At 42.3% G+C, this 72,089-nt stretch overlaps 4 long non-coding RNA genes across 4 annotated transcripts; 2 read left to right on the forward strand and 2 right to left on the reverse strand.

Annotated features, from left to right (window-relative positions):
• Positions 1-10,001: 10,001 nt before the first annotated feature.
• On the reverse strand, positions 10,002-10,820 carry LOC146069642 (uncharacterized). Its single transcript, XR_014472973.1, has 3 exons — positions 10,763-10,820; positions 10,588-10,657; positions 10,002-10,313 (listed from the first exon to the last, which is right to left on the reverse strand). It is a non-coding gene; the product is annotated as an uncharacterized LOC146069642 (long non-coding RNA).
• Positions 10,821-15,868: 5,048 nt separating this feature from the next.
• LOC146069746 (uncharacterized) lies at positions 15,869-17,329 on the reverse strand. Its single transcript, XR_014472975.1, has 5 exons — positions 17,097-17,329; positions 16,840-16,960; positions 16,666-16,735; positions 16,491-16,560; positions 15,869-16,180 (listed from the first exon to the last, which is right to left on the reverse strand). It is a non-coding gene; the product is annotated as an uncharacterized LOC146069746 (long non-coding RNA).
• Positions 17,330-18,878: 1,549 nt separating this feature from the next.
• LOC146069539 (uncharacterized) lies at positions 18,879-20,275 on the forward strand. Its single transcript, XR_014472971.1, has 5 exons — positions 18,879-19,042; positions 19,179-19,299; positions 19,404-19,473; positions 19,579-19,648; positions 19,964-20,275. It is a non-coding gene; the product is annotated as an uncharacterized LOC146069539 (long non-coding RNA).
• Positions 20,276-24,690: 4,415 nt separating this feature from the next.
• LOC146069850 (uncharacterized) lies at positions 24,691-25,444 on the forward strand. The gene is made up of 3 exons (XR_014472977.1): positions 24,691-24,923; positions 25,060-25,180; positions 25,285-25,444. It is a non-coding gene; the product is annotated as an uncharacterized LOC146069850 (long non-coding RNA).
• The last annotated feature ends 46,645 nt before the right edge of the window (positions 25,445-72,089 follow it).

The raw sequence follows: 72,089 nt of genomic DNA on the forward strand, positions 1-72,089 counted from the left end.
AGGAAACCAAAGTACCCAGAGGAAACCCACGCAAGCATGGGGAGAATATACAAACTCCACACAGATAGCCATGGTGGGAATATAACCCATGACCTCAGTGCTGTGAGGCAGTAATGCTAATCATTACACCGTCCGCACTGCCCAAATCTAAAATCAATTGCAGGTAACAATAACCAAATAACACAATCTGATTTGGGCACAAACACAATGGCACAAGATTTGCCGAAGGCACTCGCTGTCGGGGCTTTTGTATGTGCATTATCGAGCATGTGCAGACCCCCACCATCAGGGATGGGGCTCAATTCGGACCTGTGAGAACAGGTCTGAATGAGGCCATTAGTCAGAGTGTCCACCCCTTTGGATATAGCTGAGCTCTATCCTCTATATCAGTTACTTTAGATTCTAGAGTTGAAAAGCGGGCAACATGACAGTCTATTTGAGCAAAACCTACCTCCAAAATAATCTGTAGATCATTAAACCTCTTATTCATTAGAGACATTTATTAGAGGCATAATGAAATCAGAACTCTCATTTGCAGTTTAAGAGGATGGTTTTAGAAGTCCCTGGATCCAAATTTACTGGAGAGGGAGGCGTTGACTTCCTGTTTGCCTGATTTAATATAAGCGGTTGTTTATTCTGAAGGCATAATTTTGTCAATAAAAGTATCCATGTACTGAACCCATGCCCTTTAGGCCACAAATATTAACTTAAATACTAAAGATGAGTTCCCCTATGGCCTCATAGATACCCTTATTTACTGAGTGATGACTATGTGATATGACATAGAAGTAACACATAATACAATTGTAAACAGAAAGTTTAAGAAATTAATGCATTTTAGGAAGTGTTTTAGTAAAAAATCTTATTGATACAACAGTGCTTTCCTCATATAATATGTAGGGGGTGGGGGTGGGGGGCTAGATGGTATCCAGACCGATGATAGATTGACTGTAGGTCGACAGTGAAAAGGTCAATAGGGTCCAAAGGTCAACAGTCAAAAGGTCAATAGTCAAAAGGTCGACAGGTTCCAAAGGTTGACAGCCAAAAGGTTGGCAGGGTCCAAAGGTCAACAGTGAAATGGTCCACATGGTCTAAAGGTCGACATGGAAAATGTCAACATGCATTTTTAACAAAATGTTGAGCCTACATGTGCTGCCAGTCTGTTTATAACATAGTAAGGTACTTATGTAGTATCTGGGCTGCCGATTTTTTGATTGTATGCCTTAAGTTAAGGCATACAATCAGATGCGATGCGATGCGATATCGCATCGCATCGCATCGCATCGCATCCGATATCGGATGCGATGACCCGATTTTTCCATAGGAATCAATGTTAAAATGATTCCTATGGAAAAATGGGTCCTTTTCATACCCCTACTATCCAAGTGGGCATGGAGTTGGATATAAACCTGTGGCGAGCGTAGCGAGCCACCGAGCCCGAAGCGTGGCGAGCGAAGCGAGCCCCGCGAGGGGACGGTATTCGTCCCCTCGCGGGGCTCGCTTCGCTCGCCACGCTTCGGGCTCGGTGGCTCGCTACGCTCGCCACAGGTTTATATCCAACTCCATGCCCACTTGGATAGTAGGGGTATGAAAAGGACCCATTTTTCCCATTGAATTCCATGTTAAAATGGACTCAGTCCATTTTAACATTGATTCCTATGGAAAAATCGGGTCATCGCATCGCATCGCATCGCATCGAATCGCATGGTCGCATGCGATGCGATGCGATCTCCCGATCTGACCCGATTTAGAAATCGGCAGCCCAGATACTACATAAGTACCCATAGTAATATAGTAAACGTTAGTCCATCAAGTTCAACCTATCTGACTTGTAACTACTGATTTGAGTAAGTCATATCTATAGGATTCCCTTAGTGGCCAATAATTCATCCAGTTTTGATGTAAATTTGATGTTGCTGTAACCACCCCACCGGCAATGAGTTCCAGAATGTTACTGCTCTAATGGTGAAGAATCCTCTTTTTTTTTTTTACTTATTAAAAAGGACTTTATTTTTTGTAAATGTAACATTTCTTTTTTTATTTTTATTTTTTTTGCACATATATGATATTATATTAACAAGTCTGTTGTTGTTTTTTTTAGCACAGTGCGCTGCTAGGTGAATAATAAGCTCTGAGTAATAATAGAGTAACCAGAATAACACTGGACACGCTTGGTATGAGAAATATTTTATATAATAAAAAGAAACATACAATTTTGTAAAAGACAAAATAATAAGACCAAAAGCACCTTTTTGTCGCAATGCTATCTCCTAATCGGAGCTAGTAGTGATAATTTATTAAACATATGAATACTTAATTCTACCATATAATCTTAAATCATCAATTGCTAATATAATAAGCAGCTGAATATAGAAAAGCATTACGTGGTTGATGGCCTATATAGATGTTTACTTTATTTCATTTTATTTTAAAGTGTGTCTCCTCAAAATAATAAATTAATAATACGATATTATATATTGGGAAAAATATATAAATAAATAGATAAATGCAACGTAAAAATTATTATTATTATTTTTTTATGTTGCATTTATCTATTTATTTATATATTTGGTACTTATGTACTAACTGGGCTGCCGATTTTGAAATCGGGTCCATCGCATCGCATCCGACCATATCGCATGCGATGCGATGCGATGGACCCGATTTTTCCATAGGATTCAATGTTAAAATGTCCATTTTATCATGGAATTCAATGGGAAAAGGGGTCCTTTTCATATCCCTACTATCCAAGTGGGAATGGAGTTGGATATAAACCTGTGGCGAGCGTAGCGAGCCACCGAGCCCGAAGCGTGGCGAGCGGACACAGAATACCCTGTTCCCTGAGAACGGGCAATAGCCCGAAACATGTTGGAAGAATAAAACCACATTTGTTTTCACCAAATTCCGGGAGTGCCGCCTGATCGATATCCTATGCATAGAGGGACCTGCGGGTCCAGAAAGGAAGGCACCGGGTAATTATTGTAAGCTTTTTACTGTGGAGTGCCGGGCGATACTGGAAATATATATATATACAGGTTGAGTATCCCGTATCCAAAATGCTCGGGACCAGGAGAATTTTGGATAACGGATTATTCCGTATTTTGGAATATTTTACTATTTCAATGATGTATTTTGAAGTATCTTGCATTTATGCTGTATAAACACATAAAATAAACACAAATATTTTTTATTACCACATACAATACACACAAATATATTTTATTTGTTCAAAAAACAAGGTTTCAAAACATGAAACAAAATGTGTGTACTATCTCAGATATTGAATTTGAATGCCAAGTAATAATTTTCTTGTACATATATAGTGCCAGTTACATATCATGTCCTCAGTGGTGCTGCTACAAATGTCCCCAGTGAGTTTTTAGCTAAACAATTTTTTTTTCCACTTTCTGGAAAGTATGGTTTTCGGAATAATTCGGAAAGCGGATATTCGGATACGGGATACTCGACCTGTGTATATATATATATATATATATATATATATATATATATATATATATATATATATATATATATATATATATACATATATATATATATACATATATATATATATATATATATATATATATATATATATATATATATACAAACGAAGGTGCGGCACTCACGATCAGTCAAACAATAAACGATATGCTGCCATGGCAGCATATCGTTTATTGTTTGACTGATCGTGAGTGCCGCACCTTCGTTTGTATATCACAGCAAGTCCCTGCAGTGAAGGCACCGATCGCTGAGAGGTACTGTTACTGGGAGTGCCGGACCGTCTTCCCTATATATATATATATATATATATATATATATATATATATATATATATATATATATATAGTATATATATACTTTTATATATTTTTATATAATCATGGCATTTGTTTGATTTTTTTAAATTTATAGTAAACCCTGATGCCATACCGAATTCCTCAAGTGTTTTAATAGATCTTTAAACCGAGGCCGCAGGGTCTGCTATATATAATATTAAATCATCCATGAAAGCACAGATTCTAATTTCGTGATTCCGAGTCATAACCCCTTTCAGAATCTCCCAATTTTGTAAGAAGCGGAGCATTGGATCTAACACAATATTGAAAAGGAGTGGAGAGAGGGGGCACCCCTGCCTGGTGCCTCTCCTCACAACAATTTCCGTACTGTTGTCTCCATTAATTAGGAGTGCTGTGTGGGGATCTTGATAAAAAAAGTGGATGAAATGTATAAATTTTGTCCCAAACTGTCTTAACTTTAAGACCTTATACATATATCCCCATGATAATGAATCAAATGCCTTATTGGCATCCAGGCTTAGCAGAATAAAAGGATTATACTTATATCTCTGGAGTATATTGAGTGCGGCCACCGCCATCCTCACCCCTTTTACTGAATGACGCCCTGACACAAAGCCAAGCTGGTGCTCTGTAAGGATGTCTCCTGCTATTCTCTGAATCCTATTTGCAATAATTTTTGCCATAATTTTGCAATCAGTATTTGAGAGTGTAATGGGGCGATAGGAAGACTCCTTCTGTGGGTCTTTATTGGCTTTTAGGATCAGGGTGGTGAGAGCCGCATTAATTTGGGGATATCTAGGAGTATTATTTTGCAGATGTAGGAATAGACTAGTTATAGGGACGATTATTTCATTCTGCAGGATTTTATCCAGGCCATCCGGGCCAGAAGCTTTTCTGGCTTTTAAAGAGCAAAATACCCCCTCTATTTCCTCTTTTGTAATATCTGAATTTAACTGTTCTACGTAGGCTGCCTTAATTTTTGGAAGATTTATTTGTTTAAAGAGAGCCTCAACCTGATCCAGCTCCCATGTCTCTTCTGTATATATTTTGGAATAATACACCTGCATTATATTAATAATTTCTTCTTGTGTTGTTACTACCTGACTACCGGGCTGGGGTTTTAGCGCTGTGCTATTATTTCAGCCTTTTTTTGCCTCTGTTAGTGAGGCAAGTAGCGTACCCGGGCGGTTACCCCATCTATAGAATTTGTTTCTGGAATGATCCAGAGAATGCTTGGCCTGACTTAAAAGATGTGATTCCAGTATATGTCTATTTATTTTATAATTATCAAAGGTATCTGGCTTTCTATATATTCTCTGAGTCTTTCTTCAACATTTTTATGTAGTGTGTCGTACTTCTGTCTATTCTGTACGGAATTTCTTTTCCTCGAGCCTCAGTACATGTCTGAGTGTCCTAAGTATAGGCCTGTTAGTGACCAATCATCTCCCAGTTCCATATGATTCCCAGTCCTGTATTTGTGCATACTAATCATATCACCTCTCAACCTCTGTTTCTCCAGTGAAAACATATTCAGCCTGGTTAACCTATCTTTGTATTCTAGTGATTCCAGACCTATTACTAGCTTAGTCGCCCTTCTCTGTACCTGTTCCAATTCATTTATGTCCTTTTTAAGGTGTGGTGCCCAGAACTGAACACAGTATTCCAAGTGTGGTCTCACCAATGCCTTGTAAAGAGGCACTATCACATTGGCATCCCTTGAATCCATACCCCTTTTAATGCATGCCAGTGTCTGGTTTGCCTTTGCTGCTGCACTTGAGCACTGTGCACTATTACCCAATTTTTAATCTATGATGACCCCCAAGTCCTTCTCTACATCAGAATTTCATGCCTTACCATCCACTATGACAAGGAGGAAGAATATAATAGTGTGCCGAGTGCAGAGAGGCACCAAGCCCGAACGCATGGTGAGCGTAGCAAGCCATGCGACAGTGACCATGTTGACCTATGTCAACATAGACACCAAAAAAACATGAAAAACTCATGTTCACCTTTACAATGTCGACCTTTTGACCCTGTTGACCTTTTCACTGTCAACCATTGGACCCTGTTGATTTTTTCACTGTCGACCAATAGTGGTTGACCATATGACTGTAGACCCCACACCGGATTTTTTTTTTTTTTTTTTTTGGGGGGGGGTGTCAGGGTGGGGTTGCGGGTGGGGGAGGGGTGCCCACAATTTTTTTTTTTTGGGGGGGGGGTTCCCACAAATTGCTTCTCTCTGTAATAGAGAAAAGGCATGTGGAGAGTATGAATATCAGGGATTCTCTCTCCCTGCGATCCATCTCTCATCTCTCTCTCTATGATCCCTCTGCAACCCCCCTCTCTCTCTATCTCTCTCTCTGTGATCCCTCTCTATCTATCTCTGTGATCCCTCCCTATTTCTCTCTGCAACCCCCCTCTCTATTCTCTCTGTGATCCCTCTCTCTCTCTCTGCAATCCCTCCCTCTCTCTCTCAATCTCTCTCACTCTCTACGATCTCTCTCTCTATCTGCGATCCCTCTCTCTCTCTCTGCGATCTCTCTCTGTGATCCCTCTCTCTCTCTGCGATACCTCTCTCTGCGATCCCTCTCTCTATCTCTGCGATCCCTCTTTCTCTATCTCTCTCTGCGATCCCTCTCTCTCTATCTCTCTGCGATCCCTCCCTCTCTATCTCTCTGTGATCCCTCCCTCTCTATCTCTCTCTGTTATACCTCTCTATCTCTCTATGCGATCCCTCTCTATCTCTCTCTGCAATCCCTCTCTATCTCTCTCTGCAATCCCTCTCTATCTCTCTCTGCAATCCCTCTCTATCTCTCTCTGCAATCCCTCTCTATCTTTCTCTGCGATCCATCGCTCTCTCTCTCTCTCTGCGATCCCTCTCTCTATCTCTCTGCGCATAATCATGCATGTGCTGACCGGGTTAGTGCTTCACAGGGACGGGCTCCTTTTGGAGCCCTGTCTCTGTGCACTCAAATTTCATACATTCCGCCGGTATGATCACACTTTACAATGTGATCCTGGGCGGTATATTCCACCCAGATCGCATTGTAAATTAATGCAATAAATGATAAATGTGCCCCTATCTCTCTCTGCGATCTCTCTTTCTCTCTCTCTGCGATCTCTCTCTCTCTTTAAAGGCAAAAGGGGGTTATTGCTTTTGGGCTCCCCTACCTTTCTTCCCCCCTACACGGCCCTCAAAAGACTCCACACCTTTATTGATTCCACTCCTTTTTTAGGGCTGCTTTCACAGATTTCCCGGGCTGCTTTTCCATCCAAATCCGCCCCTGGCTGGGCAATTATGACAGGGAACCGGACTACACATGATTGGCAGCAGAACATCTCACACAGAGCTAGGACTACCACAGGCTCTAATTACTAGCAAGCATAGTCTCTCTGTTAAGCATGATTGCAGTCTAATAACAGTTGGCTGGAACACACAGAAGTGATTAGCAGAATGACTGGTCAGAGGCACGGGATTAAGGCAGGATTGTGACAATATGTATGGGGCAGCACGAACAGTGTAATGGTTACTATCTCACAGCGCTAAGGTCATGGGTTTGATTACCACCATGGACCTACCTGTGTGGAGTTTGTATATCCTCCCTGTACTTGCGTGGCATTCCTCCCACAATCCAAAAATATACTGGTAGGTTAATTGCCCCCCCCCCCCATAAAATAAAAAATACCCTAGAATGTGTGTGTACATGTGGTAGAGAATATAGATTGTAAGCTCCACTGGGGCAGGGACAGATGTGAATGGTCAAATATTCTCTGTAAAGCGCTGCGGTATATGTATGCGCTATAAACTGGTAATAAATAATTAAATATATTACATCTATTTAGAAAATGAATTAAAAACCTTGCATGTGAAGTGTAATTCACAATAAGCAGCCCCCAAACCACAGTAAAGGTGCATTCACACTGTACAATTTTTTTGACCAATTTGATTGAAAACATTTCCATTGAACCCAGTGTCCTGGACGAAAGATATTGACGACAGACGAATGACAAATGATGATGCACATACCCGCCAGTTGTTCTTCATGATTGTTCGTCAACTGTTCATGCAGCTCAATTTGGATAGCTTTCAAAAAGAGCCTATAAACTGTAGCTAGATCTTTCGTCTTTCGTCTGTCGTCAACATCTTTCGTCCAGGACACTGAGTTCAATGGAAATGTCTTTAAACCAAATTGATAAAAAATTTGTACAGTGTGTATGCACCTTAACACATGAGATCTGGATGTTTATCCCTGGTCGCATGCCATTAATTCTGAGAAATTCTTATACACTAAAGACATTTTTAACTCTTTCTTTTGGAAGTTTACACTAGTATCTTTTCTAGATCAGCTATGGGGCGAGGGACCCGCTGCTGAGTGACCGGATTCTGTATCCAAACTTCTTTCGCACAGTACAAAACTACCAGATTCAGCATGTGGCCATCGCAAAGTTGCTAAGAAGCTTCGGGTGGAACTGGGTCGGAATCATCACAACAGGTGATAATACTGCAGAACAGGAGCTAGAACATCTCAGCCAGCAATTGTATAACTATGGAATTTGTATTGAATTCAAAATTAAAGTTTCTCAAACTGATTATTTTTCTAACAATCTTATTGTGTTAAAAGCATCCTCCACTGAGATTATTGTTATGTGTGGAACAAGTAATGCAATTTCTGTGGCATTTTTGAAAAGTGTAACAGATAATCTCGCTAACAAGACAATTATCCTCCCAGCGTCATGGTCAATTGCTATAGAACTTTTGTTTATTGATACACATAAAGCAGTTGAGAACAGTTTGGTGTTTTCCCAACCACCACGTCATATCCCGGCATTACAGGATCGTATGTCCACTTCTCACCCATCCCGGGATCCGAGTGATCCATTACTGGAAGATATTTGGCTTCAGTACTTTATGTGCTTGTCAGCAAATTCTTATAAGAACAGGGTCTTTTCCGAGGTTTTCCACATCAATTTTAATAACTGCACTGGTGAGGAGAGTTTTATGGAATTATATAATTATTATGGAGATCCAGCCACCTATCATGTGTATATCGCAGTCCTCACCATGGCACAAGCAGTACATGATGTGAATATTGCCTTGAATATGTACAGAGAAAAGCATGGTTTAAAAACATTTGTATTTGAACACAAGGTGAGTGAATGTTATGTGGACTAATCAGTGTATTACTGTGTGGACTAATCAGTGTATTACTGCAGATCTCATGAAACTCACTTAACTAATGGTCCAAATTAGTGTTAACAAATTCACTGAGTTGTGCACTCTCCACCGGCACTCAGGAAAAGGAAACACTGCACATCCCTTGAATGGGAAGGACGCCTCTTCTTCTCCGCCTGTCTAATTTCAAAGAAAGTTAGGACAAATGGGAGGAAGGGCTTAAATGGAATCCATTGTTTTCAGAGAGGGGGAAGAAATACCGCACATCCCTAGGCGGGGATCGGTATCTCCTCTTCTCCACCTCTCTGGTTATGAACAAGTGGATAAAGCCATAGGTAGATATCCACTCTAAGTCATACAAATTTAGTTTAGTTAGGAAAGTGGACCAAATATAGCATAATGTAAAACATGTACACCAGTAAAGGAAATAAATACTGGATAGGGTGGAGACCTAGTTGGTAAAACAGTTCTCTAAAAGCACTTTACACAGGATGAGAGTCCTGGTTACTGGCATTGTGAATAGGCTGGATTGTCTCAATATTGATCTCCTCAGATTTGGTCTGGTCTGTAGGCTCCGATGCATTTTTCAAGGATATTTTTTGTGTGTTAGTTGGAAAAAGCAAGTGCTCCTTATTTATGAGACTGATAGCCAATAGAAACATTTTATTTGGGCACCAAACCGAAGGGGTTACAGTTAAAGTTGTTGGCCACTGCCCCACTTCTGATATCTGCACTCCATATTTCCAGTCAGCTGGGTGGTGGGTAAACAGTGTTATCCATGTGTTCATTGCCGCTGCCCCACTTCCTTAAGCTCTATGTCTAACTTCCGGTCAGGTGGATAGGAGTGCTCCGATACTAGAAACCAAAGGCACCAGAGCCAGTATTAAAGCCCTGAAAAGGATGGGTGAGTGCTGAGACTCTGGAATATATATATATATATATATATATATATATACAGTATCTATATATATATATATATATATATATATATATATATATATATATATATATAAGAAAGGCAAGGGGTACCCAACACCGCGCCCTATTAGCCCAAAGCTGCACCTCTGAAGGATCCCTGTTAGCTGAGACCCGGGACGGACAGAAATACAAAGAAGATCAGGGTGCGCTAAGGTAAATTACACAACTTTCTCATTAAAACATAAATATTTAATAAAAAGCCTCTGATAAGGCTTAGAATAAATCAAATCAAAAAGAGTTACACAGCCATTTCATAGAATAATTTAACAATCCACAGTATGGAACAGGCCCAACGCGTTTCGTCACCCACGTGACTTCATCAGGGGCGCTTTGGATGTTGATTGAAATAAGGTGCGATAGCACTGCAAATGATAAACATAAATTCAACATAATGCATAAAACAGCAGAATGCATATAAAAAATACGTATTTCTACACAAAGATGAGGTAATCGAAAAAAGATGAAGAGGACAAAGGAGAGGCAGAACAATTGATAGTTCAAAATTATCTTGATACAAATATATATATATATATATATTTTTTTTTTTTTTAAACAGTATACAAATATAAGGATTCCATGTGTGCATTTAACATCCACCGAAAAGATCCTTATATAGACATTGAAGAAAAAGAGTACCTTCTAGGGGTGTATCCAATTGGTCAAACCATAGATATTGTATTCAAGCAAGACCCATACAGATATATATCTGAATAAAGGGACATACATGATAGTAAGGTACTTATTCATCATCTGTTACTGCATCAGAAAAATGCACATCACATATAATAAAATTGGGGTATAAAAATTGTACCTTCTTGGAGCGTCTCTAAATGACCAAATAAATAGCTGTGTACTTCAGCTAAAGTTGCTAAAGTTGCACAGATGTAAATCTAAATGGAGAGACATATATGGTGGCCGAGTCAGACAATATCAACTTATATTTAACCACCACCAACACCTAATGATAGTTAGGGGTATTTTTCATAGGACTTACATATCGCCAAATATCGGAACAAAAAATGCAATAGTCCAGGCGTATGTCACCAAGTATCACGTTTCTCACACCTTTTATATCGGTGTTAACATCAAGGACCAATGAGCAGCTTCAAAAAAATCTAGTAATATAAAAAGTTTTTTTTTTCCCCCATTAGGAATACATACAATGAGGCATAAATGCCCAATATGAGACCATAATAAAAAACAGGAGTTCAAACTTCCCAAAAAAGGGAGGGCATAAGGTTAAGTACTTACATAAGGCTGGGAGGCCAGAAGTTCACTCTAGTGGATCCAAATGCAGAATGACTGCTGGTGTGGAAAAAGGGCTATATAAGGACCCAGGGAGAAAACATCACTTCCTGTATAAATTAATCCCAGGTGTCCCCAATGAAAGTAAGCCTGTGTGTTAAAACACAATTGCCAAGACCTTTAATGAGACCCTAAGGCTCAGATAACAGGACAAGAGAATCCAATATTAGAATAGCATTGTGTGCTGATAAAAAAAATAAAAAAAATTAAAAAATAAAATAATTAAAAAAAAAAAAAAAAACGAAACGTCAGGCAGCTCCGCTATGCGTTCCAAATCGGCGCCATTTTGCCTGACATGGAACGCACACGCTGCGCCGGATATGACTGGCCGCTAAGCTCCTGTATTGAATATAAACTGGTGAGCGTGAATGTGCTGTGATAGGTCGCTGGTCCGCCAATGACTTAGTAATGAAAACTGTGATCTAATAAATCCGGAAGTAGCATGCGTTTCAAAGCAGCGCCATTTTCCTAAGTTGACACGCAATAGCGCTGTGTTAAAGAAGCTCCGCTTCTCATACCTGAAAAACTAGAAATGTATATGGTGGTCCTTATATACGCTAATGCTAAGACCCTCATAGCTAGTGAAACCCTATTAAGGGAAAAATATATCTATAAACTAATATATCTAAATGCGTTCCAAATGGCTGCCATTTTTAATGTCATTGGAACGCAAAACACCCTAAGATTGCCAATGTGCTGAATCCCCAATAAAACGGACTGGATCCATAATACCAATAAAGTTGTTTCATATTACTTTAATTAAACTAACCTTACGTTTAGTGCTTTTATGTGATAAATATAGTGTACTGATAGGGGTTTCAGTTATACTTAATATGGTGTCTCTATGTGCTCCGAAAGTGCACAGTAGGAATGTAACTGCAATGCTTAGTTATAAAGCGTGATGTACATTCAGTCATAGTGAATCTATATTATAGAGATTATATTTAATTTAGTGTATCTAGTTTATTTATAAATGTACCTAGTGATACAGTGAAGGACTATTAGACTATTCTTTATAGGGATCCAGTCCCTAGAGTCTCAAAAAAACCCCCACACCTTGGGGGGGGGGGGGGGGAGGGATCGAAAAAATACTATTATTACAACTCCCGTTAGTTCATTACCGTCTCATTTACATCTAGATGATTTTACCATAGATAGCGATTATAATACAACATTAATATGTACACTTGGTGTGAATTATATGAAACAAGAAAAGAAAAAGAGTAAAAAAACATTGAAGGTGGGATCAGAGGAAAGCCACTATATCAACGCCTTCATTGAGACCCTTTGGCGTAAGAGAATTAAGGGAATAAATCCAAAAGCTTTCCTTTTTAATCAGCTCTTGGCCCCTATTTCCTCCTCTAGGATTGATCGGGACACGTTCCAAAATGGTGAATTTGAAATTGTCCTTGGTTACCAAAGAGTTATGTTTCTCGAGGAAGTGTCTGGGCAGGCTGTGCACTTTCACTTTATTTTTAATATTGCGCATATGCTCCTGTATCCTCAACTTCGTCTGTCTGATGGTTTTCCCAACGTAGACTAGGTTGCAGCTGCAGGTGATTTTATAAACCACGTGATCCGAATTGCAAGTCACTGCTTCCCTAATTCTATACTCTTTGCCATTATCCAAAGTGTGATGGAAGGGTGTCTTGTCTAGAAACGGGCAGCAAATGCACTTGTTACAGGGCAGGACCCCCGGTTTTTTGTTTAGGAAATGTGGCGTTTTGGAAGTGGAAGGAATGGTTGGTTTCATTCTGCTAGGTGCTAGCATGGATTTTAAATTTTTTGCTCGGCGGTATACTAAGTTCGGCCTCGGAGGTAGATGTTGACCTAGGACCGGATCTCTTAAGAGGATGGACCAATGCTTTTCAAGCACTTTTTTAATTTGATGATTCTCACAGTTGTACTGTGTTACAAAAGGCCTGCTCTTAAATTCTTTCTGCGGTCTGATTGTTTTCACTAGTAGCTCCTCTCTTCCACGTGAGAATGCTTTAGATCTAGCTTCTTCTACCAAATCGACTTTGTAGCCCCTTTCGATGAACCGGTCGAATAACAGCTGTGACTGAGACATAAATTCACTCCCGTCGCTACAATTACGTCTTATTCTTAAGAACTGCGCATATGGAACGTTGTTCTTCCATGCTGGGAAGTGGCAACTCGTTGCCGGAATGAAACTATTAGCATCTACTGATTTAAAGTGTGTACGGGTGATGACTTCCTCATCAGGTCTTCCTTCGAGTTCTAGATCCAAGTAATCAATCTTTGTAGGGTTGGATTTAAACGTAAACTTCAAATTGAAGTCGTTACAATGGATATAAGTCATGAAGTCAGAAATACTTGTCTCATCTCCGCGCCAGATGAGCAAAAGATCATCTATGTATCTCTTATACACTATTATATTATCTTTAAACCGAGAATCATAGACAAATTGATCTTCCCAGGCTCGCATATGGAGGTTCGCATATGCTGGGGCAAACTTTGTCCCCATAGCAGTGCCCTGCTGTTGGATGTAAAATTCTCCATTAAATTCAAAGAAATTATGGTTTAAGATGAAGTTAATGCCATTAATGAGGAAGGTCACTTCTGCATCAGATTTCTCTGGATCACTCCGTAGGATTTTTTCTACCGACTGAAGACCCTTGATGTGAGGAATTGAAGAATATAACCCCTGCACATCAATTGTCAGCCAGCAGAAGTCGGCAGACCAAATTTTTCCTTTAAGTAATTGCAAAACTGAGGCACTGTCCCTTAAATGAGAGGTGTTCTGTAAGACGTAAGGTTGCAATTTTAAGTCTAGATAATGAGAAAGATTGGACGTAAGAGAATTCACCCCTGCTATTATGGGGCGTCCCGGTGGCTGGTTTTTGTCCTTGTGAACCTTCGGGATATGGTAGAATACAGGAAGGACAGGGTGTTTTACATTAATATAATCAAATTCTTCCTTGCACAGGACACCTTTCTGTAGACCCGAGGTTAGGAGGATTTCCAGTTCGTCCTGGAAAGCTTTAGTGGGGTTATCCGGTATTTTCTTATAGGTGGATTCATCCTCTAAAATTCTATTCGCTTCAATTAGATAGTTGGATTTGTCTTGAAGAACGACGGCTCCACCTTTGTCCGCGCATTTTATGATGGTGTTGTCATCTTTTATTAGACTTTTTAGGGCCTTGTTCTCTAGATGATTCAAATTTTTGACCTGATGTTTTTTAGGTTTGATGTCCCTGAAATCCTCACGGACTGCTTCATAAAAAATGTTCAGATGGCTACCCCTTGATTCCACAGGGTAAAAGTGGGAAACTGGGGCTACCAAGGGTTTAACCTCTGTGTTTTTAATTTCATTTGATTGATTCTTTAAGAAGTGCCGTTGAACCGTGAGATTTCTAATGTATCTGTTGAGATCAATAAACAAGTTAAAATGATTAATATGGCCATCTGGCGCGAACTTGAGGCCTCTATCTAATAGCGTGCTCTCTTCTGTAGATAGCTCTTTCGCTGAGTTATTGATGATTCCTGTCCTAGAGATGGTGGTATCGGTGGTCCTTTTTTCTTCTTTGGAGAGCCGTTTGCCCCCTCTGCATCCTCTATGTCCCCGTTTAGTCTGCGTTTTAACCCGTGTGGTGAATCTAGGCGTGGGTACAGTTCTTCTCTTACGGTACGATGGGGGGGACCGGAGTCTCGTTCCACCTCTAAAAAATGATGTTGATTCCTATATGGAGAAGGGGATTTGTATCTATCGTTTCGATTATAATGTTGGTAGTCCTGATAAGACGGTAATCGATTTCTAAATGTCCTTCTTGGATGGTAATTATCCCTTTGATCTCTTGGGTCTTGCCTCCTAGGCCTCTCATTATACCTCTCGGTATGTTTATAACTGTGGTAGGCGTTATGATATTGATTTGGAGGTCGATATTGGGTTTCATCTCTATCACGGAAGGAACCCCTTCTGGGTTTATCCCACACCGGGTTGTTATTCAAGGGGCGGAATCTTCTGGAGGATGGGTCAGCATTCCTATTTTCGTTTGGCCAGATGTGTATATGGCCATTGATATAATCCCTTTTATCTCGCATGAACTTTTTTTGTTTCCGCTGGATGATCTCCTTCTCCAGGTTGTCCAATTTTTGCTGTAGGTCTGCTATATCTCTTTTGAATTCTTCGCTTGAATCAAATTTGGCTAACAAACCTTCAATTCGACCCATTTCACTTTCCAACGTGATTAACTCCTTTTTCCTTTCATTGACTAATGCTGTAATTAATTTGATAGAACAGTCATCCAGAATTGAGTTCCACGTTTTCAGAAAGGTTGGGTTATCGATACCATATGTTGGAGTTTTTTGTAGGCGAAGACCTCTGGGAATTCTGTTGACCTCCAGATATTTCTCCAAAGTTACGATGTCATACCACCCTTTAAGCTCTTTTACAGCTAACTTTTCCAATGTATTCAGATGTCCAAAATAATCCTCTCCTTCGTCCTCCATATCCAGATCGAATTCCTCATCTTCAAAGATGTTCTTTACATTAAATTTTTTTTTGGTTCTGTCTTTAAACAGTGGCATGTTGCTAAGGCAGCAGTGATAGGTGGCTAACAAAGAATAGACACAAGAAAGGCAAGGGGTACCCAACACCGCGCCCTATTAGCCCAAAGCTGCACCTCTGAAGGATCCCTGTTAGCTGAGACCCGGGACGGACAGAAATACAAAGAAGATCAGGGTGCGCTAAGGTAAATTACACAACTTTCTCATTAAAACATAAATATTTAATAAAAAGCCTCTGATAAGGCTTAGAATAAATCAAATCAAAAAGAGTTACACAGCCATTTCATAGAATAATTTAACAATCCACAGTATGGAACAGGCCCAACGTGTTTCGTCACCCACGTGACTTCATCAGGGGCGCTTTGGATGTTGATTGAAATAAGGTGCGATAGCACTGCAAATGATAAACATAAATTCAACATAATGCATAAAACAGCAGAATGCATATAAAAAATACGTATTTCTACACAAAGATGAGGTAATCGAAAAAAGATGAAGAGGACAAAGGAGAGGCAGAACAATTGATAGTTCAAAATTATCTTGATACAAATATATATATATATATTTTTTTTTTTTTTAAAACAGTATACAGATATTTTCCACCGTGTCTAAAAAAACACATTTTTAACAAATATAAGGATTCCATGTGTGCATTTAACATCCACCGAAAAGATCCTTATATAGACATTGAAGAAAAAGAGTACCTTCTAGGGGTGTATCCAATTGGTCAAACCATAGATATTGTATTCAAGCAAGACCCATACAGATATATATCTGAATAAAGGGACATACATGATAGTAAGGTACTTATTCATCATCTGTTACTGCATCAGAAAAATGCACATCACATATAATAAAATTGGGGTATAAAAATTGTACCTTCTTGGAGCGTCTCTAAATGACCAAATAAATAGCTGTGTACTTCAGCTAAAGTTGCACAGATGTAAATCTAAATGGAGAGACATATATGGTGGCCGAGTCAGACAATATCAACTTATATTTAACCACCACCAACACCTAATGATAGTTAGGGGTATTTTTCATAGGACTTACATATCGCCAAATATCGGAACAAAAAATGCAATAGTCCAGGCGTATGTCACCAAGTATCACGTTTCTCACACCTTTTATATCGGTGTTAACATCAAGGACCAATGAGCAGCTTCAAAAAAATCTAGTAATATAAAAAGTTTTTTTTTCCCCCCATTAGGAATACATACAATGAGGCATAAATGCCCAATATGAGACCATAATAAAAAACAGGAGTTCAAACTTCCCAAAAAAGGGAGGGCATAAGGTTAAGTACTTACATAAGGCTGGGAGGCCAGAAGTTCACTCTAGTGGATCCAAATGCAGAATGACTGCTGGTGTGGAAAAAGGGCTATATAAGGACCCAGGGAGAAAACATCACTTCCTGTATAAATTAATCCCAGGTGTCCCCAATGAAAGTAAGCCTGTGTGTTAAAACACAATTGCCAAGACCTTTAATGAGACCCTAAGGCTCAGATAACAGGACAAGAGAATCCAATATTAGAATAGCATTGTGTGCTGATAAAAAAAAATAAAATAAAAAAATAAAAAAAAAAATAATTAAAAAAAAAAAAAAAACGAAACGTCAGGCAGTTCCGCTATGCGTTCCAAATCGGCGCCATTTTGCCTGACATGGAACGCACACGCTGTGTCGGATATGACTGGCCGCTAAGCTCCTGTATTGAATATAAACTGGTGAGCGTGAATGTGCTGTGATAGGTCGCTGGTCCGCCAATGACTTAGTAATGAAAACTGTGATCTAATAAATCCGGAAGTATTTTGGAACGTGTCCCGATCAATCCTAGAGGAGGAAATAGGGGCCAAGAGCTGATTAAAAAGGAAAGCTTTTGGATTTATTCCCTTAATTCTCTTACGCCAAAGGGTCTCAATGAAGGCGTTGATATAGTGGCTTTCCTCTGATCCCACCTTCAATGTTTTTTTCCTCTTTTTCTTTTCTTGTTTCATATAATTCACACCAAGTGTACATATTAATGTTGTATTATAATCGCTATCTATGGTAAAATCATCTAGATGTAAATGAGACGGTAATGAACTAACGGGAGTTGTAATAATAGTATTTTTTCGATCCCTTCCCCCCCCCCCCCCCCCCCCCAAGGTGTGGGTTTTTTTTTTTTTGAGACTCTAGGGACTGGATCCCTATAAAGAATAGTCTAATAGTCCTTCACTGTATCACTAGGTACATTTATAAATAAACTAGATACACTAAATTAAATATAATCTCTATAATATAGATTCACTATGACTGAATGTACATCACGCTTTATAACTAAGCATTGCAGTTACATTCCTACTGTGCACTTTCGGAGCACATAGAGACACCATATTAAGTATAACTGAAACCCCTATCAGTACACTATATTTATCACATAAAAGCACTAAACGTAAGGTTAGTTTAATTAAAGTAATATGAAACAACTTTATTGGTATTATGGATCCAGTCCGTTTTATTGGTGATTCAGCACATTGGCAATCTTAGGGTGTTTTGCGTTCCAATGACATTAAAAATGGCAGCCATTTGGAACGCATTTAGATATATTAGTTTATAGATATATTTTTCCCTTAATAGGGTTTCACTAGCTATGAGGGTCTTAGCATTAGCGTATATAAGGACCACCATATACATTTCTAGTTTTTCAGGTATGAGAAGCGGAGCTTCTTAAACACAGCGCTATTGCGTGTCAACTTAGGAAAATGGCGCTGCTTTGAAACGCATGCTACTTCCGGATTTATTAGATCACAGTTTTCATTACTAAGTCATTGGCGGACCAGCGACCTATCACAGCACATTCACGCTCACCAGTTTATATTCAATACAGAAGCTTAGCGGCCAGTCATATCCGGCGCAGCGTGTGCGTTCCATGTCAGGCAAAATGGCGCCGATTTGGAACGCATAGCGGAGCTGCCTGACGTTTCGTTTTTTTTTAATTATTTATTTTTTTTATTTTTTTATTTTATTTTTTTTATCAGCACACAATGCTATTCTAATATTGGATTCTCTTGTCCTGTTATCTGAGCCTTAGGGTCTCATAAAAGGTCTTGGCAATTGTGTTTTAACACACAGGCTTACTTTCATTGGGGACACCTGGGATTAATTTATACAGGAAGTGATGTTTTCTCCCTGGGTCCTTATATAGCCCTTTTTCCACACCAGCAGTCATTCTGCATTTGGATCCACTAGAGTGAACTTCTGGCCTCCCAGCCTTATGTAAGTACTTAACCTTATGCCCTCCCTTTTTTGGGAAGTTTGAACTCCTGTTTTTTATTATGGTCTCATATTGGGCATTTATGCCTCATTATATGTATTCCTAATGGGGGAAAAAAAAAACTTTTTATATTACTAGATTTTTTTGAAGCTGCTCATTGGTCCTTGATGTTAACACCGATATAAAAGGTGTGAGAAACGTGATACTTGGTGACATACGCCTGGACTATTGCATTTTTTGTTCCGATATTTGGCGATATGTAAGTCCTATGAAAAATACCCCTAACTATCATTAGGTGTTGGTGGTGGTTAAATATAAGTTGATATTGTCTGACTCGGCCACCATATATGTCTCTCCATTTAGATTTACATCTGTGCAACTTTAGCTGAAGTACACAGCTATTTATTTGGTCATTTAGAGACGCTCCAAGAAGGTACAATTTTTATACCCCAATTTTATTATATGTGATGTGCATTTTTCTGATGCAGTAACAGATGATGAATAAGTACCTTACTATCATGTATGTCCCTTTATTCAGATATATATCTGTATGGGTCTTGCTTGAATACAATATCTATGGTTTGACCAATTGGATACACCCCTAGAAGGTACTCTTTTTCTTCAATGTCTATATAAGGATCTTTTCGGTGGATGTTAAATGCACACATGGAATCCTTATATTTGTTAAAAATGTGTTTTTTTAGACACGGTGGAAAATATCTGTATACTGTTTTAAAAAAAAAAATATATATATATATATATATATATTTGTATCAAGATAATTTTGAACTATCAATTGTTCTGCCTCTCCTTTGTCCTCTTCATCTTTTTTCGATTACCTCATCTTTGTGTAGAAATACGTATTTTTTATATGCATTCTGCTGTTTTATGCATTATGTTGAATTTATGTTTATCATTTGCAGTGCTATCGCACCTTATTTCAATCAACATCCAAAGCGCCCCTGATGAAGTCACGTGGGTGACGAAACGCGTTGGGCCTGTTCCATACTGTGGATTGTTAAATTATTCTATGAAATGGCTGTGTAACTCTTTTTGATTTGATTTATTCTAAGCCTTATCAGAGGCTTTTTATTAAATATTTATGTTTTAATGAGAAAGTTGTGTAATTTACCTTAGCGCACCCTGATCTTCTTTGTATTTCTGTCCGTCCCGGGTCTCAGCTAACAGGGATCCTTCAGAGGTGCAGCTTTGGGCTAATAGGGCGCGGTGTTGGGTACCCCTTGCCTTTCTTGTGTCTATTCTTTGTTAGCCACCTATCACTGCTGCCTTAGCAACATGCCACTGTTTAAAGACAGAACCAAAAGAAATTTTAATGTAAAGAACATCTTTGAAGATGAGGAATTCGATCTGGATATGGAGGACGAAGGAGAGGATTATTTTGGACATCTGAATACATTGGAAAAGTTAGCTGTAAAAGAGCTTAAAGGGTGGTATGACATCGTAACTTTGGAGAAATATCTGGAGGTCAACAGAATTCCCAGAGGTCTTCGCCTACAAAAAACTCCAGCATATGGTATCGATAACCCAACCTTTCTGAAAACGTGGAACTCAATTCTGGATGACTGTTCTATCAAATTAATTACAGCATTAGTCAATGAAAGGAAAAAGGAGTTAATCACGTTGGAAAGTGAAATGGGTCGAATTGAAGGTTTGTTAGCCAAATTTGATTCAAGCGAAGAATTCAAAAGAGATATAGCAGACCTACAGCAAAAATTGGACAACCTGGAGAAGGAGATCATCCAGCGGAAACAAAAAAAGTTCATGCGAGATAAAAGGGATTGAATCAATGGCCATATACACATCTGGCCAAACGAAAATAGGAATGCTGACCCATCCTCCAGAAGATTCCGCCCCGTGAATAACAACCCGGTGTGGGATAAACCCAGAAGGGGTTCCTTCCGTGATAGAGATGAAACCCAATATCGACCTCCAAATCAATATCATAACGCCTACCACAGTTATAAACATACCGAGAGGTATAATGAGAGGCCTAGGAGGCAAGACCCAAGAGATCAAAGGGATAATTACCATCCAAGAAGGACATTTAGAAATCGATTACCGTCTTATCAGGACTACCAACATTATAATCGAAACGATAGATACAAATCCCCTTCTCCATATAGGAATCAACATCATTTTTTAGAGGTGGAACGAGACTCCGGTCCCCCCCATCGTACCGTAAGAGAAGAACTGTACCCACGCCTAGATTCACCACACGGGTTAAAACGCAGACTAAACGGGGACATAGAGGATGCAGAGGGGGCAAACGGCTCTCCAAAGAAGAAAAAAGGACCACCGATACCACCATCTCTAGGACAGGAATCATCAATAACTCAGCGAAAGAGCTATCTACAGAAGAGAGCACGCTATTAGATAGAGGCCTCAAGTTCGCGCCAGATGGCCATATTAATCATTTTAACTTGTTTATTGATCTCAACAGATACATTAGAAATCTCACGGTTCAACGGCACTTCTTAAAGAATCAATCAAATGAAATTAAAAACACAGAGGTTAAACCCTTGGTAGCCCCAGTTTCCCACTTTTACCCTGTGGAATCAAGGGGTAGCCATCTGAACATTTTTTATGAAGCAGTCCGTGAGGATTTCAGGGACATCAAACCTAAAAAACATCAGGTCAAAAATTTGAATCATCTAGAGAACAAGGCCCTAAAAAGTCTAATAAAAGATGACAACACCATCATAAAATGCGCGGACAAAGGTGGAGCCGTCGTTCTTCAAGACAAATCCAACTATCTAATTGAAGCGAATAGAATTTTAGAGGATGAATCCACCTATAAGAAAATACCGGATAACCCCACTAAAGCTTTCCAGGACGAACTGGAAATCCTCCTAACCTCGGTTCTACAGAAAGGTGTCCTGTGCAAGGAAGAATTTGATTATATTAATGTAAAACACCCTGTCCTTCCTATATTCTACCATATCCCGAAGGTTCACAAGGACAAAAACCAGCCACCGGGACGCCCCATAATAGCAGGGGTGAATTCTCTTACGTCCAATCTTTCTCATTATCTAGACTTAAAATTGCAACCTTACGTCTTACAGAACACCTCTCATTTAAGGGACAGTGCCTCAGTTTTGCAATTACTTAAAGGAAAAATTTGGTCTGCCGACTTCTGCTGGCTGACAATTGATGTGCAGGGGTTATATTCTTCAATTCCTCACATCAAGGGTCTTCAGTCGGTAGAAAAAATCCTACGGAGTGATCCAGAGAAATCTGATGCAGAAGTGACCTTCCTCATTAATGGCATTAACTTCATCTTAAACCATAATTTCTTTGAATTTAATGGAGAATTTTACATCCAACAGCAGGGCACTGCTATGGGGACAAAGTTTGCCCCAGCATATGCGAACCTCCATATGCGAGCCTGGGAAGATCAATTTGTCTATGATTCTCGGTTTAAAGATAATATAATAGTGTATAAGAGATACATAGATGATCTTTTGCTCATCTGGCGCGGAGATGAGACAAGTATTTCTGACTTCATGACTTATATCCATTGTAACGACTTCAATTTGAAGTTTACGTTTAAATCCAACCCTACAAAGATTGATTACTTGGATCTAGAACTCGAAGGAAGACCTGATGAGGAAGTCATCACCCGTACACACTTTAAATCAGTAGATGCTAATAGTTTCATTCCGGCAACGAGTTGCCACTTCCCAGCATGGAAGAACAACGTTCCATATGCGCAGTTCTTAAGAATAAGACGTAATTGTAGCGACGGGAGTGAATTTATGTCTCAGTCACAGCTGTTATTCGACCGGTTCATCGAAAGGGGCTACAAAGTCGATTTGGTAGAAGAAGCTAGATCTAAAGCATTCTCACGTGGAAGAGAGGAGCTACTAGTGAAAACAATCAGACCGCAGAAAGAATTTAAGAGCAGGCCTTTTGTAACACAGTACAACTGTGAGAATCATCAAATTAAAAAAGTGCTTGAAAAGCATTGGTCCATCCTCTTAAGAGATCCGGTCCTAGGTCAACATCTACCTCCGAGGCCGAACTTAGTATACCGCCGAGCAAAAAATTTAAAATCCATGCTAGCACCTAGCAGAATGAAACCAACCATTCCTTCCACTTCCAAAACACCACATTTCCTAAACAAAAAACCGGGGGGTCCTGCCCTGTAACAAGTGCATTTTCTGCCCGTTTCTTCCATCACACTTTGGATAATGGCAAAGAGTATAGAATTAGGGAAGCAGTGACTTGCAATTCGGATCACGTGGTTTATAAAATCACCTGCAGCTGCAACCTAGTCTACGTTGGGAAAACCATCAGACAGACGAAGTTGAGGATACAGGAGCATATGCGCAATATTAAAAATAAATTGAAAGTGCACAGCCTGCCCAGACACTTCCTCGAGAAACATAACTCTTTGGTAACCAAGGACAATTTCAAATTCACCATTTTGGAACGTGTCCCGATCAATCCTAGAGGAGGAAATAGGGGCCAAGAGCTGATTAAAAAGGAAAGCTTTTGGATTTATTCCCTTAATTCTCTTACGCCAAAGGGTCTCAATGAAGGCGTTGATATAGTGGCTTTCCTCTGATCCCACCTTCAATGTTTTTTTCCTCTTTTTCTTTTCTTGTTTCATATAATTCACACCAAGTGTACATATTAATGTTGTATTATAATCGCTATCTATGGTAAAATCATCTAGATGTAAATGAGACGGTAATGAACTAACGGGAGTTGTAATAATAGTATTTTTTCGATCCCTTCCCCCCCCCCCCAAGGTGTGGTTTTTTTTTTTTGAGACTCTAGGGACTGGATCCCTATAAAGAATAGTCTAATAGTCCTTCACTGTATCACTAGGTACATTTATAAATAAACTAGATACACTAAATTAAATATAATCTCTATAATATAGATTCACTATGACTGAATGTACATCACGCTTTATAACTAAGCATTGCAGTTACATTCCTACTGTGCACTTTCGGAGCACATAGAGACACCATATTAAGTATAACTGAAACCCCTATCAGTACACTATATTTATCACATAAAAGCACTAAACGTAAGGTTAGTTTAATTAAAGTAATATGAAACAACTTTATTGGTATTATGGATCCAGTCCGTTTTATTGGTGATTCAGCACATTGGCAATCTTAGGGTGTTTTGCGTTCCAATGACATTAAAAATGGCAGCCATTTGGAACGCATTTAGATATATTAGTTTATAGATATATTTTTCCCTTAATAGGGTTTCACTAGCTATGAGGGTCTTAGCATTAGCGTATATAAGGACCACCATATACATTTCTAGTTTTTCAGGTATGAGAAGCGGAGCTTCTTAAACACAGCGCTATTGCGTGTCAACTTAGGAAAATGGCGCTGCTTTGAAACGCATGCTACTTCCGGATTTATTAGATCACAGTTTTCATTACTAAGTCATTGGCGGACCAGCGACCTATCACAGCACATTCACGCTCACCAGTTTATATTCAATACAGAAGCTTAGCGGCCAGTCATATCCGGCGCAGCGTGTGCGTTCCATGTCAGGCAAAATGGCGCCGATTTGGAACGCATAGCGGAGCTGCCTGACGTTTCGTTTTTTTTTTATTATTTATTTTTTTTATTTTTTTATTTTATTTTTTTTATCAGCACACAATGCTATTCTAATATTGGATTCTCTTGTCCTGTTATCTGAGCCTTAGGGTCTCATTAAAGGTCTTGGCAATTGTGTTTTAACACACAGGCTTACTTTCATTGGGGACACCTGGGATTAATTTATACAGGAAGTGATGTTTTCTCCCTGGGTCCTTATATAGCCCTTTTTCCACACCAGCAGTCATTCTGCATTTGGATCCACTAGAGTGAACTTCTGGCCTCCCAGCCTTATGTAAGTACTTAACCTTATGCCCTCCCTTTTTTGGGAAGTTTGAACTCCTGTTTTTTATTATGATCTCATATTGGGCATTTATGCCTCATTGTATGTATTCCTAATGGGGGAAAAAAAAAACTTTTTATATTACTAGATTTTTTTGAAGCTGCTCATTGGTCCTTGATGTTAACACCGATATAAAAGGTGTGAGAAACGTGATACTTGGTGACATACGCCTGGACTATTGCATTTTTTGTTCCGATATTTGGCGATATGTAAGTCCTATGAAAAATACCCCTAACTATCATTAGGTGTTGGTGGTGGTTAAATATAAGTTGATATTGTCTGACTCGGCCACCATATATGTCTCTCCATTTAGATTTACATCTGTGCAACTTTAGCTGAAGTACACAGCTATTTATTTGGTCATTTAGAGACGCTCCAAGAAGGTACAATTTTTATACCCCAATTTTATTATATGTGATGTGCATTTTTCTGATGCAGTAACAGATGATGAATAAGTACCTTACTATCATGTATGTCCCTTTATTCAGATAAATATCTGTATGGGTCTTGCTTGAATACAATATCTATGGTTTGACCAATTGGATACACCCCTAGAAGGTACTCTTTTTCTTCAATGTCTATATAAGGATCTTTTCGGTGGATGTTAAATGCACACATGGAATCCTTATATTTGTTAAAAATGTGTTTTTTTAGACACGGTGGAAAATATCTGTATACTGTTTAAAAAAAAATATATATATATATATATATATATATATTTGTATCAAGATAATTTTGAACTATCAATTGTTCTGCCTCTCCTTTGTCCTCTTCATCTTTTTTCGATTACCTCATCTTTGTGTAGAAATACGTATTTTTTATATGCATTCTGCTGTTTTATGCATTATGTTGAATTTATGTTTATCATTTGCAGTGCTATCGCACCTTATTTCAATCAACATCCAAAGCGCCCCTGATGAAGTCACGTGGGTGACGAAACGCGTTGGGCCTGTTCCATACTGTGGATTGTTAAATTATTCTATGAAATGGCTGTGTAACTCTTTTTGATTTGATTTATTCTAAGCCTTATCAGAGGCTTTTTATTAAATATTTATGTTTTAATGAGAAAGTTGTGTAATTTACCTTAGCGCACCCTGATCTTCTTTGTATATATATATATATATATATATAGATCCGTGTGTGGACCGCACTCACACTCAATTTTTGTATATATACTGCGGGGTGCCAGACAAAGGATACACGTGGTGTGCGTGTGTCCAGATAATAGTCCGGGGTGTATCCACACCTGTTCTGGTGTGGAATGTCAGGCACTCGCCTAATAATAGTAAGTCCAGATGGTTTAATAAAATCCAAGGTTTGTGAAGTTTTATTCAACTATCCAGTTAGTCATATGAGCAATAAATCTTGTCACAGGTAGTCATAGAATATGCCCCGACGTTTCGGCCCTAAGTAGACGGACCTTTTTCAAGGAGCCTATAACATACATTATAACATTGCCTTTTAGTGAATAATTAAAACAACACAAATAAACAGAAATACAAAAAGTCAAAAATGGGGTCTTACTTTTTTAGCAAAAGAGACTGTCAATCATCGGAGATGGGGATGGAAAACCCTGTAGTGCCTGGAGCTGCTGCTAAATTGCACTGCCCGGGCCCGGCTATACATCCCCTCTATCAGCTAATTGCTAGCTCGTGGATGCCGAGTCCACACTCTGACAGCGCTACTTCCGGCGTCACCGGAAGTTCGGGACCGGAAGTAGCGGCTAATGACCCGCACCAGTGGAACGCACGGCTTACTAGTGATTTACTAAAGCGATGCGTGTGTTCTACTTCTGAAACAAAGCCCCCGTTGAAATAGTTCTGGGTGGTTTTAAGTTTTAAGTGCAAGTGTACTGGTGATCGTTAGCTTAATGAAGGAAAAGGGAGATTATATAATAGGGGAAACCCGGGGCCACTTTCAATAGCCAGTACTGAAGTGAACATGTTACTTATCGTTATGTTCACATAATAACTTTTATTTATTGATGGCACTATATTAATTTTTAGTATTAGATCACTAAGATGCTGGTAACTGGCTATATTTGAACGGATCTCTAATTGGACATGGGAAAAAAAATATTTGGGTGTTGACATATGTGTCGACATTTTTCAAAAAAAAATATTTTTTTGTGAAAAAAATACTTTTTTATTGGAGAGATAGGCGGAGTGCATACGGTGCACATTCCTCTCTTTGATAAAGATGAGAAAAAAATTAAATAATAGTGGTAAACATAAAGAACATAATATATACAGAGGTTTTTCGTTTTTTTGGTTTATTAAAGTATTTTTTTGGGGGGTGACTTTTTTCTATATATTTTTTTTTTTTTTAAATTGTATTTATTTTATAAGGAGTTTTTATTTTATAAAGAGTTTTAATTTTTAGGGGTTTTCATAACCTCATTATCTCTTATTAAAGAGCATTCAAAACTTACTGGTTTAGTGGGGTCTCCTAGTTCTTACACCTAGCTCCAGTGAGGGTAATCTACCCAGAGTATTATCATATGTTCTGATAGATGGTTATTATGATATGGTTATCGCCTAGTATCCCAGGTATCTGAGACCTGATGTTATACAGTGTAATACAATACAAGGTAGTGTAACGATCAATTCCGGGAAGCAGACTGATCAAGAGAAGTTCAAGTAAGCGTACAGGTTGCTGTACAAACGTGCGTCTATTTGGGTTCCCTACAATATCTTCTTGAAATAAGAATTCCAGTAGAGCCCAGGACCCCGGACCAGCCCCGGGAACCAGGACCAAGGCCCTGGAACCGGACTCTTCAGCCCTGGAGCCCCGGACCCCGGACCAGCCCCGGAACCAGGACCAAGGCCCCGGAACCGGACTCTTCAGCCCTGGAGCCCCGGACCCAGGATCCAGGGACCGACCTACGGGCTCAAGGTAGGTAAGTATCAGTATGTGTGTGTTATGTATGTATTAAACTTTTATTTTTCAGGGTGTCAGTGTGTTTTATTTAACTATTTTTTGTACTGTAGAAATACAAGTGCCAGTGGGCCCTTTAATGCCCTGCATGCTGGGACTTGTGGTTCTCCAAGTCTCAGCATGCGGGGTAGGCTTGCTGGGACTCATAGTTCTACAGTATAAGACAATAGTTTTTATTATTTTTTTTACACTTTTCATTAGCCAGATGCCCACCGCCCAGGGGCATCAGGGACAACCCCAGACTTTCAGCATGGGCTGGTAAGTCCTGGAGGGGTGGGACCCCTTCATTGGGGGGGGTCCCCACTTCCCCAGGACCCCTGCCCATGCTAACCAGCCACGGGGATAATGCTTTGGCCACGGGACCTTATATAATAAGTGTCCCCCGGCTGTGGAATTACCCTGCTGGCTGGTTGGGTCTGGTGCTGGTTCTTAAAATACAGGGGACCCCTAGTCATTTTGTCCCCCGTATTTTGGGAACCAGCGCTGGACCTTGAGCCTGGTGCTGGTTTCATTAAATCAAGGGAACCCCTATTTGTTTGTCCCTCTGATTTTATGATACCAGCACCGGCTTTTTGAGCCTGGGGCTGGTTATGCTTAGGAGGGGGACTGCACGCCGTTTTTTGTTTTTTTTTCCAACACAACGCACAGTACTGAAAATGTGCCGATTTTCATGACTGAAAATCGCACATTTTCAGGACTTAAAAATCGCCCGAAATCGCTCCATATCGCACTTTTTTTGCCGCAAATTCGCATCTCATTACATATGCGAATTCGCGGCAAAAAACTTGATTTTTAAAGGTGCGATTTCGTAAGAAAAAAATCGCACCCTATTACATTTCGCCCCAGGTGTGGAGTTGTTCCTTCCTTAAAGGTTTTCCAGATCGTCGATCTTTTTCCCAGATCATCAATGAAGGCAAATTAAAACTTGGTGTTTTTTAAGTGAAATTTCCCAAAAACGGCTTTGAGGTGCACACCACCGAGTATCTTGCTACTGAATTTAGTGGCTCTGAGGGCCACGGTGTGTCCGCAATGCGACTGACACGCACACACGCACACAAAGACACTCTTCAACTTATTATATACTAGCTGATCCGCCTGGCGTTGCCCGGAAATTTTTTTTTTTTTTTATTTCCGAAATTGCTGTAAAATGTTGTCTTGTGCTGCGTTAAAGGCTCAAGATTGTAATTTATTAAAACCTCCACCATGTTAGAATATGTTTGGATTGAATGCCAGCAATGAAATCAGTGGTGTTGTTGTTATTTGAAAAGCACCACTCCTGACTTCATAGCTTGTGTGTGTTGATGAATTTCACATCCACTCCTGAGATTTAACACCTATGATGCATTTATTTTTGTGTGTTTGTGTGCTTGTTGTAGTGCATGTGGGTGTGTGGTGTGGTGTTTTGTGTTGTGTTGTATTGTGTCTGTCCAATGTGTAAGTGTGTGAGGTGCGTTACGTATAAATATGTGTGTGCAATGGTCGAAGTGGGATTTTTTAAGTGGGGGTATGGGAAATTGAAGGCTGAAGTTATGTGCACACTCCAGAAAAAGAGGGTGCCACCACTGAAAAGGGGGCATGTCCTTGAGTGTAGTGTACTATGCTGTATGCCTCTTATACACATTATGCAAAACAGTAGTAAACCCCCTTACACTTGTCCCTTAAATATTATGTGACGCGGAAAGAGCCAAAATTCCTCTTATGCGACACAAAATGAGCAAAACAATTCACGTTATACCACCCGGATTGAGCCAAAATTCATGTTATGCCAAACTGGAAGAGCCAAAATTCCTGTTATGCTACATAAATTGAGCAAAAAAATCACGTTATGCAACATGGAATGAGGCAAAATTCACATCATGCCTCCCGGATTGAGCCAAAATTCACATTATACCACCTGGATTGAGCCAAAATTCACATTATGCCACATGGCAGGGTGACGCATGTACATTGGGGTGATACAGGGACAGAGATGGTGGGGCGATACAGGGACAGAGATGGTGGGGTGATACAGGGGCAGAGATGGTGGGGTGATGCAGGGACAGAGATGGCGGGGTGATGCACGGACAGAGAAGGTGTGGTGATACTGGGACAGAGATGGCGGGGTGATGCAGAGACTGAGATGGTGGGGTGATACAGGGACAGAGATGGCAAGGTGATGCAGGGACAGAGATGGTGGGTGATACAGGGACAGAGATGGTGGGGTGACGCAGGGACAGAGATGGTGGGGTGACACAGGGACAGAGATGGCGAGGTTATGCAGGGACAGAGATTGCAGGGACAGAGATGGTGGGGTGATGCAGGGACATGCACCTCTATGTCACACTACATGTCACATTCATCCCACCTGATACCTGTCTCGCTCATCTAACCCGGCTCCTGTTTACATCAATGGGGGAAGCCCAACCTCCGGACTGCAGCATCAGTATGGAGGTTGGACGGGGGTCACACACAGCCTCCGCTGCTGTCTGCTGTACTCTGCAGACAGCAGCAGAGTCAGGGAGGAGGTGAATGGATGTCTGTGTGCGGCATCCATTCACCTCACAGACAGGGGCTGGAGGGAAGCACAGGGGCAGCCCAGCATCTTTTTTTGGTGCTGGGCTTGCCCCCAGCACAATGATCGGCGGTCCTGGTGGGGGTGAACGTGGTCCCAGAGCTTGGAGATGATGTCATCTTTAAGCGCCACCTCCGTCTACACTGCAGGTAGGCACCACAGTGTAAAAGGTGCACATCCCGGATCCGACCTGGCTTGGATCAATGTTCCAAAAGCCATGTCGGCTCCAGGATTTTTGGTGTAAAAGAGGTGTGTGTGTGTTCTGTGTGTTGTGTTGTACTGTGTTTGGGTGTGTTGTAGTGTATATGAGTGTGTTGAATTGCTTTTGGTGTGTTGTGTATGAGTGTGTGTTGTGTGTATCTGTCCAATGTGTAAGTGTGTGAGGTGTGCTATGTATATATGTGTGTGTAGTGTGCTGTGTGTGCGTATATGGTGTACTGTGTGTGTGTATAAATTGTGTATGTGTGTGTGTGTGATGTGTGGTCTATGTATTTCCACAATAATTCCCAATTGCTTAAAGCCTTCACCATAATGTTAGAATGTGTTTGCATTTATACTCAATGACAGCAATAAAATCGGGCGTGGTGTTGTTCCTTTGTCTTCGGTTTCCCAGATAATCAATCTTTTCTCCAGATCATCAATTAAGGCAAATTGAACCTTGGTATTTTTTTCCATTTCTAAGTGAAATTTCCCAAAAACAGCTTCGAGGTGCACACCAACAGGTCCAGGGGTACCTTGTTGCCGAATTTTGCATCTCTGAGTGCCATGGTGTGCCCGCAATGCAACAGACACGCATGCACGCACGCATACACACGCACACACACACACTCTTCAACTTATTATATAGATAATAGCTTTTAGACCCATAAATCTAACAATGTCTCCTGTGTTGGAACCATGTTTTTGTTTAAAATGGAGGAATAGGTTATGGGACTCAAGACCTTTCAAGACATTATTCAAATGTTCACTTATTCTAGTTTTTGGAGGCCTTGATGTCCGGCCGATGTAGAATAAGTGACAAGTGCATTCTATGGCATATACTACATTTGATTTATTACTTGTATTACAATCACCAATTGTGCATTTGATGTTATTGATTGGTAGATCTGTGATTTTGGAAGACCGCCACACTCTTAATCGATCAACACCCCTTACATGCAGCACATCTATGAAAACCTTTTCTTAGTATTTTACCAGATGGTTTGGATATGGAAAATGAGCGATAATCAAGTATATTTTGAATGGTTGGAGCTATTCTATACATTAATTTTGGGACATTGAGTAGGTGGCTTCCAATAATAGGATCTCTTTATAAGACCTGCCAGTTTTTTTAATGGAGTTTTCTATGATTTTATGTTGGGCTTTGTACCCCATGATTAAAGCCCAGTTGTAATCACTTTTTTTGGCCTTCTGAGGGTGTTTTGTTATCTGAAGTGTCTCTCTTTCTATCTCTTCCGAAGTGTTTTACCTGCTTGGGGGAATAGCCACTTGCAATAAATCTGTCTGCCATCTAAGTGGCTTGTTCTTAATAGGTGTGTATATTTGAGCAGTTTCACTTGAGGAGTTTAAAAGGGCCTCCCAGAATGGCATTAAGCCACGTGGAGTGATGGCAACTGTTCCATTGTGTAAACTGTAAGACAGTCTGTGGGTTTTGTAAATGTTTTTGTTTCCAGGATACTGTTGTTATTAGATATGGTAATGTCTAATAAGTCAACTGTGGATTGGCTGATAATGCATACAAGTCACAAAAAAAAATCAAAATTCTCCTTGATGCATTTCCAGACAAACATGATGTCGTCAATGTACCTAGACCAGGACACCAGGTCTGCACAAAAGCCATGCCCGCCTCATACACATTCTTCCTCCCAGAGGCCCATAAAATATTGGCATACAGTAGTTTGGAGAAACTCTGGTGCCCATGGCTGTTCCTATTTTTTGAACATAGAAACTCATGTTGAAAAATAAGTACTTATTATTATTAAGAATGAAGTCCACACTGTCTACAATAAAATGTTGTAGATTGATATCTAGGTTGCTTCTCTGACACAGTTTCTACTTTTTTCTACTCATTTTGTATAACAATCAGAAAGTTTATGTTTTTCCTACAGTAATTAAAGTTATGTATAGTTGTCATATATTGTACAGCAGTAAATAATTTAAAATCTGAGATCTCAGAAGCTTCAGTATCTTAGCACCTCTTTATATTGTATCTTTAAAACTATTGGGTCCAGCAATAAGCCCCCCACCACCACCACCCTTGAACCATGAGGATGCTAGGTTTATGGAGCAAGCCACTGTATCTGTAATTGGTGTAATACACTATGCAATTTGAGCCCAATTTAACCTGACTCCAGCAGATCGGGCCAAACAGGTGAAATCCCAAATCATAAAGAAAGAAATGTGCCAGCGCTGGCTGAATAACACACAAGACAGTTCACACTTAATAAATTATATTTAATAACTATAAATAAATATAATAATTTAGTTACATTCTTTAACAATGACCTCATGCTACTGTTGTCTGGAATAACCCTCAGTATATTTAAATTAACCTAGAATTTTAGTTTTGAAAACATTTACATTTACATTTATGGCAGCCAGAAACAAAAAACCCATTTGCGTCCGTGTGTCCCTTTTGCTGGATGAATATTGTTGTTTCTGGAGTGCACCGGGATTGGCCATTTATTGCAGAGTGCTGACATATTGGACAATATGTATATATATATATATATATATATATATATATATATATAGCGCAGAATGCCAAGCACTTCCTCCGTTAACGTTACTGTGTGGGTGCCCGCATTGGGGGGTATTAGATAGTAGATCAAGATGTGCAGCACTCCAGTCAGGATCATACGAAAATCAGCTTTATTGGAAACAACGTTTCAATATCGGGTCGATATTGTCATCAGGTTAACATACAGAGTAAAACAGACACATTAAATAGACAGTGAAATTAATGTCAGCTGGAGCGTGCAGGAAACTCGCGCCAAACGTGTCCAAAGACAACGTCGGCGTCTGTCTAAAACACACCCCCTCTGACATAGTACACATTACATCACCAGTGGCCATAGAAACAACAATAACAAAACAAAAAAGCCGTTCAGAATATATCACATTCTAAACCAGCCATAGAAAAATAAAAATTGAAATAAACAACAAAAGAACATAAAGGAATCATATAGGAAGAAATGACAATCAGTAACAAGTGTCTGTGGTAAACAACATACACCAATTGACAACTGTCGACATAATGTCGACATAAACATAATTGCATAGAATAAAAACATACATATATACAAAATCAAGATTAAGCATATAAATCATATTACAAAGCACCAGGAGAGATAAATACAGGAGAAGTGGTTTCAACAATAGAAAATTTAGCGAAAAAGATTCAGAATATGAAGCCATATAGCAGCATGTCCAGTAGTGATACCAAATACTGGGTCGATCACCTTGTAAAAAAATCAGTTAAACTAAATGAGTAATGAGGAAATGCCGGATTGCTCGTTGAGCCCATTCGGAGTCAGGGTCCCCAAGCGTGCAATCCAGCGTGCCTCACACTGAAGTAACATAAGTTTTCTGTTGCCACCTCTAATGGGCACAGGGATATGGTCAATCATGCGATATCTAATAGTGGTCACACCATGTCTCGCCATCGCAAAGTGCCGTGCAACCGGCTGATCGCTCACACCGGCTGCTAAGGCTCCCTTGATGGCCGATCTGTGGGCAGCCATCCTGTCTTTAAAAGGTCTTTCAGTCTTACCAATGTAAGACAACCCACACGGGCAGATAATCTGGTAGACAGTGTAACAAGAATTGCATGAAAGAGTATGTCTGATAGATAGACTTTTCCCTGTGCGAGGGTGATTAAACAAGGCACCTGGCAACATAAATTTACACGATGTACAGGTACACCTCACGCAACCCAATTTTCTACCCAATGGCTGATTGGTAAGTGGTGCAGCATTGGATTTAACCAGAAAATTGCCCAAATTTCTAGATCGTTTGAAACTGGGCAACAATCTGGTATTACCAAGTCCCAGGTCCACATCGGATTGAATGATGGGCCAATGGTTGCGGGCAATTTTCACAATCTCAGGACTAAGCTGGGTGTATGTGGTGACCCAGGGTAAAACATCGGGTTTCAACTCAGAGGAGTTAGTGGATGATAGCAAACTGATACGATCTAAACCCATAACTTTGGCTTTAATGGTCAATAATTCGGGTAATGGATATCCACGGTCAATGAACCGCTCGATCATGAGGTCCATTTGATGATCAGCCATCAAGGGATCTGAAACAATCCGTTTGATGCGCAGAAGTTGGGAATAAGGTAAACTTCTTACCATCGCTCTAGGGTGGCAGCTAGTAAACGCTAATAAATTATTGCGGTCAGTTTCCTTCTTAAAAAGGTCAGTATGGATATTGCCGTCTTTAAGAGTAATATTCACATCCAAAAAACTGATGCAAGACTGGTTATAGGTAAATGTGAACTTAATGGGATCTAAACCAGCATTGTGCTGGGTCAGAAAATTACACAACATATCGGGTGGTCCCTTCCAAAAAACCAGCAGATCGTCTATATAGCGATTATAATAAACAATATTGCTGGCAATGGCTGGATTATCAAAAAACAAAGTTTGCTCGTATTCAAACATAAAAATATTGGCGTATGAGGGAGCGACCGCCGCCCCCATCGCAACACCAATTTTTTGCAAAAAAAAATTATTATTGTAAAGAAAAAAGTTTTTTTCTAAAACCAGTTGCATCAGTTCTAAGGTAAGTGAGATGTCCGGACCTTTATAAAGACTATTATTAGTAAGGAAATGTCTGAGCGCCGCCAACCCCAAAGCATGGGGGATGGAGGTATACAGCGCAGAAACATCGATGGCAAACATCGTGACCTCACCATCGATACGTCCCAGTTCAATGAGTTTTTTCAGTAGTGTATTAGTATCCAATAGATACCTCGGGTGCCCCCGTATACACGGCTGAAAAAGACAATCCAAATACACAGATACATGTTGCAAAAGAGAACCTCGTGCAGCCACAATGGGTCTGCCGGGGGGATCAATCAGGCGCTTATGTACCTTGGGGAGGCAGTAAAACAAAGGCACAATCGGGAAACTAGGAATCAAAGCATTCATTAAGTCAGTGGAAATGACATCACGAGAAACAGCTTCAGAGAGTAACTCACGTAATTCTTTGGCAAAGATAACAGTGGGATCACCTGACAACGAAACATAAGTCCCTGAATCGTCCAGGTGGGTCATCACTTGTAGGTGGTATTTGTCCATATCCTGGACCACCAGGGCGCCCCCTTTGTCAGCTCCCCGGAAAACCAGGGAGTTATTGGAGGCAAGATTTTTAACAATGTCCCGTTCAGTTTTATTCAGATTATTAAACTGCGTCCTGGGGGATTTAGACACGGCTAGGACATCAGAGTTCAGCATGCGATTAAATGTCCGTATAGACGCGTTAAAAGATTGCGGATCATAAGTGGATCTTGGTTGTAGCCTCTGTAGTGAAGTAGGTAGAACCTCTTTAGTAGGTAACATAGATTTAGCCGAAGATGGTTTGGAAAAATGTTCTTTGAGGCGCAATTGTCTTGCCAGCCTGTGACTTTCAATGTCCCATTCAATGTTATTAAAGTCTGCAGAGGGGATAAACGACAAGCCTTTGGACAACACTTTAGTTTCTGCTGCTGATAGTTCATACGAGGATAGATTTATTACTAACTCTGAGTTTTCGGTGTTTTTTTGCCCCGACCTCTGCCGCCGCCACTGGCCACCACGCCTGGTGAATCGACGGGAGCGGCGATTTGTCGCCTGGTCCTCACTCCTAAAGGGATTTTTTTGGAGTTGGACGGTCTGTCAGTTGTATCACTACTTGATGAATGAAAATCTGTTGAGGATTGGTAGTCACGCTGAAATCTGCCTCTGTTACGTCTGAAGAAGGGTTTCTTAGAATCACCTTCTCTCTGGGGTATTGTCCATTGGTATACAGTATTCAGTTCATAGTCGAGGTCGACTTTGCTCTTTTTTTCTTTTTTGAATTTAATCAACTCTCTTTTGTGAATCTGCAACTGTGTGTTAAGTTTGTCGTACCAATCAACTGTTGTATCATTTGTTGTATCATTTGCCAAGTTTGGTTTGTGTGCAGCCTCAAATTGTGCAATCTTCTCCTTGATGCAACTGGTTTTAGAAAAAAACTTTTTTCTTTACAATAATAATTTTTTTTTGCAAAAAATTGGTGTTGCGATGGGGGCGGCGGTCGCTCCCTCATACGCCAATATTTTTATGTTTGAATACGAGCAAACTTTGTTTTTTGATAATCCAGCCATTGCCAGCAATATTGTTTATTATAATCGCTATATAGACGATCTGCTGGTTTTTTGGAAGGGACCACCCGATATGTTGTGTAATTTTCTGACCCAGCACAATGCTGGTTTAGATCCCATTAAGTTCACATTTACCTATAACCAGTCTTGCATCAGTTTTTTGGATGTGAATATTACTCTTAAAGACGGCAATATCCATACTGACCTTTTTAAGAAGGAAACTGACCGCAATAATTTATTAGCGTTTACTAGCTGCCACCCTAGAGCGATGGTAAGAAGTTTACCTTATTCCCAACTTCTGCGCATCAAACGGATTGTTTCAGATCCCTTGATGGCTGATCATCAAATGGACCTCATGATCGAGCGGTTCATTGACCGTGGATATCCATTACCCGAATTATTGACCATTAAAGCCAAAGTTATGGGTTTAGATCGTATCAGTTTGCTATCATCCACTAACTCCTCTGAGTTGAAACCCGATGTTTTACCCTGGGTCACCACATACACCCAGCTTAGTCCTGAGATTGTGAAAATTGCCCGCAACCATTGGCCCATCATTCAATCCGATGTGGACCTGGGACTTGGTAATACCAGATTGTTGCCCAGTTTCAAACGATCTAGAAATTTGGGCAATTTTCTGGTTAAATCCAATGCTGCACCACTTACCAATCAGCCATTGGGTAGAAAATTGGGTTGCGTGAGGTGTACCTGTACATCGTGTAAATTTATGTTGCCAGGTGCCTTGTTTAATCACCCTCGCACAGGGAAAAGTCTATCTATCAGACATACTCTTTCATGCAATTCTTGTTACACTGTCTACCAGATTATCTGCCCGTGTGGGTTGTCTTACATTGGTAAGACTGAAAGACCTTTTAAAGACAGGATGGCTGCCCACAGATCGGCCATCAAGGGAGCCTTAGCAGCCGGTGTGAGCGATCAGCCGGTTGCACGGCACTTTGCGATGGCGAGACATGGTGTGACCACTATTAGATATCGCATGATTGACCATATCCCTGTGCCCATTAGAGGTGGCAACAGAAAACTTATGTTACTTCAGTGTGAGGCACGCTGGATTGCACGCTTGGGGACCCTGACTCCGAATGGGCTCAACGAGCAATCCGGCATTTCCTCATTACTCATTTAGTTTAACTGATTTTTTTACAAGGTGATCGACCCAGTATTTGGTATCACTACTGGACATGCTGCTATATGGCTTCATATTCTGAATCTTTTTCGCTAAATTTTCTATTGTTGAAACCACTTCTCCTGTATTTATCTCTCCTGGTGCTTTGTAATATGATTTATATGCTTAATCTTGATTTTGTATATATGTATGTTTTTATTCTATGCAATTATGTTTATGTCGACATTATGTCGACAGTTGTCAATTGGTGTATGTTGTTTACCACAGACACTTGTTACTGATTGTCATTTCTTCCTATATGATTCCTTTATGTTCTTTTGTTGTTTATTTCAATTTTTATTTTTCTATGGCTGGTTTAGAATGTGATATATTCTGAACGGCTTTTTTGTTTTGTTATTGTTGTTTCTATGGCCACTGGTGATGTAATGTGTACTATGTCAGAGGGGGTGTGTTTTAGACAGACGCCGACGTTGTCTTTGGACACGTTTGGCGCGAGTTTCCTGCACGCTCCAGCTGACATTAATTTCACTGTCTATTTAATGTGTCTGTTTTACTCTGTATGTTAACCTGATGACAATATCGACCCGATATTGAAACGTTGTTTCCAATAAAGCTGATTTTCGTATGATCCTGACTGGAGTGCTGCACATCTTGATCTACTATATATATATATATATATATAAATAGGGTGGGTTTCCCAGAATGCGCCTTTCCTAAAATACAGGATAGTAATTCGGTATATCCAACACTGAGCAGATCTATATTGACAATACAGAAATAATTTTCCTTTTACAATACAAAATCTTAAAAAATCTTTTTTATTGAAAGATGTCTTCTCAGTGACGATTTGAGCCCAACGCGTTTCGTCAATGAATTGACTTCATCAGGGGCATTTTGACAGCAGAACAATACACACCAGTATATACTCCTTAAATTGGATACAAGTAGCGATCTGTTCTCATATATTGGAAGTAGTCTTGACAATAAGATCATTGGATATTACCATTAAAGAAAATCCCAAGTGGAAACTAAGTCCACTGATGAATCCCAGATATCTTCTGAGGGAAGTTATATGACCTCAGGGACAGAATTTGAGGAATTGGCACCGATATGCAATTTTTTATAGAGTGGTGGTCAAACCGGATGTGCTCTCCTGGATTCCAATCACTGAATTTCAGTGATTGGAATCCAGGAGAGCACATCCGGTTTGACCACCACTCTATAAAAAATTGCATATCGGTGCCAATTCCTCAAATTCTGTCCCTGAGGTCATATAACTTCCCTCAGAAGATATCTGGGATTCATCAGTGGACTTAGTTTCCACTTGGGATTTTCTTTAATGGTAATATCCAATGATCTTATTGTCAAGACTACTTCCAATATATGAGAACAGATCGCTACTTGTATCCAATTTAAGGAGTATATACTGGTGTGTATTGGTCTGCTGTCAAAATGCCCCTGATGAAGTCAATTCATTGACAAAACGCGTTGGGCTCAAATCGTCACTGAGAAGACATCTTTCAATAAAAAAGATTTTTTAAGATTTTGTATTGTAAAAGGAAAATTATTTCTGTATTGTCAATATAGATCTGCTCAGTGTTGGATATACCGAATTACTATCCTGTATTTTAGGAAAGGCGCATTCTGGGAAACCCACCCTATTTCTATTTCTATCTCGGGTCCTGTCTAACAGAGGGCCCCCCAGTATTGCTGCCACATATCTTCAAAGCGCGGTTGGGGTAACCTGTCCTTATATATATATATATATATATATATATATATATATATATAATGTCGGTAAATGATAGGCGTCACTCCGGGGCTTAGTATCAACCAAATTTTATATGAAAAAGCGGTGTCACGGTCAACGCCGTTTCGGATAAACCGTCATCAGGACCATACAATGTGAAGTGACAAATAAAGTGCATTTTATACTTACAGAATCAGATGCCGCAGCGTGGAGCTCTCCTCCGAACGGCCTCCGCCGATGACATCTACCTGACGTCATCAGGAGGTGTCCTGCCGCAAAGTACTGGCAGCGGAAGATGCCCATACTGCTGCAACAACAAAAGTGCAGCAAAACATTATAATAGTGACTAATAAACATTTACAATAATATACAATGTGTATAAGTTGTGATTGTTAATAAAATGGTGAATAATGAAAAAGTTAAAAACCAGCGTCATGTGTTACAGGTTGTTTCATTCAAGCACAGTATATGCATTAATGAAAGCCTCCACTAGATGTCCGTCTGGTACCGTAATTCCCATACATGTATGGCCAGACTGATGGATATGTGAAAAAGAAATTATTTAATAAGTGGAAGGAATCATTAATGAAAAAACATAATGAGAAAATTTCTTTCTTAGAATTCTAAATATGAAATATTCACAATGACTAATAAACTGCATATTATGTACCAAGGATTTTTTTGAACAATCTGTTATGAAATTTTTTTTAAAAAGGATCTGGAGTCTATAAGAAACATCCTAAACTATAACATTCATTAAGTCCTCCTGGGGCTATGGTACCCAACCTATGGATCCATTTGTTCTCAATTTGAAGTAAACGTTTCCCCCTGTTGCCTCCCCTTAAGCTCTCTGGGACATGGTCAATAAGTTGGAATTTAAAATTGGCCATGGTGTGGCGGGCAGTGACAAAATGTCTTGCCACTGTTTGTTCACTATGCCCCTTTTCCAATGCATTACGTATGGCTGCCCTGTGATTAGCCATGCGTTCTTTAATAGTACATGTGGTTTTCCCGATGTAACTTAATCCACAGGGACAAGTTACCATATATATAACGAATCGGGTCGAACAAGTGAGTATATGATTGATCAAAATATTTTTACCTGACTGGGGATGTCTAAAGGTGCGACCAGGAGTCATATGTCTACATGTTGTGCATCCCGTGCATCGGTAGCAGCCATTGGGTCTAGACAAAAAATGGGCAGGTTTTTTAGATGTTGTAAGGTTTTTAGAGGAGCCAATGTGATTGGCAATTGTGGGTCCACGAAGGTAAGCAGTCTGTAATCTAGTATTATTAAGACTAGGTAATGCAGGGTCCGTGGATACTATCGGCCAGAATTTTTTGACTCTTTTGACAATACCCGGGGTTTTGTTGGAAAAATGAGTTACCCAAGTAAATGACTTATCCTTGTGCCCCTCCCCCTTCTTACTGGTTTTTAATAAATCTTCTCTTGTAGTGGACTTAGCTTTGGTCATGGCCTGCATTAGTAGGTCATACGGGTACCCCCGTTGTAGGAATCTATCACACATGGCCTCTAATTGCAAGTCTCGTGTAGAGTTGTCACTATTGATCCTGCACACTCTCAAAAATTGGGAGTAGGGTAAACTCCTTATGGTGGCTTTTGGATGAAAACTTTGAAAGTGTAGGAGCATATTCCTGTCAGTTTCTTTCGAGAATAATTTAGTGCTCAGTTTATTAGCCCTTTTAGTGATCCTAACATCGAGAAAATCTAATTGTTCCTCACTTATGGTGAATGTCAATTTAGCTGGACAAGTTGATGCATTATGTTCTGAAAGCAAATTGACTAATGTGTCTTTTTCACCAGTCCACAATAGGATCAGATCGTCAATGTAACGATAATAAAATAAAGCATGTTTTTTAAATATCTCGTTATTCAAAAAGCTATCAGTCTCAACTTGAAACATAAATGCATTAGCATATACAGGAGCAGCTGGAGAACCCATGGCACAGCCCGAGGTTTGAATGAAAAACTTGTTATCAAAAATGAAAATATTGTGAAAAAGTACAAACTCCAAAAGTTTCAGAAAAAAGCTGGAGTCAGGTCCAGTGTACAATGAATTATTGGTCAAGATGTCTGTTACTGCTTTCAAGCCCAACTCGTGCGGAATGCACGTGTATAGACTTGAGACATCTATACCAACCAATAAGGTGTGACTTGGAATTTCCCCCAAAGCGTCCAATTTAACTAGCAATGATGTCGTGTCTTTAAGATAAGTTGGGGTCCCTTGTATGCATGACTGGAGATGTAAGTCCACATAACGAGCCACATGTTCACATAAAGATCCTTCCGCTGCTATAATGGGTCTTCCCGGCGGTTTCTGCGGATTTTTATGCAGCTTAGGTAATATGTAAAAATATGGTATGAGAGTGTCTTTCTTTAACAGGGCAGATTTGGTGTCTGGAGAAATGATGCGAGAAAGAATGGCCTCATCCAATAATTGTTCCAATTCTTTATAATGTTCCAAAATGGGATTTTTTTCAAGTGGAGCATATGTGGATCCATCCGATAGAAGTCGCTCACATTCAGTTTTGTAATCATCCTTATTCATCACCACAATGGCTCCTCCCTTATCGGCCTTGGAGATAATGATGGTATCTTTCTCTTTAAGGCTTTTTAGGGCCAGCAGCTCTCGCTTAGTTAGATTGGGTTTAGTTGGATTTTTGACAAATTTGCTGGAATCCTCCAATAGCCTACTGAAGGTTTTTAGGGAGGGATTGTTACTCAGCGGATCGAATGTACTTTTAGGCTTCAATTTTTGTATAATAGGATCATAAAGTGCTTCGTCATTCTGTACAGGGGAATGTTGGTCAAAATATTCTCTTAATCTGAGTTTGCGATTGATTTTAAAATTATCTATCAGCCAGTCAAAATCATCAAATTGAACATTAGGGACAAAATTGAGACCCTTATTTAATAGGGTAAGTTCATCTTGGCTCAATTGAGTGTCCGATAAATTGAACACTACATCCTGTGTTCTCTTCCTGGCTGTCGCTTTCCTCTCCCTTTCTTTTTGACGACCTCTGCGTGTGCGCTTTGTATAGTATTCGCATCTCTCGCCCGTGTGCCCACTGATAAAGGGACATGCACTTTAGGTTTTCTCTGTCTGGTGGCAGTCGCTTGTTCTGTCTCACTAGCCGATGTGCTGGTTTCATCTGCCCTAGAGTGAGTTTGTCGACGTCCTTGTCTGCGCATAGGTCTCTGATTGGGACCTGTTGAAGCCGATCCTTGTAGCCAACGGTACACTCTGTGATTAGCATAATCCTCCTTGACCTTAGCTAACTTGGTTTTTTTAAATATTATTAGATCTTTTCTATAGTTTTCCACCTGCTCCTGCAGTTTGGACAAGCTGTCCTTGTAATTGTCGGAGTTTAGTGTGCTGATATTGTCCTCTTCCAATTTTTTGATCTTATCCCGCACTGCAATCAGCTCCCGGTTAGATTCCTCGACCACTAGTACCATAAGGTCCATGGAGCATTTGTTTAAAATGCTAATCCATTTAGAGCAGAAGGTGGGATTATATCTACCAATAGTTGGAGTATTGGATACTCTAAATCCTCTCGGGATCAACTTGGAACGATGATATTCCGACAAAGTCACACAATGAAGAAGAAAGTCCACTTCTCTTTTTTTGAGCTTCAGCAGCTCATTAAGAGTATCATCCATAGTGGGTTCTGTGATGTCAAATAACGGGTCAGTATGTAAAATACTGCTGGTTTCACTGTCTGAGAAACTGAAAATATCTCTGTTGTCACAAGAGAGAAATTGTGCCATTTGATCCATAGCAGCTGAATCCATGCTGAAGGCAGTTGTCCAGTGTCAGGGACGCTGACTCTCTGGGTAAATGCTGTTAATGTTATGGTACGACTCTGTGCGTAATGATGGTAAAAAGATGAATGAAACGCAGCTTGCTGGAATTAGCCAGAGTAGAAACTGGCTGGATGGTGGTGCTGCAAGCACCGGCTGTTTCTGATGTTCTACAGCCGGGGTCTGGACTCTGTATTTTGAAGATGAGATGCGCCAGGTGCCTTGACCCTTCACAGTGCTTAAGAGTTTTAAGCCAACTGGGAGACATACAATACTGCGATGCAATGTCCGGCACTCCTGTATAGCAAGTAACGGTGCCCGGGTGCCTTCCTCCTCTGGGACTAGCCCATACACACAATGTCGGTAAATGATAGGCGTCACTCCGGTACTAGTGGTCGAGGAATCTAACCGGGAGCTGATTGCAGTGCGGGATAAGATCAAAAAATTGGAAGAGGACAATATCAGCACACTAAACTCCGACAATTACAAGGACAGCTTGTCCAAACTGCAGGAGCAGGTGGAAAACTATAGAAAAGATCTAATAATATTTAAAAAAACCAAGTTAGCTAAGGTCAAGGAGGATTATGCTAATCACAGAGTGTACCGTTGGCTACAAGGATCGGCTTCAACAGGTCCCAATCAGAGACCTATGCGCAGACAAGGACGTCGACAAACTCACTCTAGGGCAGATGAAACCAGCACATCGGCTAGTGAGACAGAACAAGCGACTGCCACCAGACAGAGAAAACCTAAAGTGCATGTCCCTTTATCAGTGGGCACACGGGCGAGAGATGCGAATACTATACAAAGCGCACACGCAGAGGTCGTCAAAAAGAAAGGGAGAGGAAAGCGACAGCCAGGAAGAGAACACAGGATGTAGTGTTCAATTTATCGGACACTCAATTGAGCCAAGATGAACTTACCCTATTAAATAAGGGTCTCAATTTTGTCCCTAATGTTCAATTTGATGATTTTGACTGGCTGATAGATAATTTTAAAATCAATCGCAAACTCAGATTAAGAGAATATTTTGACCAACATTCCCCTGTACAGAATGACGAAGCACTTTATGATCCTATTATACAAAAATTGAAGCCTAAAAGTACATTCGATCCGCTGAGTAACAATCCCTCCCTAAAAACCTTCAGTAGGCTATTGGAGGATTCCAGCAAATTTGTCAAAAATCCAACTAAACCCAATCTAACTAAGCGAGAGCTGCTGGCCCTAAAAAGCCTTAAAGAGAAAGATACCATCATTATCTCCAAGGCCGATAAGGGAGGAGCCATTGTGGTGATGAATAAGGATGATTACAAAACTGAATGTGAGCGACTTCTATCGGATGGATCCACATATGCTCCACTTGAAAAAAATCCCATTTTGGAACATTATAAAGAATTGGAACAATTATTGGATGAGGCCATTCTTTCTCGCATCATTTCTCCAGACACCAAATCTGCCCTGTTAAAGAAAGACACTCTCATACCATATTTTTACATATTACCTAAGCTGCATAAAAATCCGCAGAAACCGCCGGGAAGACCCATTATAGCAGCGGAAGGATCTTTATGTGAACATGTGGCTCGTTATGTGGACTTACATCTCCAGTCATGCATACAAGGGACCCCAACTTATCTTAAAGACACGACATCATTGCTAGTTAAATTGGACGCTTTGGGGGAAATTCCAAGTCACACCTTATTGGTTGGTATAGATGTCTCAAGTCTATACACGTGCATTCCGCACGAGTTGGGCTTGAAAGCAGTAACAGACATCTTGACCAATAATTCATTGTACACTGGACCTGACTCCAGCTTTTTTCTGAAACTTTTGGAGTTTGTACTTTTTCACAATATTTTCATTTTTGATAACAAGTTTTTCATTCAAACCTCGGGCTGTGCCATGGGTTCTCCAGCTGCTCCTGTATATGCTAATGCATTTATGTTTCAAGTTGAGACTGATAGCTTTTTGAATAACGAGATATTTAAAAAACATGCTTTATTTTATTATCGTTACATTGACGATCTGATCCTATTGTGGACTGGTGAAAAAGACACATTAGTCAATTTGCTTTCAGAACATAATGCATCAACTTGTCCAGCTAAATTGACATTCACCATAAGTGAGGAACAATTAGATTTTCTCGATGTTAGGATCACTAAAAGGGCTAATAAACTGAGCACTAAATTATTCTCGAAAGAAACTGACAGGAATATGCTCCTACACTTTCAAAGTTTTCATCCAAAAGCCACCATAAGGAGTTTACCCTACTCCCAATTTTTGAGAGTGTGCAGGATCAATAGTGACAACTCTACACGAGACTTGCAATTAGAGGCCATGTGTGATAGATTCCTACAACGGGGGTACCCGTATGACCTACTAATGCAGGCCATGACCAAAGCTAAGTCCACTACAAGAGAAGATTTATTAAAAACCAGTAAGAAGGGGGAGGGGCACAAGGATAAGTCATTTACTTGGGTAACTCATTTTTCCAACAAAACCCCGGGTATTGTCAAAAGAGTCAAAAAATTCTGGCCGATAGTATCCACGGACCCTGCATTACCTAGTCTTAATAATACTAGATTACAGACTGCTTACCTTCGTGGACCCACAATTGCCAATCACATTGGCTCCTCTAAAAACCTTACAACATCTAAAAAACCTGCCCATTTTTTGTCTAGACCCAATGGCTGCTACCGATGCACGGGATGCACAACATGTAGACATATGACTCCTGGTCGCACCTTTAGACATCCCCAGTCAGGTAAAAATATTTTGATCAATCATATACTCACTTGTTCGACCCGATTCGTTATATATATGGTAACTTGTCCCTGTGGATTAAGTTACATCGGGAAAACCACATGTACTATTAAAGAACGCATGGCTAATCACAGGGCAGCCATACGTAATGCATGGGAAAAGGGGCATAGTGAACAAACAGTGGCAAGACATTTTGTCACTGCCCGCCACACCATGGCCAATTTTAAATTCCAACTTATTGACCATGTCCCAGAGAGCTTAAGGGGAGGCAACAGGGGGAAACGTTTACTTCAAATTGAGAACAAATGGATCCATAGGTTGGGTACCATAGCCCCAGGAGGACTTAATGAATGTTATAGTTTAGGATGTTTCTTATAGACTCCAGATCCTTTTTAAAAAAATTTTCATAACAGATTGTTCAAAAAAATCCTTGGTACATAATATGCAGTTTATTAGTCATTGTGAATATTTCATATTTAGAATTCTAAGAAAGAAATTTTCTCATTATGTTTTTTCATTAATGATTCCTTCCACTTATTAAATAATTTCTTTTTCACATATCCATCAGTCTGGCCATACATGTATGGGAATTACGGTACCAGACGGACATCTAGTGGAGGCTTTCATTAATGCATATACTGTGCTTGAATGAAACAACCTGTAACACATGACGCTGGTTTTTAACTTTTTCATTATTCACCATTTTATTAACAATCACAACTTATACACATTGTATATTATTGTAAATGTTTATTAGTCACTATTATAATGTTTTGCTGCACTTTTGTTGTTGCAGCAGTATGGGCATCTTCCGCTGCCAGTACTTTGCGGCAGGACACCTCCTGATGACGTCAGGTAGATGTCATCGGCGGAGGCCGTTCGGAGGAGAGCTCCACGCTGCGGCATCTGATTCTGTAAGTATAAAATGCACTTTATTTGTCACTTCACATTGTATGGTCCTGATGACGGTTTATCCGAAACGGCGTTGACCGTGACACCGCTTTTTCATATAAAATTTGGTTGATACTAAGCCCCGGAGTGACGCCTATCATTTACCGACATTGTGTGTATGGGCTAGTCCCAGAGGAGGAAGGCACCCGGGCACCGTTACTTGCTATACAGGAGTGCCGGACATTGCATCGCAGTATTATATATATATATATATATAGAGAGAGAGAGAGAGAGAGAGAAAGAGAGAGAGAGAGAGAATGGGGAGACAAAGGCACTCGGAGACTTCTTAGGTGAAGCAAACATGGACCAGTTTAATCCACATAGAGCAAAGCCTGTCTACGTTTCGGGGGTCAAGCCCCCGTCGTCAGGACAATAAGGCTGGTATATATGGATTAAACTGGTCCATGTTTGCTTCACCTAAGAAGTCTCCGAGTGCCTTTGTCTCCCCATTCTCTACATTGTTGGCTGTACCTGGTGCAGTCTCCTAGCTTATGGCAACGGAGCAAGCTACAGCTGTTTGCAGCTAAGATAAGACCTGAGTGACCGTTCTTCCCCTGTTCCTCATATATATATATATATATATATATATATATATATATATATATATATATATATGAGAAAAAGAAGTAGAGGGCGCTGTAGAAATTCCCACCACCTTGTTGTGTGCTCAAGTTTCAAGCAGATAGGTAGAGTAATAATTCAATCACATTTATTAAAAATACAAATGTATGACATTTACAAATTCATATTCTTGTGAACCGCAAGGAAACGACCCGACGCATTTCGTCTCCGAAGAGACTTCCTCAGGGGTACACGGTAGAATGCGGTATGTTGTAAAAACAATCTTTTAAAATTCTTTGTAAGAATCAAGTTCGGAAAGGACTTTGTAAAATTCCAATGTAGACAGGCCTTCAATAAGGGCCCTTTTGGCAGAATAGGGCGCTGGAAAAAAGGGGGAGGAGTGTACCAGAATTTTGTGAGCACAACTGAACTCTCCTGCACCTCTATATATATATAGAGAATGGGTGGTGCGGCACTCTGCTTGTCTGTGCAGCTGAAAGCAATAATGATGCGGTGCCCCCCGTGGTTAGGCCCGGAAGGTGTCCGGGGTGGATAGGTTCTTGGTGACGGCGGCACTCAATACAAAGAAAGGGACCAGACAACTGGATAGTGACCCTATCACTATCCAGTTGTCTGGTCCCTTTCTTTGTATTGAGTGCCGCCGTCACCAAGAACCTATATATATATATATATAAATAAAAGAAAAGAAAAGGGTTTCAGAGTGCGCTAATAACAATTGCAGTAACACAATAGGGATTAAAAAATGATAACATTTTTAATAAAAACTTTCAGTATAATGTCTGATATTTCATAATCTGTGATTGAACTTCCATAGAATGTTGTTGGCCCAACGCGTTTCGTCACTAAAGTGACTTCATCAGGGGCAAAGGAAGCAAATAAGCAGAACCAGTTCGAGCGTTAGTCTTCGTATATGGTACGGCCTCATAAGAATTGTAATTCTGAGGTGGTGGTCCCAATCCTAAGTATGGGTGATCGTCAAGAACAGTTGACGGAAAAAGCACTGAATGTAGTAAATCCTTATTTAGGCAATAACAATAGATTTTGACAAGTAGCAAAAAGAGTCCATATCGGGGATCCAATGCTGATTTTTTTTTCAGAAAGATTGGCCCCCAATATGGTGACAATTGGGAACAAAAGTTCAAACCAGTATAGGGTGGTCAAACTGGATGTGCTCTTCAGGGATCCAAAATCAGATGATTCCTCCTCAGAATTACAATTACAATTATGAGGCCGTACCATATACGAAGACTAACGCTCGAAATATCAGACATTATACTGAATGTTTTTATTAAAAATTTCATCATTTTTTAATCCCTATTGTGTTACTGCAATTGTTATTAGCGCACTCTAAAACCCTTTTCTTTCATTTCTAAAATTCCTTGGATCCCGCCTAACAGGGAATCTCCCAGAGTTGCTGCGGTTATCCCTTCCTGGCGCGGTAGGGGTTTTTCTTCCTATCTGTTTTTATATATATATATATATATATATATATATATATATATATACAAACACAGGGGGCCCATCACTCACTACAACAAACTAACTCACCTTAACATTCAAATAATCAATTAAATAAATAATAGGGTTTTAGTTCATGAATTGATCAATGCATTTAAGCTTGCAGCCCATCGCCAAGGGACCCCATTTCACTGCAAGTCCTACACTAACAACTGATTTTCATGGGAACCTGGCAACTGTTTGCACATCATAGCTAAAATGAACATGTGTTTTTTTTCATGGGTTAATGCTCAACTGCCAAGTACCTTATGGCTTTTAAAGGTGAGACCATCCCAAACGCAGCACCTGATTTAGTATTAAACTTTGCATAAAAACCGGCACTGGCCAGCGTAGCATTTGGCTACTTGCCCGGATGCTCGTCAGCTGTGGAGTCACCCCCACACACATACAGCAATTAGAGGAAGAGACGTCACTCTGGGTCTTTGATGCAGATAAAGTGTTTACTGGTGCCTACGGCGTTTCGGGCAAAGCCCGTCTTCAGGAAATACTCAGATAAACAAAGCAAAGTGACAAACATTTATACATCTGTGTTACTTACCCATCCCAGTGCTGCCTGCTCTCACATCCACCCACCGGCGTGTTCTCCATCCCTCTTCCGGGTCTTCCTCCCGGAAGTGACGCGGCGCCATCTAGGGTCATCATGTTAGACAGGCAACACTGTGATACAATATAATGTGTATCTCTACAATATAATGTGTATCTCTACAATTAAACAAAGTCATATAATCATACATCTATGTGATCTCTCATCGTGTGCACAATGATACATGTATATGAAACAAGTATAAATATTGAAGACATTATTGCGTGCTTGATTATGACTTGTGCTGCTAAAATAATGCATTCTTGGTATATTCTATATAGTGATCACTAGGTGGCACTGGCTCTTTACTGCCAGACATTACCTCACATCTCAAACGTATGTGATATTTTTGAGTGCGAACAAACAAGTTAAAAATTCAAATAATGCTAACTCTAAATAAAAATCCATACATTTATATATCTTATGACTAGACATCTCTTACTTGTTATTCTAAATATTGGTGACAGTCGTGTGTGTGAGGCCCCCCTGTGTGAGGCGCCCAGATGTCTATGCGCCCCCGTCGTGCCTGGCCGGTTCTCCCCCTCCCCCTCACGGTCACCCTTTGGACTGTGAAGAAGTGAAAACTGAATACTCGTCTATGTGAATAAAAACAGCCTGTGTCAATCCAAAAAAAACTCAACTCAAAAAGTGTTAGTGTATTCAGATTCCTCCTAAATCTCCTATTGTAAACCAATGAAGTGACTCAAACTCAAAAATCTAAAATTGGTGCCACTCTCGCTCCTCTGCCAGTTTCTGCTACTATTTAACCCTACATCTGTCACTACAGCTGGTATGTTTTAATTATTTTTATATCTCTTATGTTTTTATACAAAAACTGGTATTCTCTGTGACTCTATTGCAGTTAATGGCCTAAGTATCCTCTGTATTGGTTTAGTACATATGGGGTCATCATATATGGCTCTATGCCATAGGGTCCTCCTGATCCCCTTAATTGTTGTTGACTCATCTTAATTGATGCTACAGAAAGCATCCATAATAAACTGCTTCATTTAGCCCATGTGGCCTCACAGTATTGAGCTTGTGTATCCACTTACTCTCTTAGCGTAACAACTGCTTATCCGTGTCTCCCCCTCTAAGAGAGGCTGGGATGTGGTCTATCATGCGGTACCTTAGTGCAGCCATGTTGTGTTTAGCTATGGCAAAATGCCTTGCTACAGTACCGCTTGTTCACTGGTACCGCTGTTGGGCCATCCTCTTTTTTAATTGGGTCACCGTCTTGCCCACGTAATGTTGGCCGCACGGACACGAAATCAGATAGATCACGTATCATGTAGTGCAGGTCTGCGCATATCTGATCATATATGGTCTGCCTGTGTATGGGTGCCTGAATGTTTTACCCGCGACTAAAAAGCTGCAGGTGGCACACCCCAGGCACCTGTAACCAGGGGCGGGCTGGGCCGGGGGGCAGGGTGCCATGTGCCCCCCAGGCCGCTCTATTAGAAGTGCTGCGGGCCGCGGCCGCGGCTGCCTCCTCCACACTGTCGGCGGCCATGTTCCTGTAGGCTTTGAAAACATGGCCGCAGCTACAGGAACATGGCCGCCGGCCTCCAGTGCTAAGTGGAGGAGGTCCCGGCGGCCTGTTCCCTTTGATGCGCCATGGGTGACAGACGCTGGGTGTGGGCGCATGATGATGACGCCGACGGCCCACCCACCCATGCGTCTGGAGCAGCAGCAGCCAGCAGGCAGGCGGAGGAGGAGTGGACGGGGAGCCGGGGACTGTGGCTGCAGGAACTTGGAAGCAGCAAACACTGTAGAGAACCTGGGAGCCACCGCAGCAGCAGGTGAGGAATAAACTCACATATATTTTAAAAAAATGCTGCGGTTTCCTAAAGTGTCCTCTTTTTAATGTGTTAAGTGGGAGCAGCCTGTTGTGTCCTCCTGTTATTATGCAGGGTAAGCAGCCTGTAGTGTCAACGATGCCATGACACCACAGGCTGCTCCCCCTGTATAATAATAATAATGCCATGACACCACAGGCTGCTCCCCCTGTATAATAATAATAATGCCATGACACCACAGGCTGCTCCCCCTGTATAATAAAAATGCCATGACACTACAGCCTGCTCACCCTGTATAATAATAATAATGCCATGACACCACAGGTTGCTCCCCCTGTATAATAAATTATTATACAGGGGGAGCAGCATGTGGTGTCATGACATTATTATTATTATACTGGGGGAGCAGCCTGTGGTGTCATGGCTTTATTATTATACAGGGGGAGCAGCCTGTGGTGTTATGGCAATTGGCATGATTATTATACAGGGGGAGCAGCCTGTGGTGTCCTGTTTTTAATGCAAGTGAGCAGCCTGTGGTGTCCTGTTCTTTATGCAAGAGAACGGCCTGTGGTGTCCTATTTTTTACACAAGAGAGCGGCCTGTGGTGTCCTATTTTTTACACAAGGGAGCGGCCTGTGGTGTCCTGTTTTTTTACTCAAGGGAGCAGCCTGTGGTGTCCTGTTCTTTATTTATGCAGGAGAGCAGCCTGTGGTGTCCTGTTCTCTATTTATGCAGGAGAGCAGCCTGTGGTGTCCTGTTCTTTATTTATGCAGGGGAGCAGCCTGTGGTGTCCTGTTCTTTATTTATGCAGGGGAGCAGCCTGTGGTGTCCTGTTCTTTATTTATGCAGGGGAGCAGCCTGTGGTGTCCTGTTCTTTATTTATGCAGGGGAGCAGCCTGTGGTGTCCTGTTCTTTATTTATGCAGGGGAGCAGCCTGTGGTGTCCTGTTCTTTATTTATGCAGGAGAGCAGCCTGTGGTGTCCAGTTCTTTATTTATGCAAGGGAGCGGCGTTAACAATTCGGGTGGCCATTATTCACTTCAGGGTGCCTATTTGGCCTCTGTGGCCCATTTAACATTGTTTCCTATGGAAAAATTGGGTCAATTGAGGCATTGAACAGGAAAATCGGGTCAATTGAGACATTTAACATTGTTCCCTATGGGAAATCTCGGGCATCTCGTCGGGCGCATCGCACCCGATTTTTTAGTGCATTCAATGCCCGAGATGGCCATGATGGGCGCCCTTCTAAGTAAAGAGTACCTGATGTTGTTATCCAGATTGGCCAGAATAGAAACTCTCCAATAAATTTGATTATAGCATGGGTGGATGTAACGAATTTATACACCTGCACCCCACACAACCAGGGACTACAAGCCACAAAGGAAGCCACAAAGGAACTCATCACAGAAATTCCTTGTATACAGGTCCACAAATAGAATTTTTTCTACAACTGTTGGAATTCACTTTAACTCACAACTGCTTTCTACATGACGGACAGTTCTTCATTCAGAACTCCAGGTGTGCAATGTGATCACCGGCTGCACCTGTCTATGCAGATACATCCATGCATGCGGCTGAAAATGAACTGTTTTTCCAGGATGTCACCATCAGTTCAAAGATACACACGTATCTCAGATACATAGATGACATCATCATCTTTTGAACAGGGACACAGGAGGAACTGAAGAACATTATACAAAAGCATAATGCATCCCCAGTCAAATTGACATATATCATGAGCCAAGAGAAGATTCATTTTTTGGATGTGCAGATAGTGGTCAAGGAAGGAGGCTTGGAGATACAGTTGTACTCCAAGCCAACCGACCGCAACGCAATATTGCACAAACAAAGTTTCCATCCTAAACATACTGTTCTGAGCCTGCCATATTCCCAATTTCTGAGAGTATGTTGCATAAACAGCAATATAGACACCAGAGACAAACAGCTAGAGGAAATGGTTAACAAGTTTCTAGCAAGGGGGTATGACAAAAAATATCTTATGAAGGCTAAAGAGAAAGCTAGCAGGAAAAACAGACAGGAACTGTTAGAACAAAACGGAAAGGATGAGAGCAGCAAAGGAAAACAGTCTGTAATGTGGGTGACCCATTACACAGATAAAAGCCCTGACATGGTCAATAAAATAAAATCACTTTGGCCAATTGTCAATAGTGATCCAGACCTGAAGAGTTAAAGAGGGGTATGCTTGATGCCCAGTTATGTAAGAGGGCCCAATCTGAAGGACATCCTTGTGAAAACCGACATCACGGGGAGAGGAGTTTCTAAATCTAAACATGTCCTCTCCAGAAAAGCAGGGTGTTACAGGCAGGGGCTGGCTGGCAACTTTTAGCCTGGGGGGCAAGTCCAGAGCACTGGCCCATAAGTAACAGCGCATCATTAAAATGGAGGTTTTTCGTTACAAAATATAACGACACCACAGGCTTCTCCCCCTGTATAAAAACAGGACACCACAGACTGCTGCCCTGTATAATATCAGGACACCACAGGCTACTACCCGCACAAGGATCAGGGAAAGCCAGGCACTGGCAAACACAAACTCACAGTAGCCGGCGGAGGGCTTTTGCACACACCACTCCACCCCCCTGCCATGCTTACAGCTGGCTGCGGATGCTTCCAGGTTAACTGAGATTTTGCGCAAGTGCAGAAGCTCCGATTGTGGCAGCCGAGGTTTTGTATGTATCAGCCTGGCTTGGTAGGAGAATGTCCACTGAGAGGGGTGCGGGACACGGCACACCCCACGGTACGCGTCCTACGACCTTTTCATACCCCCACTATCCACGTCGGCGTGGAGTTGAGAATAGAAAGTGTGGCGAGCGCAGCGAGCCACCGAGCCCGAAGCGTGGCGAGCGGACGCGGATACCTTCACAGGTATCCGCGTCCCCTCGCGGGCTTCACAGCTGTCCGCGTACCCTCGCGGGGCTCGCTGCGCTCGCCACGCTTCGGGCTCGGTGGCTCGCTGCGCTCGCCACACTTTCTATTCTCAACTCCACGCCGACGTGGATAGTCGGGGTATGAAAAGGTCGTAGGACGCGTACCGCCGCCCCTCGCGGGCTCGCTGCGCTCGCCACGCTTCGGGTTGACGTTGATCGTGGGGTGGCGTTAACAATTCGGGTGGCCATTATACACTTCAGGGTGCCTATTTGGCCTCTGTGGCCCATTTAACATTGTTTCCTATGGAAAAATCGGGTCAATTGAGGCATTGAACAGGAAAATTGGGTCAATTGAGACATTTAACATTGTTCCCTATGGGAAATCGCAGGCATCTCGTCGGTCGCATCGCACCCGATTTTTTAGTGCATTCAATGCCCGAGATTTTTTACTAACGATGCCCACGATCAAAATCGTGGGCGCCGTTCTAAGTAAAGAGTACCCAACATCATTGTCTTTTAAATATGTCTCTGTAGCCTGTATGGCTGCAGATAATGGTCCACAAAAATAGCCAAAGGTTCGCACAAAGACCCCCGGGCCGAGATAAAAGGTCGGCCCGGGGGCCTCTGGGCATCCTTATGTATCTTCGGGATTGTGTAAAATAGTGCAGTCTTGGGTTTTAATTTGTGCAATCGTTTTTTGAGGGCTATAGTTATAATTCCCTCTTGTGCCACCCTATTCAGGATCTTCTCAAATTCCTTGGAATAATCCTCAATCGGATTATTAGTTAGAAGTTTGTAAATATCTTCATTCAATAATTGGCGGTCGCACTCTGCCCGATATGCTTCTCTGGTGCTCAAATCCCTCAAGGCCTGTTTCTCTTCCTTTGTTAGGTTGGATCTGATGTTAGCTGTTGCCTTCTGGGTATTTGTATCCATCAGTCTTGAGAATGTTTTAATGGAGGCGTTGAAGGTCTGGGGGTCAAATGTGCTGGTTTTGCCTAATTTTTTGTAATGCTATGCTTATCTGTGTTTGTTGTATCGATGGTTGCTCCTTTTTTATTATAGTAATCTCTAAGACAGAGTTTTCTCTATACTTTGTAATTATCGATTTTAAGTTGGAAATCGTCTTGACGTATAGTAGGTATAAATTTGAGACCTCTACGTAATACTTTGATTTTTAAGTCTCGGTTAGTGGTGTTGCAGACAAGATAAAGATCAGTTCCTTCTCCCCCTGATGTTTCTGGGTTGCCTTTTGGTATCTTTGGCTCTGGCCCCCTCGTCTGGTTTGTTTGTTGGTCTGGTGGCTCGCTGTTCCCTGAATCGAATTGTGGAACTGGTGTCCACCCCTACAGGGCCAGTCGGTCTACTGCTATTTCTCCCAGATGGTTTTGGTGTCTCTGTATCACTAGGCGACATGCTAATATATCCCCCTTGCTGTCTCGGGGGTCTGCGGTCCCTTTTAAATTTGGGTGGAACGTATCCTTTATGTTGGGGGTCCACGTTGAGCCATCTGTATACCCTGTGTTGGGCATAATCTTGTTGAACCTTGTGGAACTTATATATTTTTGAATTTCAGGATGTCCCGCTTATAATTGTCCACCTGTGTCTTTAATTTGTTCATCAATTTGACGTAAGCTGTATCATTTAATGTGTCTTAGTGCTCACACTCAAAGATGGCGATTTTCTTTTTGAATATATTCAGCTCACGGGTGGATTCCTCTATCACCAAGAGGATCAGATCCATAGAACATTTGTTCAGGATACTGATCCACTTGGTGCAAAACGAGGGGTTAAAGCGCCCAATCGTTGGTGCGTTATGCACTCTAAACCCTCTGGGTATCTGCTTGTTTCTGAAGTACTCAGACAAGGTCATCCCATGAAGCAGGAAATCCACTTCTTTCTTTTTTAAGCAGGTTAGTTCCTGAAATAAATCTTCTCCTGAGGAGAAATGTTGCATTCAACTAGGTGCATGGCGTGATTATTTCTTACCTGCATCTAATAGACAGGAGTGATGCTAATTCTTCTCCTATTTGTGAAAATGCTGCACATGTTCAATTCAGATGGCACCTGCTTTTGTGTGTCTGAGTGCAGGCCCGCCCAATGCTGTGTATGTATATATATATATACATATATATATATATATATATATATATATATATATATATATATAGTGGGTCCAGAAGGTTGACGGTACTCCATAGAGCTTGAAAAAAACAGGCCGGGTGCCCTCCCAGGAGAGGGGGGTTAGACTCACTCCAATATATCGATGCACAAGCGGGTGGCACTCCAGAAATAAATACAGAAGTCAAGGGATATAGTGATCCAAAGTTTCAAATGTTATTACAACATTACACCCTGATGAAAAATGGACACTTGTGTAGTTTCACTGCACCTGTATGGCGCCGTGCGTCTGAGTCCCCTTGCGGGGCTCACTTCGCTCGCCCACGCTGCGGGCTCAGTGGCTCGCTATGCTCGCCACGCTATTTAAAATCAACTCCATGCCAACATGGATAGTGGAGGTATGAACTATCCATGATGGCATGGAGTTAAGTTACTTTTTTTAACATAGTTTGTGGCGCCGTGAAACTACACAAGTGCCGAAAAATGTTGTAATAACATTTGAAACGTTGGATCACTATATCCCTTGACTTCTGTATTTATTTCTGGAGTGCCACTCGCTTGTGCATTGATATATATATATATACTTGTAGTGAAGCGGGGCACAACCTCCGGAACGGAGTACTTGTGGGGTGCCTTCGTCCGTACGTATTATGTAGACTTTCTTTCCAATAGACATGGCACTCCAGACCAATTTCAAAGTGTGAATATTTATTGAGACAAAACAGCAACGTTTCAATACATGGGTATTATCATCAGGCTCAATCTTAGAATGAACACCTATCCATTAAATACCCTCCAGGTGTACCTTACGTGGGAGGGTGAGTAACAAGTACCACCCCTCATGTAACAACGTGTGAAGACAGACCTGTTCTCCAGTGTCCCACTCACATGGGTGTCGGTCCGGGGAACAGGGCTGATTAACTATATACATTATGTAGTAGTTGAGGATAAGCAGAGGATGTGCAAGAGTTGAGAGATTCCCCTCCAAATCTGTGACTCTTCCAGAAGTTCCAGGATCTGGGATATGTATGAGAAGGACCTTATGGGCAAACATTATTTTTTTCAGTACACTAACCCTAAAACTCTAAGCCCTAACCCTAAAACTCCAACCAGTGGTGACCCCAGAGTGCAGGCTGCAGCAAAGTTCAAATAGGGGAGTCACACCAACTGCCATTCCAAATGGATTCACTGGTGGTGGGTGTGGCTCCTTTTGATATTTGAACTGTGCTGAAGAAAATGCTGGTGCTCAGTGTACTGTATGCTGTGCACTTTTGTATCCCACTGTGACTTGGACAACTCATTGTTATGTAACATAACAATACCATATAATGGTGCGTCCTGGTGAATACTGGGTGTCACTCTTATTATAATGACCAACAACAGAAATATAGACAGAGCAAAGACTACCAAGCTTCGTACCCTATATGGCTCCCTGGATGACAATTAGAAAAGATCTCGCTGAGGACGTAATTCATATATTTACATTTTTTTTACTAAGATCTTATAAACTAAGATGGGAGTTCTATTGTTGCTATGGGCAATCACTTATATTCTATCTATTATCTTCTAGAAGGTGCTAAATATATCAAAAGTAGAATCTGATTGGTTGCTATGGGCAATATCAAATCTTCAGTAGAACTCCCATCTTAGTCAGTAAGCCACTAACAGTTTTCTGTTTCTTTGTTTTCTTTATTTTACAAGCTGAGAAACTTTGTCAATAAAATTGACTACATCGGTCTGTACAAAGAATCAATATTTTTTGATGGAAAAGGAGAATATCCTGAAATTCTGGACATTGAGAATTGGAAATATAAACAAATTGGCCATAAAAGTATTCCCTATCGGACGGCTGTTGGCAGATATGATCCCTATCTTCCAGAAGATCAGCAGCTGCTTATCTTACCACTGAGAATAGAATGGAAACACAATAAGGTAACGGTCCTGTGTGACTGCCACCAAATGTTCCATGAAACAGATCTTGTCTGATCCCACTATTGATTTCTGTTTGAAATATGTTAAGTTCTTTTCACATTATGTTTCCAGCAAAAATGGCTTATGCCTAATTCCCTAGTTTCCTGGAATGGTCTGTAGCCCCCCCCCCCCCCCCCCCCCCCCTCCAAAGGGTGAGCAAGCATTTCACATTTACCTGGACCCCCACATCAGCCTTCGCATCCCCCTCCTCTTCTGGTTAAATACCAGCTTTTGGGGGAGAGGGCAGGGATAAAAGGAGGCAAGTTGTATCTTGCTTAATGATGCCAAGCCTGCACACAGAAATGCTGCAGAGGGCTTCTCCTGGAGAGGAGACACAACGGTAGACAAATTTGGGCAAATGTACAGCTCCAATGTGTTAGTGATTGGTGCAATCACATTCTGCAATGTGCATGTGTCAGGACATGTTGAATAAGCTTCTGCTCCTAAAAGGTGGTGTAGCTAAGGGGAGGGTGGGTTTGGCCTCATTTATAGGGTGTGGTCTAGTGCTCGGACCCCTGCTTTTAAAATTTTTGGGGGTGTGGTCAGCTCTCTCCTAGTGAATGGGCAGCACCAGGCTCCCTCTTTGACAATATCTGAGAGGTATGTGGTATGCAGGCAGTGGGTGGTATGCAGTCAGTGGGTGGTTTGCAGGCAGTGGCTGGTATGCAGGCAGTGGTTGGTATGCAGGCATGGGGTGGTATGCAGGCAGGAGGTGGTATGCAGGCAGTGGGTGGTATGCCGGAAGTGGGTGGTATGCAGGCATGGGGTGGTATGCAGGCAGGAGGTGGTATGCAGGCAGTGGGTGGTATGCAGGCATGGGGTGGAATGCAGGGAGGAAGTGATATGCAGGCAGGGGGTGATATGCAGGCAGTGGGTTGTATGCAGACATGGGGTGATAGGCAGTCAGGGGGTAATATGCAGGCAGTGGGTGGTATGCAGGCATTGGGTGGTATGCAGGCATGGGGTGGTATGCAGGCATGGGGTGGTATGCAGGCATGGGGTGGTATGCAAGCAGGAGGTGGTATGCAGACAGGAGGTGGTATGCAGGCATGGGGTGGTATGCAGGCATGGGGTGGTATGCAGGCATGGGGTGGTATGCAGGCATGGGGTGGTATGCAAGCAGGAGGTGGTATGCAGACAGGAGGTGGTATGCAGGCATGGGGTGGTATGCAGGCAGGAGGTGGTATGCAGACAGGGGGTGGTATGCAGACAGGAGGTGAAATGCAGGCAGTGGGTGGTATGCAGGCATGGGGTGGTATGCAGGCATGGGGTGGTATGCAGGCAGGAGGTGGTATGCAGACAGGAGGTGGAATGGAGGCACGAGGTGGTATGCAGGCATGGGGTGGTATGCAGGCAGGAGGTGGTATGCAGACAGGAGGTGGTATGCAGACAGGAGGTGAAATGCAGGCAGTGGGTGGTATGCAGGCATGGGGTGGTATGCAGGCATGGGGTGGTATGCAGGCAGGAGGTGGTATGCAGACAGGAGGTGGAATGGAGGCACGAGGTGGTATGCAGGCAGGGGGTGGTATGCAGGCAGGGGGTGGTGTGCAGCCAGGGGGTGATATGCAGGCAGGAGGTGGTGTGCAGACAGGAGGTGGTATGCAGGCAGTGAGTGGTATGCAGGTAGGAGGTGGTATGCAGGCAGGGGGTGGTATGCAGGCAGTGGGTGGTATGCAGGTAGGAGGTGGTATGCAGGCAGGGGGTGGTATGCAGGCAGTGGGTGGTATGCAGGCATGGGGTGGTATGCAGGCATGGGGTGGTATGCAGGCAGGGGGTGGTATGCAGGCAGGGGGTGGTGTGCAGCCAGTGGGTGATATGCAGGCAGGAGGTGGTGTGCAGGGAGGAAGTGATATGCAGGCAGGGGGTGATATGCAGGCAGTGGGTGGTATGCAGACATGGGGTGATATGCAGGCAGGAGGTGGTATGCAGGCATGGGGTGGTATGCAGGCAGGAGTTGATATTCAGACAGGAGATGGTATGCAGGCAGGAGGTGGAATGCAGGCAGTGGGTGGTATGCAGACAGGAGGTGGTATGCAGACAGGAGGTGGTATGCAGCCAGGGGGTGGTATGCAGGCAGGGGGTGGTATGCAGGCAGGAGTTGATATTCAGACAGGAGATGGTATGCAGACAGGGGGTGGTATGCAGGCATGGGGTGGTATGCAGACAGGAGGTGGTATGCAGACAGGAGGTGGTATGCAGCCAGGGGGTGGTATGCAGGCAGGGGGTGGTATGCAGGCATGGGGTGGTATGCAGGCATGGGGTGGTATGCAGGCAGGAGTTGATATTCAGACAGGCGGTGGTATGCAGACAGGAGGTGGAATGCAGGCAGTGGGTGGTATGCAGGCAGGGGGTGGTGTGCAGACAGGAGGTGGTATGCAGACAGGAGGTGGTATGCAGCCAGGGGGTGGTATGCAGGCAGAGGGTGGTGTGCAGCCAGGGGGTGATATGCAGGCAGGGGGTGGTGTGCAGGTAGGATGTGGTATGCAGGCAGGAGGTGGTATGCAGGCAGGAGGTGGTATACAGGCAGGGGGTGGTATGCAGGCAGTGGGTGGTTTGCAGGCATGAGGTGGTATGCAGGCAGGGGGTGGTGTGCAGGCAGGGGGTGGTATGCAGGCAGGGGGTGGTATGCAGGCAGGCGGTTGTGTGCAGCCAGGGGGTGATATGCAGGCAGGGGGTGGTATGCAGGCAGGAGGTGGTGTGCAGGCAGGAGGTGGTATGCAGACAGGAGGTGGTATGCAGGCAGGGGGTGGTGTGCAGGCAGGGGGTGGTGTGCAGCCAGGGGGTGATATGCAGGCAGGGGGTGGAATGCAGGCAGGAGGTAGTAAGCAGGCAGGGAGTAGTATGCAGGCATAAGACGGTATACAGGCAGGGGGTGGTATGCAGGTGTAAAACCCCACTGGCACAAGGTATGCATAACTACAGCCACTGTGTATGTGTATGGTGCATCACACTTACTTTCCTCTGACTGGTCATGGGTAAAGCACAGTTGCATTGTGGGAGTGGACTACAGATGTCAGTGCAGCGCAAAAAGAATTGTGTGCCAGGCCAACTCTTGAAAACAAAGAAGTATATGGGGATAATAGATGTCACCACCGAGTGTCGCTGCTCCACTCAACAATGAATAATAATGAGGCAATGTTTAGGGAAAATAAAAATATCAATATCCTTCTTTTAATAAAAGGTCATATAACATACAAAAAAAATGTGCAGTTATATGTAATTATACACTCAAATAGGACATACAAGACATACAACATAAAACGCACAAGGCATGGGCTGGCTGAGAGGCTTATATGACTGCACTACTTTTCTGAGACAATATCAGATTGTATATGAGCAATAATTACCAGTCCCGCATGAATCTGTGGATTTTCCGCTGTAAGGGATAGCGGGTGACCAAGTTCTTTATCTGAGCGCTGTATTGTTGCTGTAATGCAATAGATGGATTGATCCCTGATATGGGAGATAGGCTCCAGGTACTGTTCCACCCAAAGAAATTCTGAGTCCACAGTGGGGTATTTGAATTCCAATAAGCCAGTGATTGGCAAAACAGTGGGGCTAGGACGGGCTCCAAAACGTGTTTCTCCACCTCCTTCTCGGCGGCTTTATCAGCATAAACAGTTTATTTAACATACAGATGGAGCTCGCTTTATCTTTGGCCAGACCCCTTGCGCTGGCAACAGAGACTGGGACGCGTGTGCATCTCACACGCACGCGCATCCCAGTCTCTCGGCGTTGACGCTGCGTGTCCCTGCCCGTCTCCGCTTCAGGGAGACGGTTAGGGGGTGCTCAGGGCGGCGAGGGTGACGGGCGGCGACGGCGGGGGAGGTGGCAGGGAAGGTGGCGGGGACCGGAGGCAGGCTCTGTTGCCCAGGGGGCGCGCAAGCGTCTCGTGCACGCGTGCCCCCTGGCGAAGCTGGCGTGAAGCCAGCCCCATCTGTATAGCAGGCAGCAGTTAGGATCCATCAACAAAGTGATTACAAAGTGATAACATATAGCAGTTATATAGCAGTTATATAGCAGAGATAACTTCTGAACACTCTCCTCCAGCACACAGCTGGAGGATTCTAAACAGTAATTATCCAATATGGTAAAAAATATTCCAATGAAAAAACAAAGCTAATAATTATTCTGAATAATTAGAGAGCACACTGAATTGTTCACACAATGGTGTTTATTAAAAGAATACAATTAAAATAAGCTCAAATCACTTAAAATCACTTAAAATAAATAATATATATATATAGATAATATTGCACAAGGTACTAGTGGAATAAATTGTGCAATATTATCTATATGTACTATTTATTTTAAGTGATTTGAGCTTATTTTAATTGTATTCTTTTAATAAACACCATTGTGTGAACAATTCAGTGTGCTCTCTAATTATTCAGAATAATTATTAACACAGCATAATAGTTACATTTGATCACGTGTCACGCCAACTCCTCCCGCACATTAATCGCATCGGTTACATCAGGGCACCTCTTCCAGCACATCACTTAATTGCAGCGGCATAAATATGGTGAACAGCAGCATGCACCAGAACATCCTGCAACCATTAGTGCTACACATACTAGGTTACAGTATCTCTCATCCATAACAAGGTCTCTTGTTGATGGGGGGCTACTAAGCATGCTGCATGGCTTTGGATCCACTCACCCAGATACGTCCTCTCCTAAGACTCACACCTGGCAAATTCTTCTGGGGCACCCCTAAAGGTGGGCATCACCCTCTCACTGGACTCTGAGAACTGCTGGTCTCCCGCTGCAATCTCTCCCTCTGTCAGGTGCCTTGCTGGGATTGGCAGCACTCCCCACATGTTCTTTGAGGGGCTCCCACTGGGGCTGCATTCTCCTCATATTACTTTGAAGAAATGGGCTCCATTCACAGCAACCCACATGTGCTGCTGCTCTCTACATTGAAGGGATGCAACTCATGGCAGCTGTTTCCAAAGCTGGGGACCATATAAACGATGGCTGGCTGTCCCATGGTCCCAGCAAACATGCTTCTACTCCTAGCTTACACTTCACACTTCTGCTCTCTTTTTAAGCTTACACTTACTTTATGAGGCTTGCACTTGAAATTTGGCAGAGCTCCAAATCTCCCCCAATCAGTGCAAAGTAAATATTCCTTACTATGCATGATAAAGTTACATAGTTGTTACCTCTTGCAGTTTCTGTTAAACCCTGCAGTACCAGGGTATTACACAGCCCACAGGCATGCGAGCAGCATATCATATGCAATCCAATCTAATTTAGACTCAATGAGCACATGTTCACAAATACAAATGAAAAAGGTACATATTTTAAAAACAGTTATTTATTTTATTTCCCAGGTTCCCCTGGGTTTATGTACTGGAGTCTGTTTTCCAGGAACCAGACGGGCGCTGAGGAAAGGCTCTCACACCTGCTGCTATGACTGTATCCCATGCTCAGAAAGGGAGATATCCAATGTGTCAGGTAATCATCTCATATTACATTGGGCGGTATTCAATGTGAATACCGGCGAGGTGCAGCGAATCCTGTTAAGGATTCGCTGCACATTCGCCACCAGTATTCAACGAGTCAGGGGCTCGCTTCCCCTGACCGGCGAATATGAGCTCCTGCGGCGAACGTCGAAGGGAGCCTGAGGACAGTGGCAGGCAGGGAGATGGAAGTCTCTCTGCCTGCCCCAGAGCGTATGTGGGGGGGAGGTGGACTCCCCGGGTGCCAGGCAGCACAGGCTGCCCCCCGGGGGTGCCAGCAGGGGACCGGGTATATTCACTACTCCCGATCGTGCATATGTAACGATCGGGTGCAGTGAATATATGAATATCTAATGAGCGGCTCGGCTCCGGCGCCCCCTGCTGGCTGCTGTGTAAAAAATATATATATATATTTTTTTAATTAAATATATATTCATGTGCTTACAGCACATGAATAAAAATAGCATGCCCCTCCTCAGAATAAAATTCCTGATTTTTTGACACCAAATGTAAAAAACACTTTATTTTAAAAGTTCACCTTCCACTTCACCATAAAAAGATAGCGATTGCTACTTGGTGAATCATGGCGAAAAAAACTTTGAAATGTATTCGCCATGTGGTCATTGAATAGGGTGATTCACCGTTTTAGTCAAAAATTCGCCAAACAGCACAAACTCGCCATAAAAACCTGGCGAATCAGGCTCATTAATTACCGCCCATTGTGTTACCTTCCTGCAGCTCCGTGTCCATGTCTTGAGGGAAATGTGACAGATTTTTGTAATTTTTGTGCAACCCGTAGAATGAAGTAGATAATGTGGAAAAATTGAGTGTCACATCTTTATACAATAGCTATTGTCTATAAATGTCCTTAACCATTTGAGTGCCAACATCTCTATGGCCCTTATTCTGATCGGTGCGTACTTTCCCGAATTATTTCGGTGTGGTCCGCACGCCACGCTGTGCGGTGGCGTACGGCCAACGTCCGTAGAAACGCCCACGTGTCCTCCGCATTCGGACGGACTCACTCTTTAAGAACAGGGCGTGTTTACGGACGACATACAAACCATGCGTGTGCGGGGGAAACACTCCGATTCTGCACGGTGTGACCGCGTATGCACGGCCTTCCCGCGTCAGAACGGACGCAAACCGGCCACTACGCACAGATGCGGTGTACTTACACACAAAACCAGACTACTCTTATCTGAGTTCCCAAATAGATCACAAGACACACTTAGGCAATTATCAAACCACTTTGAGAACAGATTGTTGCTCCTGGTCATCTCTTATTTATCTAATTGATCCTTAAACACTTACAAGCACTATACATTAACCCTAACGTTCCCTATGGGGATAAAAATGTGATCTACCCTTTTACTGTGTACATATCTAAACATCAACATGTTTTTATTTGATATGCTATTTATACTTTTAATGTAAAATACTAAAATAACACACAGACAACTTCTTAATCCAACCGTAACTTTTATTTACAAAAACAAAACAAAACAAAACAAAAATTAATCCAGGAGCAGGTCACATAGGTCCTGGACATGTGCTGTCATCCTCCTGAGGTCCTCCAGCAACCTCATGAGGGCCCCTCTAACACCCTGGCCTGGCTCCTGGTAATCTGTGGGCATGAGAAAGGGGGTACAACATTAATTATGCTAATCACGTACACCTTGTACAGTCAATCCTAAATACTTACAGCATGAGAAATCATACATACAAACAAATACTTAGTCAATCCTGTATGTAATGGCATCAAATATATGATCATGATGCTGCCACCACACACACACACACACACACACACACACACACACACACACACACACACACACACACACACACACACACACACACACACACACACACACACACATACACACATACACACTTGTGTGACATATACATTTCACAATCTATATATCAAAAACACAACCACACTTGAGGATCACTCACACTTGTCCTGGCCAAAGACTCCTCACTCAACTCAAAACATACACCCACTACAACATGCCACATTTAGCCATACATATATACCTGCATGTTACTGCTAAATAGCTAAACTGCATGATAGATATAAATATAGATAGATAGATAGATAGATAGATATAGATAGAGAGAGAGAGATAGAGAGAGAGAAAGATAGAGAGAGATAGAATAGATACCACATTAAAAGGCTAGCCTAGTCCCTCTACCCATTACTTCATGATTCCTTGTCACATTGCCAGATAGGTGAAAGTGCAGCACTAATCCGCTTCCATACACCAAACAATTTCTAAGGTCAATAAATAAACACTCATCACCTACATGAGCATCCAGATTGCACATTTGCAACATGGCCCTATAAGGCCAAAGTGTGTCTGTTGTTTTCCATTTTTTTGGACTACTCTTTACTATATTATAGCAAAATGTAATCAGCTGTGCGACATAACAAACTGTACCTAAGTCAGTAATGATGCATTACGTCTACTTACCCCTGCCAGCCAGCTCCACCATCTCTTCTTACTCCACATTTGGAGGTGGTGGCAAATCGGGGAGGGGTAGGGTGACCTCCTCCTCCTCTTGGTACACGGGGGGGGAGGTAGACAGAGGAGGTTGGTGAGTGGCTAGGGGGAGGGGTGTGTGTAGGGGTGGTGGAGGTGAGGTATTCCACCTCATGGCGGCCCTCAACCTCCTCCTCCTCCATCTCCACCTGTCCCGCCTCCTCCTCCTCCACCTCCACCTGGCCCTCCACTTCTACCTCCTGGCCGACCTCCTGGGCCACCTCCTGGGCCTCCTCTGTGGCCTCCTCCTGGGCCACCTCCTGGGCCTCCTCTGTGGCCTCCTCGTGGGCCTCCTCGTGGGCCTCCTCTGTGGCCTCCTCCTGGGCCTCCTCTTGGGCCTCCTCGTGGGCCTCCTCTGTGGCCTCCTCCTGGGCCTCCTCACGGGCCTGTCTGGCTCTCTCCTGCGCTGTGGGTTAAACAAACAAAATGGTTGAGTGTCATTTGACATTCAAATCACTATAACAAGTACATATCATAACCACATTATATATGTGGCATTTCTATGTCATCAACACCCAATTGACCTCATGTAATATTAATATTAAATAATGTGAAAATGCAAACACTCACTGGCCTAGATGCACTAAGCTTCAAAAGTGATACAATGTAGAGTGATAAACACGCAGCCAATCAGCTCCTTCCTGTCATGTCACAGACTGTAGTTGAAAAATGACAGGTAGGAGCTGATTGGCTGCCTGTTTATTACTCTCCATTTTATCACTTTTGAAGCTGAGAGAATCCGGCCCACTGTCAATTATATGTATTTTGCGAAAATACTTACAGCGTTGAAGACGCCGCCTCAGAGCCTGCAGCCGCTCCGGCTCCCGCCTCCGCAGGTCGGACCATCGCCTCTCCAGTTGGGCGATGGTTCTTCGCACATTGGTGCGGGCGAATATGCGGCGCCGGGCCGCCACGTATGCCCGCCGCTTGTCCCTGTTTGATATAAATGGGCCTGCTTGCCCCAGCCTCCTCTCCATTACTGCCACCAGCGAGAGCAGCTCCGCAGTGGAGAAGGGTTGTGCTCCCTGGTAGGCAGCCATTTTAGCAATGGCACATGAAAATACTTCCTGTCGTGTGATTGGTTGGTAAGTTCACTATTTGGTATTAACTTTATTATCCATATTGACATGGACGTTGTGTATGCGCCCAAACATCGGCGATAACATCGCACCGCCAAGCAACGCGTGCTATAGCTTGGCATCGCTTAGCTGTACTTCGCATTACTTACTGTATGCATTTATGTGTATGCGTACATTTATGAGAAAAAAAACACATACACATAATAGCACTTGCCCATTACATTGGACACCTGCCTGGTTGCCTGGCTGCCTGGCTGCCTGCCTGCCTGCCTACCTCCTACTGCTTATATATTTTTAACTAACCACCCAAAATCAACATATATATATGTGATCCTCAAAAATACATCAGAACCAAAAATATTCACATCCACATCCCACACATACATGGTGAAAAAAGTAAGAAATTCAATGTACTCACCAGACTCGGATGATAAGCTCAACTAAAAAAATAAATACATAAAATATTATTTCAAATCTATGGACAATACGTGCAATATTGGCCTTAAACCAATACACCTCAAACACAATACGTAGTGCTATTGCTATTGCCATTAAGAGCCCATGGTGCCTAATGTTTAAATTGGAGGACACAAAATTTAAGTCATTGTCAACCTTGATGGGGATAATAGATCCAAAACATATTCGGTCTGGACAACAATCAGAAATGTACCTGAAGTATCTCAGGGCCACAGAGTCCGGCAGCTGGTATCCTCGTCTGCTTTCCGGGGAGCGGGATGGGTGCATGGGCGGGTCTTGCGGCTCAGATGGAACCTCCCACTCATCAAAGGGTATCTCACGCCGCACAGCTATGTTGTGAAAAAAAACACACAGGCCCACAATCCTCGACACCATTTCAGGCGCATACTGTAAGTCACCACCAGTGCGGTGGAGCACTCTAAATCGACCCTTCAACAGGCCAATTGAGCGCTCCACCACTTTCCTGGTGGCAACATGCGCCCTATTGAATGCCTCCTGTGGACCTGGTTCTGGGGAGCTGTACGGCGTAAGTAGCCAGGGTGTACATGGGTAACCGGAGTCACCCAGAACCCACGCATCACGGCCTTCAAGCTCTTGGAGTCTTTGCCAAATCCTGGTTTGTCGGATAACATGCGAATCATGGGCACTTCCAGGAAACTTCGAGTTGAAGGAGAGAATTTCCATGGATGGGCCACATACCACCATCACGTTCATTGAGTGGAACAATTTTCGGTTCCTATAGATCTTCTCACTTCTTGATGGAGGCACAAATGGTACATGGGTGCCATCCACAGCCCCTATCACATTAGGGAAGCCAGCAATTTGATGGAATGCCTGCTGGCTTCCGTGAAGGGTCTCTTGTGCAAAAGACATGGCCACGAAGTGCCCCTTGCGCCTAAACATGGCTGTCGCCACACGCCTCAGGATTCGGCTGAAAGCCGGCTGAGATATTCCAGCAAGTACTGCCACTACTTGTTGGAAGGATCCCGAGGCGCAGAAATGCAACACCGCCAGCAGCTGAGTGTGAGGCGGAATTGCTGTCGTGAGCCCATGAAGAGGTTCTAGATCACTCTCAATTAAAGAGAGTATATCTAGAATAACATGTGGGGGTAACCTGTACCTAGTAAGTACCTCATCATCGGGCATCCCAAAGAGTGTCACCCGTGTGCGGAAGATTCTAGCACATCCTGGCCTCCTTGGGCGACGAGTGGGGTGAGCCGCAAGTGACCTTAGCCTCTCAGCCATGTACTGCATTACCGCTTCAGCAAGCTACAACAAAAGGTTAAAAAATAAGGATACACCTATGCCAAGATTGGTGATACTTCACAATTTGACACATTTGATGCAACTATACGTACAATACAGGGGCGCCCAGTGTAGTCCCACAGATCCATAGTAATCTAGAAAGAAGTTTCAATAATATTACCTCACCACACACCTTGTTAAAGACACATTTATTTTAAACATGTAACAACTAAACACAAAGTAAGTATTACAGGTGTGCTCATCTGCTCAATAACTAAATACAAACAAATCCAATAATGCTGGGACATGTAGTTCACCATTATATGGTGCCACACACGTTTAACATCTGTCAGTTAAATGGTGGCCAGCTAACATGTTTCTGTAATGCTAATAAGACTTTGCTGTTCCAACAATCTGGAGCAGCAGAATGCTTACCTTACAACCTGGCCCAATACAGCTCTGGAGACAAATGCACCTAGCTGATATGCACTATTTATAGGCCTAGCACATGTGTTGTGCATGACATCAGTGATCAGTATTGCATGACTTCTGGCCCGGATTTGAACATGGATTGTGGACCTTTTTATGGTCAATCTCCACACAAACACAGTACTACTGAACATTTGACAGATAGCATTTAGGATTGCATAATGTTACATGTGTCCATGACAACAAATATTTAAACAGGTCACCTACATAATAGTTTGATGTTTCTCCAGGTTTTGTACAAGCAACTTACAGCTACTATGGCCGTGGCCTATGCGCCGCACACACACCACGGCGTACGCTGCCGTGCGTGACGCTGCCGCACGGAACGCAGCTCGTAGCTGATTTACGCCAATGACACCAAAAGTATTTAAAGTTGGGCTACAAAGGCACACAGTTCTTGCTAACATGGCTGGCTCTGATTCAGAGGAAGAACAGGTGGTGCAGAACCTCTTGGCCCGCATGGAGTCCAACACCACCTATGTCCCCCTCAACCCAGACCAGCCAGATGGGCCATCAACATCAGGCCAATCGCCAGCTGGCCCATCCTCAGCATCAGCAGAATCATTGGGAACACAGCAGGTGGCTTCCCAACAGAGTAGCCAGGCCAGCACTTCAAGTACAGCAACCGGTGGCCGTGGCAGTGCCAGTGGCAGTGGCGGTGCCAGTGGTCGTGCCCGTGGCCGCAATCGGGCAACAGAGGAACCAACCACCAGAAACATTTCATATGAACCACAGGAGATGGCCATCCTGGTGCCCACCGGTAAAGTTGACACACACAAGGAGATGGAAGATCTGGGAGGAGATAACGGCGGAGATTAATGCGGTGGCTCCACAAGTTCGTGAGGCGGAGCACATTAAGAAGAGGCAAGTACATGTGTGTTACATTTGAGCAGTACAAGTCCAGTAATGTTTACATTCAATATTAGATGGAGTTGGTCAATGGGTGGTCACGTTGCTTGGAGGCACAGACATGTTTGCCATGACATTGAATTGATAGTTATTGTAGGGTGACTGTGGTTGTATCTTCTAAGGGTTGTTTTTCAAAATGAATATAATGTAAGTTTGGTGTCAGTAGGCACATGTTGTATTATGTTTCAGATTGCAATGGGTGCTACAGCAAACATGAGGAGTGACATGTATTAATATGTACACTTTGATTGCAGGTGGCATGACTTCAAAGGCAACCTCAAGAAGAAATTGACCCAGCGGTGGGAACACAGCCACACCTCTGGGGCTGGCCCCATGCCTTCAAAGCTGCAGCTCACCCCCCTGGAAGAGATGGCCCAGTGCTGCATTGCAGTGGAGGAGGTCCGGGGGGTGAGCACCATAGACAGCGAGTCCCTAGCGGAAGTGATGGCTTCTACGCTTGAAGGTAATTATTTGCCAGGCCATAAGTAGATGTTTTGAATTTTGCATGGAATGTGTGGTAATTGGTATTTTCTCTTTCAACAGCATCCCCACCGCTTGGTCAAGAATCTCTTGAGGAGGTTGTGGAGTCCGTGCCACCTGGCCCCAGTAGCAGGCCCGTGCAGCAGCAGGCGGCAATGTCCGCAGCTGAATTGTCCACGTGGGGGCATGTGCTTGAAAATATTGTGCAGCAGGGAGAGTCGGCATCAGAGCGGGTGCGTAGGGCCGAGGAGGTGCTGCAGGGTTTGACCACCAGCCAGCAGAGTATTGCTGCGAGCATGCAGGCTATTGCTGCTAGCCTGCAGGTGCTGGCTGATGAAGCCCTGCGGCAAAATGAACTCCTACTCCGCCATAATGAACTTATGGTGGAGCTAGTTACCAGCAATAGGGTCCTAATGTCACCCGTTTCTGGTGCAGTCCCAACATCATCACTTCCTGCTGCCAGAGGGGGAAGAACATCCCCCCCCTCCCCAGCATGTGCTCCACGTGACCCACCATCTGAGCGTGGCCGTGGGCGAGGCCGAAGAGCTGCTGCACGTGGCAAGGAGCCTGCCAGGGGCAAACGTGCCCGCAAATGAACTTGTGTCCCCATTAATCTCCACCGTTATGTCTTCCCAAATCTTCCATTGAGCTGTGTGTGTCAGCATCCTGTGTCAAATTCCGTGCCGAGGGTCAC

This window comes from Crinia signifera, chromosome 1 (assembly GCF_055691185.1).
Source record: "Crinia signifera chromosome 1, ASM5569118v1, whole genome shotgun sequence".
Lineage (NCBI taxonomy): Eukaryota > Metazoa > Chordata > Amphibia > Anura > Myobatrachidae > Crinia > Crinia signifera.